The sequence below is a fragment of the Lytechinus pictus genome, chromosome 15, assembly GCF_037042905.1.
Source record: "Lytechinus pictus isolate F3 Inbred chromosome 15, Lp3.0, whole genome shotgun sequence".
Classification (NCBI taxonomy): Eukaryota; Metazoa; Echinodermata; class Echinoidea; order Temnopleuroida; family Toxopneustidae; genus Lytechinus; species Lytechinus pictus.
The window spans coordinates 8,839,770-8,905,000 of record NC_087259.1 but is presented as its reverse complement, the minus strand read 5'-3'; the positions used below and the strand labels follow the sequence as shown (position 1 = coordinate 8,905,000).

The following is a 65,231-nucleotide window of genomic DNA, read 5'->3' as shown; positions in this document are numbered from 1 at the left end:
TTGGGTATCACCAAAAATATGAATTCAATAGTTGTAATCGTCTTCTATTTCGTTCTCTATAATATTACCTAACATTTTGTACGAGAGATTGATAAAACTTTGCTTGTCATTTTTTCCAAATGGCTGTTTAATAAAAATTGATTGTCCGGACAGGTTGACACACAATAACTTGTGTACCCCTTTTTTCTCCTCCCAGGATCCAAATATGTATTTATTCATGAATTATTTTCATAATTCTTTGTTATCATTTACTCCAGTATTCCAAATTTGATTTCTTGGAAATAATTTTCTTTTATTTCTTTCTCATTTTTTTCAGGCTACCATACTGCAGATAGTGATACCGATTCAAGTTACAGTCGACATGATGGCATGAATGGCGATGCTCACAGCAGGTGCGTGATATCAGGGCTTAAAAAAAAACATTTTGATATCTTTATCCCATTGCACAGAATGAAAATTCAAAAATAGTTATTCGAATTGGGAATGACTACCCTTCATGTACCATGTAACCATTTGCATAATTTTATCTTTGTTTAGTTGCTGTGAGGGGCTAATATATTAATAATAAATTATTATTTGTCTTTTTATGATCCCTCCACTTTTAATATTTATATGTATTTAAACACAGCATTGTATTGTTTTGCATTTGTTTTTTAAGTGGAAAAAATATCAATATGAATAATTCACAAGAAATAAGATATTCTATTTTCTCAAACAATACCACAAGGGTAACACCCGCAACTGCTCTGTGAAGCAGAGCTCAACTGCTGTGAAAAAAAATCACAGGCAACACAGGCAGGGATTCGAACCCACGACCTATGGATTACCAGACCGGTGTCATAACCACATTGACTATGACACTGGTCTGGTAATCAAGAGGTCTTGGGTGTTACACTCACGTTATTGTTGGAGAAAAATGAATATATCTTATTTCTCGTCTTAATCACCCAATGAATCAATTATTCCATTGATACAAATAATTCAATTTATGTTTTGTTCAATTAGCCATTAGCGTGCCACAGACATATTTTCATGCAATTGTATACATGTATATTATCTATATGCAATTGTAATAATTCAGTTTTTCTTTGACAATGACAGTACAGGCTTTGCAAGGCAACAATGCTTCTTGTGTTGTGTATGTGGCTTAATTTCCAGTCAATTCCTGGATAAGAGTTTGCAAATATATCATGAATATTCCTGACATTTTTTTTTCATAAACTGCTCCCCATTTTACAGGTACAATTCCAAGAGACCAATCCCATCTTCTTTCCGGCTCCTCTCAAAGGGGAACAGAGATGGCCCCATGAGGACCACGCCCAAGGGGCCCAGTGGACCCCTAAAGGCTGATCATAGCATACAACCATTTTCCAAGGATAAAAGGTTTGTACCTCAATTTTTATTGGAAGTTAATGATTGAAGATGATTGTAGGGATGATGATTATATATTGGGGATGCCACTTTTCAGACTTATTCATATTCAGACATTTTCAACATATTTACAGCCATTGAAAATAACCTTTTTTGTGTAGGGAAAGGGTCATTCTCGATGATTTTCAGACTTTTGATCATTTCTAAATGGCATCACTGATATTAAGAGGTCATGTCTACCCAAATAGCAGATAATATTCTTGTACATTTCATAATAAAAAATTATATGGCATCGTAATGTGTTACATTCAAGGCTAGTTTGCAACTTCTACCATGACTTATACTTCAATGACACTAGTGAAACTTACCCCAAACCGACAGATGCCATTCAAAATAGAGTAATAACTTTGATCGGTCTGGAGTCAGCTTTGTTGATGTGGCTGTAGTTTTACATACATTATGATTTCTTTAATACTTTCACCATGCTGTTTTTCTTATATTTCTCCTCTTTCACATACCATTTTATGACCAAGTTTAGTGTGACACCATCGGCTCAAAATCATGTATATCATTGATTTGTGAAATTAAGAAACATCTGAAAATGCAAAGCCGTCAACATTTTTAACTCATCTCTAACTAACTTTCAATATCCAATAAAAGGTCGCCAGATGAGGGCTCTCCGCGTGATGTTTGGGCGGAGCAGGGTGCAAGACCCAAACACCACTCATCCACCGATTCCCTTGAAACGGAACAGGTCACACACATAGTATTCCAGGACACACCCATTAGAAACGATTCTGACGACAAGAACGGCTCATCGCGGCCGACCACCCCATCAGCGTTGCGCAAATCATCGCGACCGCCATCTCCGTCCAGGTCGGTGAGGTTCGACGACGATACCGACGGCTCCTACGACAGCGACAGGCGGGATCGGAAAACGCAGTCGAGGAGAAGCGAGTCTCCGGCGGGCAGGCAGCGCTCTAACCGCTCAGAATCCAGTCAACAGAATAAAACTTCCAATGGCGGTGAAATGCCTATGTATGCCTCTGTAGATAAATCCAGGAAGTCAAGGCCGACTTCTCGGCTGAGCGATGAACGGACATCGAGGCACGATCGTTGGACGAACGGAGTCGAAAAGGAGGATCCGTATAGCCGTATTAACGACGATAGTTATGTGAATCAAACTGGACAATTAAGAACAGAACCGGATTATGAGGAAGTGACGTTCAGGCCAAGATCTGAAAATATTGTGTCCAAGTCACATGATTCCAAAAGGCAGTCAGGTGACCCAAGAAGGCGGAGCTCGAGTAAAGGTTTGTTTTTAGTGAATGCATTCAGATAAGACCATGTTATAAAGAGATGATATAAAGATATTAAACCGGTGACCCAACATTTGCTCCTGCAACAATTGCTCCATACTTAATGTCATCTAAGATATAGGGTTAGGGTTGCAATAGGGTTTTATGTTTGATAGGTTTAGGGTAGAGTATAGTGTTAAATCCAGGGTTGAAGTTGGTCATTCGATTATTGTGTGGAATTTAGAGAGGAGTAATTGTCGCCAGATCAAATGTCATAGAACCATTAAAACACCTCTTCAGACAAATCATATCCAATGTTAAGAGAGTCAGGTTTGTGAAATGCATTTTCTTTTTTTTAGCAGCAACAACTTCCTTCAAAAGAGAAATTAGAAGGAAATTATCCAAGTTTGATTCATCCCATGTAAAAAAAAATTATGAATATTATTATATTAATCTGCATCTTATCAATGCCTTAAAGGTCCATTGCTTTATTCAATTTTTTTTTACTCTAAAATTGGCTTAGTTCATGCTCCAATTTGTTTAGAAACCTTTGGCCATAGATTTGGATGGTAATATGATATTTACTGGAGTGTTTCAGAAGTAAAATCAATGATTCATGAATTCTTATCAGTTGCAATAAAAAAATACAGTTGCAAAATCAATTATGTGTTATTGGCTGCGAGATCAGTTATTCACATTAAAGAAAAGAGATAAATTCCAAATTTATGGTCAAGATATGATGCAGAACCTAGAGATTTTTTTATCATTATTTGTAGCAGTTGTTAAAAAGAAAATGTGCAGGTCGGCCTATTTTTGCTTCAGTTTTTGTTAGTTTTAATGACATTGTTAAGGAAATTTGCCAATGGTGAAATGTACATTGTCTAAATATTAGGATTTTTATGTAAAAATGTAGGCCTACATCTTTAACAGACTAAAAAAATATACGGAATGTTTGGTAATTCAAATTAACATTATTCATAGTGGATCAACCTCAATCTCAATTTCAAGGCTTGATATATCATTTTAAGCTATAGTAATAGTATTTGTTGATCCATCTGAATTTTGAATGTGTGATTCTAATATATTTATATTTTGTATTGCATATTTCTTTCTAATACTTCAATACTGTTTATTTTAAGAGTATTTCAATTGATTCTGTACTGTTGGTTTTTTTTTAGGGGGGGAATGAGGAAAAATATATACAGACACTGAAACTGAACGTCAACATAAATGAAAGCAGTGGTCGTTAACAGTGATTTCATGTGAAAAGTCTATTAAAAAAACAAAACAAACAAGGATAGGCCTACAGTCACATTAACTGAACTTTGTGAAATCCTGGAATCTGAGCTGAAAACTGATCACACTGAAGATTACAAACACAGATTAACACACGTGGGAGAGTGTATTGTTTAATATTGCTTGGAAAACAACCTGACAATTTCATGATTGTTTGCTTATTTCTCGGCAATTAAAACAATTTCTTCCAGAATCCTTTGGCATGTACGTATTCTTTATTTATACAGTCAGACATTTGTGTGGTCATTCAATTGGATTCTGTACAAACTCATTGTGATATTGTTCGCACAACTGGGATTTATCTTTAACTTCTAAATCCTTTCACCAACCATACAGAATCGAGATCATCAAGACCCTCGACTCCTACCCACGGCGATCCTTCCTATGCAGCTACCGAGAGGCAGCCTTCCAAATCCATGGCCAGTAGGGGGCGCTCTTACTCTAAAGAAAGCCTGTCATCATATGGTAATCCATGTGTCACCGATGCAGACGATACCATCGAGCACCTTGGCTCCAGTCGGCTGGATCATTCCTCATTCCAAAGGTGAGTGGGGCAAAGAGGAAGAAGATCATTATTTTATTGTGTATTTGACAACACCATGGGGTCATTTCATAAAACCTGGTGGGTGTTTCATAAAGCTGTTCGTAAGATAAGAGCAACTTTAAGAACGACTGGTGACCCTTTCTTGTGGTAAATGGTATACACAAAAAGGTTCATTGGCAATGTTTACCACAAGAAATGATCACCAGTCGTTCTTAAAGTCGCTCTTAACTTACGGTCAGCTTTACGAAACGGCCCCCTGTTATGGTAACAAATTTGCAAAAACAGCTACTGAAATCATTCGATTTGATTGATTGGATGATAGAGAATTTGTTATAGAAATTGTGCATTTGTTATTATAACAGATCTTTATGAATCGGGACCCTGGGTAGCATTCCATGAATAAAATGTGTTAGTGATTTTCACGAATTTGCTCTGAACCAATCAGATGCAAGGATTATAGTAGGTTATAACAATAGCCAGTGGCAGCTGCTTTTTGTTCCATCATGATGCACTTTCCTGAGCTTGGTTGGCCAGCAGTGAGCTGGATCATCTCAAACCCTTTGTTTCTCCTCCAAGGGGATGTTTCATGAGGTACTTACGAATATGGTCATTACCATGGTAATGGGGGTCAAAGGCCAATATCAAAATCAAGGTTTCCATGATAATTACCATGGTTCCATGACATTCCCTCCGGCGACAATCGCTTCGCTCTAAATTCCACACACTAATCAAATGACCAACTTCAACCCTGCTTGGTTTTAACATTATTCCCTATCGCAACCCTAACCCTAAACCTACATCTTTGACGAAATTAAGCCCGGAGCAAATGTCGTGTCACCTTTACCATAAGGGCAAATAGAACCCGGAAAGCAAAATCTCTGCAATTTTGTTACTTCTTTTGAGAAGGGGGCTTAGGTTAGAGGTGCTGATCAGAGGGAAAGGGGGGCGACCGAAGGAGACATGGAAGAAGTGATGGAGGAGAGTAGGAGGGTTGCGTTGAGGGAGGGGGATGCACCGAATAATAGCGTAAAGCGGTGGGAGCGGTCGAGGATGATTTCTACGAGTGTGAGGTGAATCTGGCCACCCCCGTAGTCGGGGAATAAACTGAATATGATATGAATATAATATAGACTGAATATAACCCTCCCTCAGAGGTTATATGAATGCATGTAAATGTAGTTGTCAGAAATCACTAACACATGGCAGGCAATGGCTTCAGCCTCTAAGATGGCAGTGCGATGACGTCAATGCATAAGATCTGTTATATAACAGATGTATATTTAGACCTGACCAGGGGCCCGTAACACAAAAGGTTAGCGATTGATTGTGCGCTTGATTTTCACGATTGATTGTACATTGTAGTTAATGGAATCAGTCGTAGAAAAATGTTCTACGATCATTGCTAAGCTTTGTGTTAACGGGCCCCTGATCTGCTTCACCTGGAAGTGAATGGGAAGTGGGATGAATTATTTCTTGCAGCGCCCTCGCTTGGCTTTGGGAAGTAAGGTCAGGTAAGTATACTGATCCAAATCCTCTTCAAGCACCTAGAGACACGTGACTGGACACCAGTCACAACTGTGAAACTGACTCCAAACCGAACAATACTATATCATTGGTAGTAACCTATCAAAGCTTTTGTCGACTGGGATTCGGTGCGCCGATGTGACTGGAGCAGTAATTGATATCATCAAGAAGCACTTTATTAATGAGATTACGGCGATCCGGAACCAGCTGCATGTATACCCATGTGGGTTCGGATGTACCTTTTGTGAACTCCAGTGGTAGGGAGTATAATGAACTTGGGCGTAGAGGAAACGATGCATTATCCCTCGGCATACGTCTTAATTAATATCTTTCCTAAAGGGGGGCATCACGTATTGTACTAATCTCTGCGCTCTGACACGATCACAAAAAGAAATATCTTGAGGCAGACAGGAAGTGAAGAAGATGTGATGATTTTTTTTTCAAGATGCGTTGAAATGAACAGAAGATTTTATTTTAAATAGCAAAGAGGTGGGAGATCTTCATGCTCCTAGTGTACTGTTTGAATGGTTTGATGAGTAACTGTTTCGTTGCTCTCTGAAATTAGCATTTTCCATCTGTATTTAGCGCTTCCAGGATTTCTAATTCTCTCTGTTGTTATGTTCACATGCATCAGGTCATATTCAGTTTTCCCTTTATAGGGGTAAAACTATGAGTGAAGTGCATGTTTTTCAAAAGCTTTTGATTTGCAAATGGTGGCTGTACTGAAAGATGATTTTTGCATATGATTGGATTTTTTGAGAGATGATAGTTCACAATGAAAATGTTCTTCTCACAAAACAATTTCAGATTTTTGTATTAGTGCAAATATTGTATTAACATTTTTTTTTTACTTTCAATAGAGTTTCTTGATATTTCCAAAGGGGAAAGTAATAGATTCTAACCTTGATTTTGATTTGCTAAATGTCTCCCTCTTCTGTTGGTTACCATATATGTAAACTTTTCATATTCTAAAATCAAGAGTTATACATGTTGGCATTGAATCAAGTGGATATGAAAAAAGGGAAATATTAATTTTTTGTTGAGTGGCAATAAAGTTGATTACAAAATATATATTTTCAATAAGCCAGTTCACGGTTAGCTCATGATCAACTTTTCTCAAATGACCTTTGTGATTTTTCATTAGGATAAGCACTATCATTTTCAAATGTAGATGTTGCGTAAGCTTTACCAGTAGAGTATTCAAATTCTAAGAACAAAAGGCATTGTATAGACCAGTTGACTAGAATAGTACATCAGGGATAAAGTTTGGATATCTGTTTTATTGTCTGCCTTTGGCACATTTGACTATTGTTTAGGCTACTGTCAAATACCAGTGATTATGAAGCCTCTATTTATTACTCTTCAGCTTTGATGTGATAAATATTTTGAAAGGAATACATGAATAATCATCAAATCACAAATGCCTATGTCAGTGAATTTGAAAGCCACCTTCATGGTTGTCTCCAATGACCTTTTTCTGCTCGTGCACAGTTTACAACCGTGAACAGGCTTATTATATTAACATGAGAAATTTGTAACCAACATTTCTTGTGTTGATTTGATTGAAAGGGCTGCAGTGAAATCTCATGCAACTCATTGAGGATAATAACTTCATGGACATCTGGATTCATTCATTGCAGTCTTGCCTACTTCAGTTCAAATCTAATTTTACATCGTGGCAAAGAATACCTCTTGACTAGCATGCAAAAACTGTATCAAATTCTTTGGGAGAATATACTGTCATGTGGTTATGACAAAGATAAGACTTTTGTTAAATTTTCTTTTTTTAGGTGTTTAAAGTTGTCTTTGTTTTTGTTTTTTAGGGAGTTGATTTTATGGAATTGCCCTTAATTTCATTTGCTTTGAGCACTGCAGAATTGGCGTTGCTGTACAAAATTTACTTTAATACCTATTCCATTTTGGTTTTATCTGGAATGATTTTGCCTTGAGGAATAAGGGAAAGAGGCTAGGTGCAGCTGGATAGAAATCGATAAAGAAGCAAAAAGGTTATCACCAACTAAAATCCAAAGGGAAAAATTCTAGCTTGTCAAATGTAAAATCAGATATCATTGGGGGTCATCCTTGCATCGAATCATAAAAAATGCAATTCATGGTAGAGTGGTTGGGAGTGATTGACAATAAAATCAAGATCTCTTTCTTATCAAGTCCAAGATTTGACAGCCCTGATTAGAACTTCCTTTTTCCATTACATTCAACAGTATATTGCATCATCGGGTTAGAACAAAAAAGGCATTAACTGTATATAAAAGTGTATTCATTAATGCCCTTTTAGCGCTAAGCAGATGTTTTATGTTCGCTCGAAGGAAAGGAACAAAGGTAGCGGGTATTGGGAAACATGCCAATGTCGATCCTAAAAGTAGGATTTCTTTCAAAGTGGTTTGGCTGCCATTTTAGATGTGATAGAGGACAGATGTTCCATTTGTTGGTTTTACGTCATAGAAAAAATTAGTGGCATAGATTTCATTTGTAAGGGTTTTTATTCAATTACTTGAGTGAGTAATATGAGCACATCATTGTGGATTTATTGAACACACAATTTGCTGTGCATTCAGTCAGATTGAACTTTAAAAAAAAAACAAGTCCACACATAGTTTTAAAGAATGCTCATAGCATTTTCATTTATTTGAATGTAGGATATAAAAGAGCAATGTGGATTAAATGCCTTGCTCACAGGCATTTGTGCCGCAGCTGTGATTGAACCTTGGACTTTCATGCTTCTGGCAGGCGCCTTAGACCACTCGGCCATGGTCAGATTGAACTTACCTGCCTTTTGAAATTTTAAACAATACACCGCTCCAAACCTAAATGTCCTGAACTCAAAATTGTTGGTATAAATAGACTACCGTATCAGATAATTTTCGTCACTTGATAAAGAGTTGCAGCGGCACTCGAAAGCTTGTGAACTTGTAAGCTAGGGAACACTTTTTGCGAGAGTGATCACGAATTTCCTATAAAGCTAGTGAACACTTTTTGCGAGAGTGATCATGAATTTCCTTGTTGACCATAGTAGATTGCGAGACAAATGAATAACCTCTAGCGATTATTTAATTTCTTGTTTAAATTTGATGAATTTATCATAATGCTTAATTTACCTTCCCTTAGTTTTTTGCAGGGGTGCTTTGCATATTGGCAAAATTTTGGGTTATCCATTTCAAGTTCTTTGTTTTGACATAATGTTATACATGTACTTGGGAGCCTCATCAACCCTGATATGAATACTTGCATTGTTCGTGGTCATATGAGACCGCTGAAACACTTCGCAATTAAGAACACTCTTTTGATCTGTCCACATTACTGTTGGACACCGTCAGGCTCTAAAAGCAGCGCAAGCACTATTTTTAACACGATAAAGACTTAAGCTGACTTAAAAATCACACCATCGTGACAATCCCTGTTCAATCTCTGAACAAATGCTAGCTGCCCTTGCGTCCTAGATCACTAATCATGTTCACACGGCAACCTCAGAACTTAAAGTAGTCATTTTCTTGTTGTACCGTAGATCGTGTTGACCTGTCCAATTTGTAAGTTTACTCATTTAATAGTCATTTCCAGTGTGAGATTCATGAAAACTTGAAGTTTAAAGTTATAAAATCATAGGTCCTACATGTATGTTAACTTTGGTATTATAAGCCAGTTCTGGGAGGGGAGGGGGCTATTAAAGGAGCATTTTAGTATTACCGTATTATCCAAAGCTGCACTTGCTGCTCACCAATTTGTCTTCATAAACTTGAAGATTAAAGTGATGTTATCAAAGGTCCCATGTGAACTTGGGTAATGTAAGGACTTTTAGTTCAGGGGGAGTATTTAGATCCAACTTAAATTATAGTAAGTGGAAATTTTAGGATTACAAGATTACCAAAACTGCGATTGCCGCCTCAATGGTGTTATAGTCACCATTTGGTCTCTGATAAGAGTTTCGTCCACATTTTTCCAAGTTCAGCCGTTCCAAGGTGTTAACACAGCTCTATGTGTTCTTGTTCGCTCTTTTTCAAACAAGTCTGAAATTCACATTCTTGCTGTTCAGTTAAAATTATACCTATTATATTTCAAGGGTTCATTTGGAAGTGTGTTACAAAAGAGTCCCACACTTTTCGTTGTGAAGAAAAATCACAGCTGGTTTTTACCTTTCGTTCTTCCACAGGGGGTGTTACAGATTTGCCATATAAAAAAGTTGAACAATAGAAGACCTGTAATTATATATTCGTGTTTTGTTTTCCTTCCCTTGGATTTGAGGCATTCACAGAGTATGCCAAGGTTAAAAAAACAACGGAATTCATTAAATTTTCCTGCTTTTGTTAAGAAGCTTTGGTGATCTTGAAGATTGGGTGAGGATTTCAATGCCATAATTGAGTCATCTTTCATTAGCTATGATTAGACTATCATTCATTTCCTTTGATACAAAAGATTCAACCGCTCAACGACACTGCGGTCTCCCTTCCTTGCATGTCGACGCATCCAAGGAGGTCTTAATGATACGAGACATACCCTGCTAGGGAGTTGACAACCAGGACCAGCGTCGAGATAGGAAAGGAGGTCATTAATAAGAGCACGGGGAACTCTCATTTAGCTAGATATGATTTAATGTTGGCAGCCCCGGAAACTGGAATACGTTTGCTTATAGTGCTTCCAGCACAGGAAGAATCACTGGCGACATCTCCCTTCATCCATTTGCCTCGACCGCATGAGCCGGCTTATTCCGCGATGCCAGCTCCGATCTGATCTCAGACATTTCTTTCCTTTCCTCTGGTTGCATTCAGCGCCGTTTGCTTCTTTCCTGTCACGACAAACGCGATGAGTAACCATATTTTGCAATCCGCTCCTCTCAGCATCCGAAGCTAACCACTTTGGAACAGCTTCCAACCAGAAGCATCGAAGAGCTTTACTGTGGAATACCTCTTTGATTCTGTGGATAAAATACTGTACATTCTGTACCCACCCCGAGTTATCATCTATTTCTTTGTATAGTCTGGAGGATTAGCTAAGTACGTTTCTTCATTTTGTTGTGTTGAAATTGATTGACCAATGGTGCTCTTTCTGAAGTCAAACTCAAAGATGTCGGCCCATCCGCCTCTGGTGAGGCGGATATACTTCCACCGTTCTCTTTCACCCGCACAGTCGTTCTCCCCTTACCCTGTTAGGGGTACCAAATTTGGGGTGGTATATCGCAGCTGTAAACGAAGGAGGTAGGATATTCTATTTTCTTTATTTCTTTATTTACTTATCAATAGATTATTTGTTTTTTTGTCTAACTTCTGCATAAAGTTTAGGTTAACTTTTGATTTTTTTTTGCTGGAATAGCGTCATCATATCTGGGCAGTGTGTTTGCACCTTGAATGTTTGCTGATTTCTTATATAGTTAAAATACATATTTTTACAAAGCTCTAAATATGACATCCATTTCATCTAAAACTTTTGGGCATTGTTGATTATACACTAAGATTAAATATGGTATAACATACATTCTATCAGAAGCAAATTCTACACAATGTTGATTCATATCTTTAATACTTTTGTAAAATTATTGCAAAATATCATAAGCAGACTGTTGATAATTTTGTTTGAAGGTCTTCAATAAAGGGCTTAATTTGACACTCTTGTACAATGGTCAGGTTATGGTAAACCATAAATTTAGAATAATTTTCCTGATGTCACATCGCAATTGCTTCACATTTTTAACTTGTGTAGCATTGTTTTTTTTACATAGGACTTACATGTAAGAACATACATGTAGTTTAGAATTATTCCCTGCCACTAAATGTTGATGGTAGAATCCTTTTTTTTCTGTTAGGGATTTCAGAAAAGTCTATTGATAGATATTGGCTGGATCAGAAGGAATCATGTTTGGCTCCCTCTTGAGTTACATGTATTATAGCTGAATGATAAAATCCCTCCTAAAACTTTCTTCTTTCATTGATTCCGATACACTTCAAATTAGCCCCTCTGATCAGCTTACTTGGATGCCATTCTCAATTAAACACTATCTGCCCTCGCATAAACTTCAAGCTAGCCGCTAATTAGTTGCTAGTTTGTGGCCAGCTGGTGATGAACTAATGTAGTGACTAGCGAGGGGATAGCTCAATAAGCTTGTAATAGACATGCAAAGAAATAATTAAGTGCTCTTTTATCAAGCATCTACTGTTTGCTAGTTACTAGCTTGCAGCATTGTTGAATTTCTGTAGGGGTAAAACCCACTTTGTGTGAGAACTAAAAACTTGGAGCCAATCAGGCCTGTGCCTTTGAGTCTTATATCTTTTTATATCCTATCTTGCTAGATTTATAAACTTTTGCTTCATATTTTTTTTCTAAATCTGTGTAAAAGGTAAATTTACTGCAGACTTGCACTGTATTTGACAATTTTTTTACTTTAGGTCCATTGATTATGTCGGATTTAAGGAAGCTAAGGCTGCGTTCATGCAACCTAAGCCAGAATCATGATTCAAAACACAAACTACAGTGTAATATAAATCAGCGTTTAATCAACCCTCTCTCCAATACTCCCTCAATTCAGGCCTAGCCAGTGCGCATCGTAGTGCGCAGTTTGACCTGGTAATTATAGGCTCCAGTGAGTTATATCGCAATTGATATGCAACATTGAATTTCAGTACGTGCACGGCTACTGTGTGAAGCGAAAGCGAAGAATTCCAATGGCAGCGCGCAGTATGGCATGAACACAGAAGTAGGACGACGCAATGATGTTATACAATCATGATTCAAATCTCTGTCACGTTTATTTGACCTTTTTCAAATGTGATTCTGCAGAAGAGTCTTTCTAAATGCCCCTTTTTCTGTGTTTCATGTTTGTGATTTGAAACATGATTACTTTTACTTTTTACTAAAATGCAACCGTGGTTCTGCAGAATCGCCTTTTGAATTATGATTCAAATCATGATTCTAGGATAAAAAATAACACATAAATGCACCCGAAGTAGCTGATCGTGCCGTTGTTAATCAGTGTTGGGTGTCCTGCGACTTGTTTCGGTCTCAAGGCTTGTCTCCGGGATTCATTGTCTCAAGACAGTAACTCTGTGTCTTTTGTCTTGTCCCAGCCACTTTCTCAAAGGGATATGTCTTTTGTCTCTGAGGCAGAGACATTTGCGAGACAAAATAGAGCTCAAATTGCCAAGTTAATAATCTCACTGCTTTAATTTAGATCGTCCGTGTCGAGGTTCTTGAGATATGTCGAGACTATGGTTGTGTGTTTCATGTCTCATCTTGTCCTCTGCTGATTTTGGACACTAGTATCTCTGTCTTAAGCTCTGACTATCTCATCAGCCTTACATGTACATTTTGCTCTCTTCTGGGAATTGTTGTCCCAGTCCCGGTCTTGTCACCCTCTCGGGGACCATTGTCTCAGCCTTGGTCCCTGTGGCATGTAAGGCTGTTTCAGACCTAAAACTGGCGCCGATGATGATCATGATGATGAGAAAAAGGCAGAAGAGTAATGCTTGTAGGTAGCCATATGCACTTAAACTTTCTTTAGCCAGCTCCTTTATTTTAAGGACATATGTCCATAAAGCCTACCTTCTTGTATAGAACGCTTTTCTTGTCCCCTCTGGGTGATCTTTGTAGGAAGTTCAATAGGTGTATTCAGACAGACTTATCATTAGGATACCTTTTAAATTGTGAGAACTTGTTTAGGCCTTAAAATACCTGGTAATTACTTTCTTTCACACCAACCTGAAGCAAACGATCTCAAAGTTACGAGCACGCGCAGTTTTGTCCGATGAGCAGGTGAGGCCATGGCGTTCACGCCTAACTGCTCACTTTGTTGAGAAAGATCCCATAATTTGCTTTCACATTGCCAAAATAGCCAGAACCTTGGACGAAAAAAGGATCTGTGAATGCTGTTGTAAATTTGGCAAGCAGGCCTACAACATATCCCTACTATCTAGCAGGGGTTTTTTTCAGGGATATTTCAAGTCTTTTTTGCCTTCACATTGGCAGAAATGCCTGGTATTTTCTGGTTGAGAAGGTGTGAGTACGCCTTGTGAGATAGATGAAAAGAAAGGCTGGAAGCAAGAGTCATTACAAATCATATCTCAAGAACATCTCCTGTCCTGTCCTTGGTCAAATTACTTCATCCCAAAACTAAATCCGTGGATTCAATCAAATAACCCTCAATGTCAATCTATTCATAGAGCGTAACCAATCTACGTTAACGGGGACAGTGCATTGCAAAGTTGAACGCACAGCAGGGCTTCGGGATGAGTTTAATTTTCCTCCCCACAACACGCCCTTAAAATGTAAAACTGCGATGAAAGAATTTGCTAATTGTAACAAATAACCTGCGCCTCCAGGAATCGCTATCAAATTCCCTATGTTGCAATGTCCGACATATTATCACTTCACGGTGAGGAGTAAATTGGGGTACTGAAAACATGGGTGTAGTCAATTTAGGAGGGTGACTTGGAACCTATGATCAAGAATATAGGGGTACCTATTGTCTCTTTTACTCAAAGTTTTGCGAACTCCCAAGCAAATTTTTGTCAGAATTCAACATCTTATTACAGATGATTTAGTGTCAGGATTGATCAAGGAGTTTTTTATGAGAAGGGGTTTTTCATCACAAGAGAGTCTCTCAGCACCAAAGCAAGATCTTGTACCTTTCATCGAACAGGACTTGTGTAGTGGTCTGAGAAGAAAAGAAAAAACTCAAAAGGGTTTTTTCCATCACTCAAGATTTCTCTGTATTCTATTCACTATCTCCTTAACCTGGATTTATCCGAGAAGTATACTTATGATCTTGAGCTGCATGGATCATTTGGACTCTACAGCATACAATTCATTCTGTATGGAGCTCATAAGGGTATTTATATCATGTTACACGATCAGGTAAAATTATCGTAAGTTTTCTATTATTTAAAATGTGAAGGAATGATAATGATAACTAAACTTGCTTATATAGCGCCTAATTTCATGTTACACGATCAGGTAAATTATAAGTTTTCTTTTATTTAAGGTGTGAAGTAATGATAACAAAATAATTAAACTTGCTTACATATAGCACCTAACATTTGCCCTATCAGAAATCTCTATAAAGCGCTCTACAGTAAAACAGAACGATTACTCTTTATGTAAACCTTGCTTTATGTTGTGAAAGAAGCAAAGATAGAACCTTTTTTCACTTTGTTGGGAAATTTGTTTCCAATCTTAGGATTCTTTCCATGAATACATGACATGGTGTTTACAATTGTTACTTGTCAGGTGATTGAATTAGCAGTTAATTGTGCACAGCCCAACAACAAGCATTATTTAGTTTGCAACATGGGGTAAACATGGCAATTAGCATCTTAGCAGGAGAATGATTTATTTCTTGTGTTATCATCATCATTGTTCCATAGAGCTCTATGATTGTTCAATGCCTAGTTAGCTTGGCATATGCAAGAAAACAGCATGCTGAATTCCTCCAGTTTCGTACCATCGCATATTTTCTGTCCGAAATGTACCATTGCACGGTTAGGCTACATGTCACAATGCAATTCAATTCATTGCACTTATAAAAGCAGGTGCAAAATGTGTAGGGCGTACTGGTTATGAAGTGTGCACCAGAAATGAAGTGTGCACTCAGTCTGGTGCACACTTGAATCTCTGAGAGATTTTACTGTTTTGCTTTTAATCACCATTGCTGAATAGAGCATTTTTCTTTCACCTCATGCGAAATATTTTACCATCAAACTCATATCTGTTTTCAAAGAACAACAATTTTTGTCTCACCTGCATAGCAGAGTGAGACTATAGGCGCCGCTTTTCCGACGGCGACGGCGACGGCGGCGGCGGCGGCGACGGCGGCGTCAACACCAAATCTTAACCTGAGGTTAAGTTTTTGAAATGACAGCATAACTTAGAAAGTATATGGACCTAGTTCATGAAACTTGGCCATAAGGTTAATCAAGTATTACTGAACATCCTGCCTGAGTTTCATGTCACATGACCAAGGTCAAAGGTCATTTAGGGTCAATGAACTTAGACCATGTTGGGGGAATCAACATCAAAATCTTAACCTAAGGTTAAGTTTTTGAAATGTCATCATAACTTAGAAAATATATGGACCTAGTTCATGAAACTTATACATAAGGTTAATCAAGTATCACTGAACATCCTGCATGAGTTTCACATCACATGACCAAGGTCAAAGGTCATTTAGGGTCAATGAACTTTGGCCGAATTGGGGGTATCTGTTGAATTACCATCATAACTTTGAAAGTTTATGGATCTGATTCATGAAACTTGGACATAATAGTAATCAAGTATTACTGAACATCCTGTGCAAGTTTCAGGTCACATGATCAAGGTCAAAGGTCATTTAGGGTCAATGAACTTTGGCCAAATTGGGGTATTTGTTGAATTACAGCCATAAATTTGAAAGTGTGTTGGTCTAGTTCATAAAACTTGGACATAATAGTAATCAAGTATCACTGAACATCCTGTGCGAGTTTCAGGTCACATGATCAAGGTCAAAGGTCATGTAAGGTCAAAGAACTTTGGCCACGTTGGGGGTATTTGTTGAATTGCCATCATATCTCTATAAGTGTATTGGTCTAGTTCATAAAACGTGGAAAACAGAGTAACCAAGTATCACTGAACATCTTGTGCGAGTTATAGTAGTTTTCAAAATCAGCACTGCTGCTATATTGAATCGCGTGATGCAGGTGAGACGGCCAGAGGCATTCCACTTGTTAGAGTTTTAATTTAGTGTCATATTACATCAATAACTATGCTATTTTTAATGGATTTTCATAGAAATTTGTATTATATGCCTCTCTAATTTGTCTGAGTTTATTAAATCATTTTTGTGTCGGGCGACATCCCCTTGATAAGATTAAGGGCAAGTTATGGAAAAATCTTTTTAACCTTCATGTCCAGCAATCACGATGTTTTATGATTCATTTGGATACAAATATTGTTCCAATTCTAAATACAGACTTACATGTAGATTTATTTTTGTGAATGGGGGAGAGAGAGAGAGAGAAGGGGAGTATAAGTGAGACACGGGTGATAGTGAAGAAAGAAAACAAGAATTATTAAAAAGAGAAGGAAATGGAGAGAGGCCAAACAGATTACCAAGCTATTAAACGAAGGACTATGGCACAAGGATTTTAATTGTGGATATGGTTATAATTAAAACCAATTTATAAAATGACAAAAAAGAGGGGGAGAAAGAAAATGGATAAACATTGAGAAAAGGGGAGAATCTAAAAGCAAAAGGGGCCAAGTTTGAATCTCTTCTTTAACCAGGCTGTGACTCATGGCAGGTGATCATTATACAAGTTGGGATAATTATCCGCTTGGCTTTCAAACTCTCGCCATTACTTGTAGAAGGGGATAATTACTAATTAAAAGAACCTCTTGCGGATGAGGTTTCTTCTGGTTTCTCCCGTCCTGTACTCGGAAAGCTGTGACAGCCATTCTGATTTACAGCCTTTCAAGATAATTTCTTCAGGTGAGAGACTTAATTTGCAATACAGGTTGGATGGGATGGTTGAATCACACCTTTGGACTAATTAATCATGGCGAGAGATGATCAACAGACTCTCAGGACGTCTCCAATTTTGGTCCAGTCGATGATCATTCAGATGGTAAACAGGCTCTCAAGAATTTCCTAGCTAACTGCGTCTATTGAGCAGTAGTACCCTAAAAGGTCTTTGGGAGTCCGAGTAGTAGCAAGTGATGGTCCGTGGCCTTCTGTGGAAACATTTTGTGGTGAGAGGTTTAAGATTGTCAGAGAAAACTGCCCTGGGTGAACAGCCAGCCCAGAAGTGCCTTTGGAAGACTTGAGAAGTCTCAAGATCGATTGTAACCTGTAACACCACAGTTTAATTTGAGGAATGCATAGTCTAGGAGTGTCTTGGCTTATTCTGGATGTGCACAATTCTTGACAGTTCATGATCTAGTGGTCATTGTGGTTTTCCAGGAAAACCCATGTGAAGTGACCGCACATCGTGGACGGTCCTGTCAACAATCTGGAATGTAACTGAAGTATGAGTGTCTGGGATAACAGCTGAACATAGACATAGAGTGACAATCATTGTATTGTGGAAGTAGGATATTCTTGAAAGATTTGGCATTCATGTTTGTTTTACCACCTGCCAGGAGCTAGGCAGGCAAAATGGTTCCAGATTCTTGAGCATTAACAAGATACGTGTCAACTGTTTTTATCATTGTTCAAGTCGGCTCAGCTTGAGTCACTTGTGCCTCTTCAAACATGGGAATGTTCCTAATCGATCAATCCAATGTTTGACTTGTAACGAAAAGAAACATTTGTTTGTAAGAAGCTCTAGTCGTGACTGATGTTCATATCGTATATTTAAGTGCTGATGTTCTGAGCGTTATCCCAAGGAATATTGAATGTTTCACACTACTATATAATTTTGCACAAGCTGCAAGTGACAGTAGTTAAAGCAAAATGGTTTTGGAGCAGATGAACAACAGTGTTCCCGATTACCCTACCACATGGGATAGTCACAGCCTTCCAAGAATGTCATCGAGGAAGAAATCCCCCAAAATCTCTTGTGAAAAGTCAAGCGCAGATGACTGGGAAGTCTGCATGCCTTCGAGACAAGGAGATGGTGCAATATACGACTCCAACTACGCACAGCTTCCATCGAAAAAATTTGAGAAACGCCCAACGTGCTCTTTGTACATGCGGTATGCTGTCATCAATCAAGCGCAGCTTCGGATCCAGGATTCGCCCACACTGCAGCATTTGGCCGAGCCTGTGAAGAGGAATGCATATCGGCCAACCATCCCAAAGCTGTTGCGTCCGATGTCCCTTTCAGCTTTATACACCGATCATATGTATGTAAATATCATATGAATGTTGATTTTGCTTTAAAGCCAGGCATAGAGGATTAAATGGAATTCTAGAATCAATAAAAGGGGTTCTGCATGAAAATGATTTGCTGTTGATATTACATATAAAATCCAAGGCCTATATTTTGATCGGGTCAATTTTAATTCTAGCATATTGATAGATACTTTTTGATGCAGTGTGGATAAATCCCTTGCTGAAGGGAGATTTTAATCATCGTTGGGATTTGAACCCATGTCCCTCTGATAAGAAGGTGAGAGTCAGAACCACAAGACCAAAACTCTAGAAGGGAGGGATAAAGAAAGGATTCTGTAAATAAAAAAAAAACAGAAATATCATAGATTAAGTGAAAGCAAGGGGAGAGGTACTAAGGATGATCATTTCGCCTGTTGCTTGAGAATACCATTAGCAGCTGTTGAACACTCATTTTACAAAAGAAAAGGTAGATTAAACTCATAAACAAAGGAAAACACTGACAAATCCATGGCTATGATCATTTTACTCATTTAAAGAGAATTTCCCTGGACGACTTTTCGCAAATATCAACACCTCTTCAATATCTGTCCATAAAACATCAACTTTTTACCAAATTGGTTTATATCATTTTTAAACTAATCCTACAAAGTTTATATGAAAGCATGAGATTGAAAAAAGTACCATGGGGGTGAAGGGTTCAGATTTTGTTGATGTTCTTGTGTCACAAACGAGGCATTGTCTTGTCATTTTAGATTTTCTCTTCTGCCAATTTGACAGTGATGATTTTTTGTCATTTTGAGTCATCAACGAGAAGGAACATAAACTGTTGACATCATTTTTTTTAATGTCGATTATGAGGTTCTTGGAAACAGTTGGTAATCTTTTCGGAACAGCAGTTTAGAAGTCAATTATGAATCCGTAAATAATAACGGTAATAAATCTAAGGATAGCTGCTTTAAATCTTAATAACCAGTCTTCCAGCAAGTCTTTTAATTAATGTAATATGTTATTGTTACTCTTGTCTAATGTAAATTATGAGGGTCTTCCTAGAGGTAAATTGCGAATTCGTCTACTGCCAACTCGTCCACTCATCACATGGCCTACTTTCATTTAGTCTAAAGCCATTCCGTCCATCAACATTTCGTCTAACAAACATTTTGTCCATTAAACATTTGATCCAATCGTCACTTTGTCTAATCACCATTTCGTTTATGACCATTTCGTCTCATAACCAGTTGGTCTAATATCCATTTCATTTTCATTCATTTTGCACAATTTAATACTTAGTCCAATTAGACCAAATAGTATATGAATATAAATGGTTATATGGACCAACTTGTTATTAGACGAAATGGTGAGTGGACGATTTGGAAATTAGACCATGTGGATAGTGGACGAATTGATGGTAGACCAAATGATAGACGAGTTGGCAATTGAACGAATTGGAAATAAACCCTTGCTAGAGGGCAGAAGGTCCCCTTTTTAAAGTCTTTGGTATACATGTCTCATTAAGAATGGAACCCATGACCTCCTATTCATGAGGCCCCTGCTTTACCACTGAGCCACCATGTCATGATTCAATGAATACATTAAGGAATAAGTGAATAGATGGATGGATGGAATGAATGCCCTTATATTTAAAGTTGAATTAAGAAGACGATTCCAAATATTGAGATATTTACATTAATAGCAACCTTACAACCCCCCAAACACTAATAGGTGATTCGACCCCCCATTTTCTTTTTTCAAAATAGTGAATTTGAACGATTTATCCCTACCCATTTTCCCTGAGTTCGCTCCTGCAATGCCTACCGAGACGGGTGTTCTTTGAGTGTGACGTCACCGGGGGGTATTCGGTCCCGGTGCACGTACTCCTTCATATGGAATAACTGCAGTTGAAGTTGTATCTGCGAGCCATAGAACTTGCAAAGAGGAAATGATTAAAATATTTGTGGCCGTACTATTATTCCAAATATGTGAATTCCCTCAGAATGATACCATAGACCCTAAAGGAATAATTTCAAGGTGAATAATATGAAATTTGATCGAGATCTTCTCACCAGTCGATAACGTAGCAGACGTTATTATGACATATTTATCCGCGTGTGACGCGGCTCGATCTTGCAAAAAAACACAGTTGGTTGCGGAATTGCTTTGTGCCGACCGGCCGCCCGCTCCGGCGCAGCTAGCTGTCGAGCTACCGTACCGTTCTTGTTGTCTTCAACCATAGAGATTTATAGGCCTACTAATTACTATATATCTTTCTGTCTTCAACTCACTTCCGAATTGCGTTTGTATGTGTGACGGTGACCCCTAGCGTAATTAAATATAGAAAACAACTCAGAAGGCCGAGAAAGAATACTATACGTTTGGTTCAAGATTGTTCTGTGGAATGAGCTATGAGTGGAAATGATCCAGAGGATATAAAAGTGGAGTCAAAGACAAAAGAAAAGAAGAAAAAACGCCAGGGGATCGCTGCACGGCCATGAACTAAGTCGACATACCAGACCATAACAGTACACTCAATGCCTGGGTGTTGTGTGTACTAGTATTATGCGTTCAGCGCGCGCTGAGCTAGCCGCCGGAATTACTTTCCAGCTACTCACTTGATTGAACATCGTGATAAAATAAATGAGAAATAGTGAAAATATCATTCAATAACTCACTGTTTGCTATCTTACACCATGATTGAAGAGTTCATGGTGGTTATTCATACTGTTTTTTATACAGGGAAAGTAAAGATTTGTACATATCAGTCCTATTTGTTTGATTTGAGTTGCTTTGAAAAAAAATTGTAAAATATCTTTCTCTCTCTGCATAGCATTTCTGTATGACATTCAGGCACCTCTTATACTAAATTCCCCCCGGTGACGTCACACTCCGAGTGACTTTTCTGTACACTCGTCTCTCGGGCTCTGACAGGTGGCTAATTTCATAGACTTTCAAAGCAAAATATCGAGAAGGCAGAGGATTATTGTGACATGCTATGTGTTTGAACAACTTATATATACTATATATTGTATGTAGAACCTATATTTATGGAAACTCACCCCCTTCTTAATTCAACTTTAAGAATGATACCATCACTGGAGACCTTCAAATCTAAATTGAAGTCTTATCTTTTCTAACAGTATTAGTTATTGGCACTTTGACACTCATCCAAACTTCCTTTCTTTCTTTTCTTGTGCGCCTCGGAGTAGAATATTTCTAGATAGATGGCGCTATATAAATGCCTATTATTATTATTATTATTATGAATGAAAAGTGGATAGATGATGAATAATTGAATAAATAGAGAATTAATCATTTAAAAATACCAAAATAGACAGAATAACATGCAGTTATTCTGTTTAATCTGGCATTGAATCTACCGGTAGATTGTAGACTCATTTGAAAAGAGATTAGATACATGTAGGCTACATGCAGTGTCCAAATGTTTTAACTACATTGATGTACACTTTAGATCTTAATAGATATTGTCTGTTTTTAAGGATATTCTGCACAAAATGTTTGCCCACATCATTTTTTTTCTTCATTTTGTACATGTTATTAATTTTATTGATACTGTATTCATTTGAAGAGAGTTCCATGCATCTCATATCACTAACAGGAAACCCCAGATTACCCATGGTCTTAGCCCATCACTGATTCGGGGTGCCAAGCGCATTATCCTGTCGTATCATGACGCATAATGATAATGTACTAATTTACGCTTCCTTCATTAAGATATCGAGACCAAAAAGACATGTGGATGGTGAATTTTGCCTAGACGTCTGGGTCCATGGTCAAGACCCTTTTCTCATTTGTTGTTTTTGTAATGAGAAAAATAGTTAAAGTTATGAGATGATACTCATTTTATAATTGAGTGACTAATTGCTGAAATGGACTATTTGTCTGTTCAAGATCATGAAATAGAATGAGAGAAAAAGGACTTGAATTAGCAGAGGAGACAGAAATATTAATATTTTTTACAATGAAAAGTACATGATCGAGACTTTTTACTTTTTTGTTAGAAAAATAGTAAAAGTAACCGGACATGATCTTTAGATTTAGTGACATATTTCTGACTTGAGCCAAATTAGTTTATGTATTCATGTGTATTATGTTTCCCCATCCCAATCTATGTACTAATCGTAGAAGGCAAATTTCAACTACATTGACAGGTGAATGTTCTACATGTTCAGAACGTGATATTCAGGATACAAACATTATGTCTGACAATATTATAATTGATGATGCGAATTATGTTCTTCCTAATGAATACAATGATATAACAAAGGAATTACTTTTGAAAAATAAAAGAGTTTTCTCAATGGTACATTTTAACTGTCGTAGCATTAAAAAGAATATTGATAACTTTCACAGTGTTCTCGCCAGCATATCTTGCCCATTTTCATGTATAGCACTATCAGAAACCTGGCTAGCAAATAATGAAGAAATACAAATTCCTGATTATACTTTTCTTGGAAATGGAAGACAAGACAAACGAGGAGGTGGTGTAGGCTGTTTGATAAAAAATGGTTTGAAGTATAAAATCCGTAAGGACTTAGAAGTTTTTAACCAATTTATTGAAACTATTTTTATTGAGATTTATTCTCGAGTAGAAAATATTATTCTTGCCATTGTGTACAGGCCCCCTGGGCAAGATTTATCTGAATTTTTTAGATACGTAGAGGATCCTCTTTGTGCAATAACTATAGAAAATAAGCAATGTTTTTTTATAGGTGATTTTAACATTGATCTTTTAATGTCCAATTCCCATCAAGTACAACATTTTGTTGACCTTTTAGTAACTTATTCTTGTATACCTTTGATTTTAAACCCAACGAGAATAACACAAACTTCAGCGACTCTTATTGATAACATATTCACAAACAATTTGGACAGTGTCTTAAAAACTGGAATCCTTGTTAATGATGTCAGTGATCATCTTAGTGTTTTCACAATTATTAATTGTGACAATGTTTCATATTCTTATCCTAAGTACTACAAACGTGTTCTGAATAATGAAAATGTAACTGATTTTCTTAATGTTTTACAGTGTACTAACTGGAATGATGTATATGATATCATAGATGTTGATTGCAGATTTGATATTTTCTTGAACAAATTAACTACTTTATATGATAAATGTTTTCCCTTCAAAGAGATGTCAGACCGACAATTTAAGAAAAACCCTTGGTTTAACAATGATCTAAAGAAGATGTGTAGGAAGAAAAATATCTTGTATCGAAAATATATAAAGAATCCAACTGAATATAGAAAAATATAGAAATAAAGTAACTAGTGCAATACGGCAGTGCAAACAATTGTATTATAAATCTCGTTTTTATAATGTACAGAATAATATCAGAAGAACATGGAACGTAATCAATGATCTGTTGAATAAAAAAAAGGCAACAGTACAACATATGAGTATCATCTGATTGCAAGGAAATTGCAAATTTATTTAATAAATATTTTACAACTATCGGACTAGACATCACTAATACCTTGCTACAATCTTGCTGTACTTATGATCATTTCTTGCCACCCCAAAATTTGTTGAATTCATTTTTCCTTAGCCGCATACAAGCTAGTGAAATAATTAAAATTGTGTCTGAACTTCAGCCAAACAAAAGCCCTGGTTATGATGGCATTGATTGTAATGTTTTTAAAAAAGCAATTCATCTTTTAGTCACACCTTTGTGTAGTATTTTTAATTTGTCAATAGAAAAGGGAGTGAAAATGTTTAACTTTTTAGGACCCCTAATAAATAAATACTTTATTTCAGACATCCATACCCTTTTTTTTTCTCTTTGCCCATACCATTAATTACTTACCAAATTTATATTGCACATGAGATTCCCAAATCAAATGATATATAACTTAAGGGGATTCTGTAATTTCATAGAGGTAAGTTTGATACGCAAATTTATGATTTCAAATATCAAAAAGCGACATTTTAAAACAGTTTTTACCCTAAATTTCTAATAAATCATAAATGTATTGATTTTTATATGATGTGTATAAATATGTCTGGTCCAGAGGAGGTGTTGTCATGAGATTTGAGTCTGGGGAATGAGATGACCCGTACCCATAGGCTATTGTACATAATTTCAAATTGCATCTAAACTTTAAACTTTTTTATCAAAATGTCCTCTATTTTCCCTAAATTTGCCAAATTTGATTGGCAGCTGCCTGTAGGAAGATCACATGACACATGCCCGTGACTCAGCCAAAAGTTAGGAAACATTTGGTCCTCATATCATGTTTGGGGGGAAAATATATGAGAAATTGTAATTTTTTCGGAAGACAACAGGTAGTCCGGCTCAGACGTGAGAATTATTAGCGACTTTCTCATCAGTGTATAGTCTACTTTACAATATATTAAGTAATTAGAGTGGAGATTCATTGTAAATACTTTTTTCTTAACTCTTCATTTCCAACAAAATGCTGATGAAGAAAAGTATGACATTGCATTAAGCATGAATATTGTTAGAAATACACTGTACATCTCATGAACGATAGTAATTCAAGCAATTAAAGTGGAAATTGTAAATAGTTTCCTAAACGCCTCATTTCCAACAAAATACAAACCAGCCATGACTGTAATAAGCATGAACATTTTGGTAAATTGTGTGATGTTAGAACTTCACTGAATCTGATATGTTGTCTTGGTCAGTTGTATTCATTTAAAAAAAATTGAACAATTAAAAAATCTCTGTCTGGTTTAACTCAAAATTCAAAGTAGCACAATTTATGTCATTGACTTTAACTAGGGGGAAACACTGGTTTAAAATGTTTTCCGTTGGACAAAGTTGTATGCAAGGATAGGGCCCTGAAGTGGAAATATAATATTTATTGAGTTTTGATTGACCGGGACCACATTTGAGACTTGCATTTAACTTATTTAAACTTCATTCAAACATGTTTCTTTCTACAAACTCCAGTATCAAGCACTTTGAGATGAATACCTAAATCTGAGTCAGTTTCCATTAAATACTTGTCTAAAGGATACTAAATTTCTTCTTAATTTTGTTTAATAGTGCATTTCAAAAGATTGTAATCTGCATATAGATATAAATGAGATCATGTTTGATAAAATGTCTTTGTTTGGGGCAATCTGGACCTATAGGCTTACCATTCTGAGATCTTTACGGTTTGCCCTTGCCATGTCCAAAAATATATTACTTTTTTTTCTATTTCACCATTTCTCCAACATATTTCGCCGATATTGGGTTTGAGCCAAGCAACCTTGTCATGTTATAGTTATGACACAAACTTGGAAAGAGATTGGAGGAAGAAGAAAAACGCAGGGAAGCGGGTGAAAGACAGTGAGAGGGGAAAAGGTGTGTAGTGATAATGGGGGAGAGGGGAGAAGAGGAGAGAAAGAAGGAGAAAAAAAAGTGAGGGAGAGAGGAGGGGAAAGAATGGAACTTGGAAGGAGGGCAAAGGAAGAGAAGGAGATACGAAAGGTGAATATAAGTAGAGAGGGAGGGAGAGTGAGAGAGGGTGAGACGGGAAGAAGGAAGAGAGAGCGGAAGAGTGATTGTGAAAGAGAAAAGAGATAGAAAGAAAGATAAAAGTAATGAGGGGGTATCTTCAAGGGAGCTGAGCAAGTAAGAGCTAGGGAGAGAGAGGGGATGGGGATCAACGGGGGTGGAGATTTTATAGAAAGGGGGAGAGAACTAGGAACTAGGGGGTATACAAAGAGAGGGATGGATAGAAAGTGAGATCAAGATTGATGGTAGATAAAGAAGGTAAGATAGAAGGGAAAGATGGAACGCATTCACTCTAAAGAGACTTTGGACAAACATCATATCTGACTAACCTCCAAACGTTGGCTTCGTCAAGATTACTTGTCATGATATGAGCTAAAAGTGGATAATTTTGGACGATACATCACATCTTTTTTCTTTTTTCTATAAAGCCATCATAGTTTCCAACTTTCTGTGCTCCCAACGAGCAGCTACACCCCTTTTCTGGGCAGCAGCGATATTGCCAGATTATCATCTTCTTACTTTTTGATCGTTTCGCTTTTATACATGTACCTGTACTCGCTTTTAGCAAGGAAAGTGGCCGAGATGAGCACTTTGAATCAATTTCAAGTCTAGAATTTTGAGGAGAGAAATATTATATACTTTGGGTGAAGACTCTAACCATAAGTTACAAAGTGATAAATGTCTCACGTTTAGCAAGGAAAGCGGCAGAAAGAGCTTTTTTTCACTCAATTTTAGATCTAGAATTTTCAGGAGAGATTTTTTATGGACTTTGGGTGAAGATCTTCTCTACCCATAACTTTGTGAAACTTTATGTCTCCCAAGTGATAAGTGTCTGTGGATTTACCAACTCGAAAGGAATATGTCGGAGATGAGCTTTTTAATCGATTTTTTCATCTAGAATTTTGAGGAAAGAATTATTTACTTTTGAATTGGATGAAGATTTCTACCCATAAGTTTGGCACTTCCCAGTGAGAAGTGTCAGCAGAGAGGGTGCTGTGCTTTGTAACGCCCGAAATACAGCATCGATTTGCATGGTTTTCCTTTAGATAAGCATAAGCATGTTAGATGGATTTGTGGAGTAGCTCCAATGCCCTATTGACATTATTCATTTTTTTTTTTATTTGGAGTATGTTGAGGCTGTTCGATGTAGGCCTACGCTGGTCTTGTTGACTCAGTGAAGTTTCCATAGGCTCTTAAACAACAGACATTGCCTGGTTCCAGTATGGAATGAGTTAAATGGAATGAAACTGAAGAACTGATCTGCTCTTTTCTGTATTGAAAATTTCTAGCTATTGACTTGAATTTTCAGATCAACTTCACTTTTATTATGCCTTTATACTTAGTTGTTGCAGCTTCTGAGCCCATCTAATATCACTTGAATAGTTGCGAGTATGGATTCTGGAAAATTGCAGTGCTTTTTTAGTTTTATCTGAGAAACAAACGAGGATACTAGATTATTTGGGGAACATTGTGGCTACATAAATTTGAAAGCCTTATATTTCGAAACGCTTACAGCACTTCTTGGAGACTACACAGGACTATGGATATTTTACGAAGGATTTTCACAAAGTTCGGTTTGAGCCTGCAGTTTGAGAAGACTTCCTCATGTTGGCAGTGCTGGTTGCCCGAATGGTATGAATGCATGACCACTGGAAAGAGGGTTGGGGCCGGGGGGGGGGGGGTACTTTATTGTAAATGTATGATATGTATGTGCCGCGGTCGAGACTCCCATTTTCAGCCTAAATTTCCATTCCAGAGCATCGCCAATTTAGAAAGCCATAGAAATTCCTATTTTTTCCCCGTTCTGGAGACCCTCAAATTTGTTGTTTCTCGTTCCAGTGCCCGCTCATACTCAGCGCAACACAGTGGCAAAATGCGTACAATGACAGCAAAAGCTCTGCAGAGCGATTCGGAGGCAGCTGATTGGTTCATCGCGCAGAAATGTCATGATCAATCTCATGCAATGCTCCGAAACATAGAATTTATGCCGTTCCAGAGCATTGTATTTTTAGCATTCGTTGAGACTAGAGCAGTTCCGGAGACCCCCATTTTAAGACCAAAGTTTAGTTCTAGAGCCCCCCAATTTTGTTTTTGGTGTGGAAAATAGGTATCAATTTATAATTCAAGTACAACCTCCCCCCCCCCCCCCCCCCCCCGGCTTCCCCCGTGCATTGGGGGGCAACTTAATTTCTTTACACATGCACCACCCAAAAAAAATTAAAACCCCAAATTCAAATGGCAGTTTTTGCGGTTTAGAATGCAATATGTGCAGGTCTTGAGAGTAAAAAACTACAAAAAGGGGAAAAGATTGGGGGGAAAAAAGGAGGCACATATACATTATATCAAGAGGAATAGGGTATGTTTCGTTGTGTATATTCATTCACACATACGGTATCTTGTCTTAATTACCGTCCTAAAACTAGTTTACTGAAGTTTAATGTGTAATGAGAATGGTCGAAGCAGTCTTGGAAGCAATCTTCCAAACCAGGTTGGAAAACCATCTCATAACATAACTTTCAAGATAAACTGGTTTTAGCACATGTGTGTAGAATGCCCACGCTGCGGGTTTCAAATTTCACTTCACGCAAAACAGAGCGTAGCCATAGCAACAAGATCGCTTTCCATGAAGTGGTTTTGAAAATCACTTTGAGGTGATCAAATGGGAACGCTAGCAAAGCGATCTTCAAAACTGGTTTCCTGAACCGGCCGGTTTCCAGTAAACTAGTTTTTAGGATTGCAATGAGAACAGTGTCTATTTCTTATTACCACCTCATTGCATCTTGGTAGGCATAAGAGTTAATGTACTTTCCTTTCCTTCAACCCCCTGTTAAAGATGATACAGTATCTTTGTTGTTGATTGTTGATTGACAGACTTCATGTCTCCATCGACCATATCTTCTGCTTCCTGTCCAAGTCGGCTTTTGGGGATGATATGTCTTGAAGACCTTAGTCAAGGTCTTCGCATAAAATCAGGCTTCCAATATATACATTCACACAAGAGAAAAATATATTTGCTTCCGAGGAAACTACTGGAAAGAATGTTGTCCAGTGTGTTCACAGTGTGGAATGCAATGTGAAATCACCTCCCCACTGTTAAATTTGAGCATTTCAACAGTGTGAATCATATATTCACATAGTCGACCATGTGAACACACTGTAAATAGTCACACTGTCGAGATGTCCAGTGTGGAAATATCTTCACACTGTTGAATTTGATCATTTCCAAACAAGTCACACACTGATCTCCTAATGTCATTGGACAAAATTGATTAGTCCAGGAAAGTTAACTAATATTATAAGAGAATAGATCTAATAATTTAAAAAATGTCAAAGATAACATAAAGATAAACTTCATATTTCATTTTTTATATATTAGACAAAATGAAACAGTGAATTGTGTATAATTTTAACAGTGGAAGTGTACATTTTATGTATGCTATACACACAATTTTGCTAAATTGTGAATGGGGTAGATCATATTTTTCTTGTCTCTGGTCTAAAATATAGTGAGTCATACTTCAATGAAAATGGTCTACATTTTAGACTGCGGGGACTGTTTCATAAAGTTGTTTGTAACTTTACAAGTGATTGACTGTAATCTTTGGTGCCAAACTAGATCATATTCTCAGTCATATTAATTTCCATTGGCGAAAGTTGAAATGATTTTGTAGGTGTCTTGTGGTTATTAAAAGAACAAGGACATATATGCAGTAAATCATATTCGAATGAGAGAGAGAGAGCAGAGATAGTGTGGAAGAGAGGGGCAGAGAAAGAGAGAGAGAGAGTTTACTTGTTGACAGAGATAAAGAAATAAAGGACGGGTATCGAAAATAAGGAGTAAAATTTGTTAAACTTGAGAACAATAAAATGCCTTATTGAATTATGAGCAGTAAAATCCTGATGAATCAAGAAAAGTAGTATCCCCATGTTATATATTCAGTGGCTTCATTTACCTGTTATATTTATTTAATCTAACATTATTTTTACAATACATTGAACAATTTGATGTTTTAATATGGAGTCCTTTGGATCAACCAAGTCATTTTGAGAGGTAGTATTAATTTCCTCCGAACAAAACACTTAATCGATAAAATTTTCTATTGACGTCAACGCAACCTGCTATATGGATGCTGTGTCGATGTCGCTCTATTTTTTCATTAACGTAAGCATAATTATAAATCAAATCATAAATTTTTTCGTTTTCTCATTTTCTTCTGTATCTTTAGCGATTATGACAGCTACAAGAAACTTTCTGGGTCTCAACTCTCCATCTTGTCGCGGACATCGATATCGGAAAAGGTGGAGAAAACGAAAAAGAAGCTTCGACGGGCTCTCAGTTTAGACAAATTATCGTCTTCTAATAAGGAAAGCTACTCATTTGAAAAACCAAAGGTATGAAACAAGTGATTCATAAAGTAATAAGATCATTGTATTTCTCCTTGAACTCAGCAAAGACCGATCTATTATCCAAAATATAACTATTCATTGTTTTTCAAAGTCAGCACTGCTGCTATATTGAATGGCGTAATGCAGGCGAGACTGCAAGAGGCATTCCACATGTTCCAGGATTTACTCTGTTTTAAAGATTTTTTATCAACCAAAAAGAGGAGCACTCTGTTTTTCCATTTATTTAAGATAAAAAATAAAACAGCCATATATGTATTTGTGTGGTGGGTATTTGTGTGTGTGTATGGTTATAAGAGTAATATAGTTTTTCAATACTTGTAATTTCTCAATGTTTGAAATATAAGAATGCTAAACATGTGTTAATTAAAAAAAAGTGAGGGAGACACACCTGATAATAAGCAGAAAGATTTGTGCTGCGCGATTGTTGGCAGGCCTGGTATATGCTGGCTAGAGTCTAGAAAATGTGTGTCACAGCTTAATCAGCCAGTTTGCAAATGGGTTAAACAAAATTGCATGTTTTGATTTGGTTTGTTTCTCCTATTATATCTGACATGAATAAGAATGAAAAACATTCACAATCTTTTGAAAAGTGTGAACAGAAAAATGTTGAATACGACAATGAAATATACGCCACTTAAATGCCATGCGTGTCTGGCCAATGCAATTTCTGTGAAAAACAAATTAAGTTTTCACCTTTTAACTCACTTGGAAAATGGACCCAAACTATTAAAGATAATTTCAAAAAATAATTTGCATATAATTATGGACAATTTACAGGGATTGTAATCTTTTGTTTTCATTAATGCTCTCACTCACATGAAGATTAAATTTAACCTATTTTTCGTAGTTTTTAATACAGTTTGAGTGGAAATGTTCAAATAACATAACTTGGTATATTACGTGTATAACTGCAAAGAAAACTTATCGTGTCGCCAAAATATCCCCTTCTTGAAACACGCAAGTCAGTATTAGATTTTGCCTTTGATGCTGATATGTGATGACAACATCAAAGTCACTCTGCCTAACTCAGTATTGCCCCTGATGTTTGTGAGCTCATCATTGCTAAATTTAGTCATTAAACATGATGTAATTTGATTCAAGCATGTCACTCATCTTTGTAAATTTCAAAGACCTCTTGCCAATCCTTAGTAAATCCAGTAGGAGTTACGAATTTACCTCATTTTAGCAAAACTGAACCAAATCTCTGAATGATCATTAAATATGCATATAAACTGGAGTTTGTGTGTTAAGGGTTAATGCTTTTAACACCCCCCCCCCTCTCTCTCTCTCTCTCATCCCCACCCCCGGATTCTTTCACTACTATAGTTTAACAGTGTAGGGATTTAAAGGAGAAATAAAAATAATGAACGAGGATCTTTTTAATAGAGGCTGACACGTTACCCCAACCAGGGCTGGATCTGATTTTATTTTATACAAATGTATTCAGAATTGCATTTCATAATTCCCATTGAATTGTTACTCTTCAAGTTTCATTTTTTTTTAAAGTAAAATAATTGAATAAATTATTGAATAGAATACAAGAATTAGTAGGTGCAGAGCATAGAGATGTATACTAATAACGCTAGAGTGCGGAGTCGCCATAGGCGCGCGTACTTAACGTCTGTGATTGCGCGGAGCGTGGTCGGCCATTGCTCGATAGATCTAGATTCGCAAAAGTACCCGGATGTACCCATAGCTCGTACGATGTAACGCTGTGAAAAATGGATGCTGTCTCCGGCTTTTATTTTGAATAAAAGAATCCAACCTAATTCCAATTGACAATATGAATGACAATCTTTGCATCTCAATAAACTATTAGTGTGATTACATAGGGATTATGCTATTAATTTGTCTTTTTATATGAATTCTCGGAATGAAATTCTCCTAAATAATTTGCATAAAATTATGATTACCTGTCCGTTTACAGACCTATTAGAGATAATAATAGCCTAGATAGCAATATTGATAATATCACATAAATGAATAGAAAAAATTAAACGTACAACATTAAAAGTATTTTCTTACAATCAATTAAAAAGACAGTGAATTGGTCCATCTTCTGGCTGCATGGCTTTAAGTACATCGTCCTTTGGCACAATAATTCATTATCCATATGATTCCATGTTCTCATGACCAATTTATTTATGACGGATATAATTTTGTAATTTTAATTCAATTCAATTAATTTTTTTTTCATTATAATTCAAACATAATACCAAGTAATATAAATCGGATAGCTAGGCCCTACAATTTTACAGATGAACAGTCTTATCTCGTAAAAAAAACAGTAGGCCTATAAAATTGAGCATAAATGGCCAACTATAAAAAATATGTAACTTGCCTTAATTTGTATGAAATGTATACTACTTTTTTTTAATGTACAATAATTTGTATAAGTTAGTGTTTGATCTTTACTCTTTTATTATAGCATGCGAGTATAGAATATTTAACGGGCATTTCATTTTTTCTTTGTGAGCCTCCCGTTACACATTAGATGTATCTCTTTCAGGATAGTGTTATCAGTTGGTTTCATACACTCAGTTGAAGTAATATTCTTTGTATAGTATAATACAAATTATATTATATCCCACTCCCGCTCTGTTTCTTCTCCTCTCCTTGTCCTTCTTCCTCTCCTTAATTGTTATTCGATCCTTGATTTGTTCACATATTATTGGTCCAATCAAAGGATCATAAACACCAGCTATATGTCAGCAGAATATTTCAGCCGGTTTGCCGATCAGCATATTATTTCAGCTGGGGGGGGGGCGAAGAATCAAGTCTAGATTTTCCTGAAAATCAAAGAGAAAATCTTTTATGTTGCGTTAAACACGCATTGTAATTTGTTTATCATGATTGCAAGGCAATACTGTAAACATAATTTCCCCCTTTAGGCCTCGATCCTGTACAACTGCATGCGCGCATTCGATATGCAAATTTTGCTGTCAACAAACTTTTCTACATTGATTTGCACATAAGAACGTAATCAAAGTGATCGGATGGTTGCCAACATTGGAAATATCTAAATCATAAACTTATAGATTCATCAATTAACTGGACCAATACGTAAATCATTTTCAAATATTATCAATAAAAAGTCATTTTATGACTCACGAGTTATTATGGTGACAGTTACATCGACGTTTAAAACCATGGGAAAAAGGAGTTATTCCCTATTCTGAGTTCTATGTGTAGATCTAGTACTAGTATATGGAAAATAAATTATAACAATTTTTTTAATGAAGAAATAAAGTATCAGCATCATGGTTATGCCTTGGCCTACATGTTATTTCTAATATTCATCCCTTTCAAATCATTAGAAAATAAAAGTCATATTAATGTATCGAAATGGTTAATATGACCAAAGCAAAAACAATTGGGGATGTATCATTGGCCTGTATATTATGTGCTTTTGATATTCCTATATAGGCACTTTTGTCCTCAGTTTTGTTAGATTTTGTGTTAATCTAAACTTTAATTCAGTATATTCAATACTATTTAACTTTTCTATTTGCTTTCGCGCTCATATGTCATTATTTTGTTCCGTTTCTGTGCTATCACTGTACGTGCCCCATGGGTACCGTACGTGCATGGCAGGTTGCGAAGACCTATCGAGTAATGGCGGCCGGTCTCCGCGTAATCACAGCGATTTGACGAAGTACGCCCTCTAGCGTTATTAGTATACATCTCTATGGTGCAGAGATATAAGTAGGTGTATGTATATGATACATAAAAATTATCAATTAATAGATGTAAACATACAAATAGAAGAGTAAATATACAGATTACTATAGATCTTTTAGATTAATGAATTAATAGATATTGAGTAAATAATAAAACACATAACACAAAATTTGGTAAATCGGGAGCTCAGTGGTATTAATATATGAAAGAATATGATATCATCTCAGTCACCTATTTTAAACTTTCAGTGGAAGAATAAATCTGGGGTGCATAATTTGTGGCAAGGGCGGGGCATCGGGGAAAGGATATGTGTAATGACCGACCTCTGTTGCAGTGTAATTGAAATTCTGTTGTGTCTCCTATTAGGCGAGCGGCGAGAGGCCAAAATTTGGGACTTTAATCCCCCCGACTGGATCAAAGCAAAAACATGCATCATTTTGAAGAAAATTTTCTGAATTTTTTAGAACTGAGAATTAAAAGTGTCACACAGTGTAGCTTCACCATGGAAACCAGCCTTGAATAGGCCACGCCCATTTTTGTGATAAATGCATAGCAGTAACTTATTATTTATATTTGTTAATCAATTACACAAATTTATATATAAATATAGACTTTGCAAGGATAAAATCACTGCAGGTTGAATGATATGATAACGCCTAGCAAACAAATATATATTTCATACATATTTGATTTTAAAAATGTTGCCTAGCAACATTATTTTCCCTAGCAACCATATTCACTTTTCAACATTCTCTTATTTTTTGACCAGATTAATTCATTTTAACATTTTTTAAAGTTTTTAATTTGTAAAAACTAATGAAGAAGGTGAATTATGATGAAAAAGTGATAAAAGAGGAAGACTAGGATGTATAATGCATTTATGATCATGAAAAATTACATTATTGCCATGTTTCATTAACCCCTGCATGTGACAGATATAATATGTTTGTGTGTATTTGCGACTATGCGCATCAGTGTGGTCTATTATCATTAAATGGATTATATAATAGTTCATTCTTAGATACCCTGTTGCGTCATGTTATCTGTTTTAACTTAAATACTTGAGTATTCATAGATTTTTCCGTTCCCTATGGAAACCATTATGTTGCCTAGCAACGGCATTTCCCCTAGCAACCATCAATTTTTTGCGATATTTCAAGCCTGTAACCTCCCCAAAATTCCCTTTTTGGTCCTCAAATGCATCTTATATTATTCTAAGCATTTATCGTGGTGATGACAATTAATTTCAGCCATCTGGCCAGGCAGTCGGCATATTGAGAGAGGGCATGGCTGTATGCAGAAAACTTTTCCTTGGGGTGGCAAGACGACTAAAAAGTCTCCAAGAAACAAAGCGAGGGAGCAAAGCGACTGAGTTTGGCAAGGGGCGCGTTTTCATAGTAAATTGAAGGATATCATGCACACTTTTGGTGAATTTTGTGAAAATGTTCAGTTTGAAAATGTAACTATTCGCTGCGTACGGCAATAGGAGAGGAAATGGGTAATATAAACAATATCATTTAGTTTGTTATTTGGAACATGTTATTTTATAACATTTTAGGAAGGGTAATACATATCTTAGACCAACCAATAAGTCTTAAAGTGTATCCAAGACCAACCAATAAGTCAAAAAGTGTCTGAAATGGGAAAACGAAATTATTTATCTTATGGCAAATGTAGTGATTTTGAACTCAAAAGCTAATTATTTTATGGGGTACATACTAAAATATGTAAATCACAATGATCTATCAAAGTTTCTATCTGCAATTCTGGCAATTTTCCTGTGTTGCAAGTTGTTTTTATTATTATACCAATGCATGGGCAATAGGGCAGTTAACAGAATGGTATACTTGCAGACCTTCAAGCAAGATTGCTGCTTTATCTGCACAACTTGGTAAAAATTTTTTTTTCAATGATCACCTGCCGTGATTTAAACACAAATCAAGAGATTTTCAGTATGTCGTATATATCACTGAGCCTGTTGCTCACTAACCCGATTAATCCCTGTACTTTCTATATGGGCATTACTGATTCCAGCAGTTAATAAAGCAGGTCAAATATCTGTTTAAGTAGAATTAATTAGGAGTAGGCCCTATTATTGTCTCATCAAACCCTAGGGCAAAGTCCTTACCATTGAACTTATGAGTATTTCTTTAAGTTCTTTCTGTAAATCTTTCTTCCTTCCTCGAGAAAACACCTCTGATCGAGGAAATGTAATTATTGGGGATTTCAACAGTCACAGCATTATCTGGGGGTATGGAGAAACCAACGAGATTGAAAACTTGTGGAGAACTGGTCAGATGCAAATCAGATTGCATCACCTAGCAAAGTGTCAGCAGATTGTGCTTCACCCTCTCCTGCACACTCAACATCCACAGGATCTTCCAGCACTCATTACGACACATTTGGAAAGCGGTTGAAGAAATCATCACTGAAGAATATTCCACGAGGATGCCATACAAACTATTCTCCGGGCTTGACGGATGACGAAGCTGCTGTACAATGAATATTTCAGGAGCTTTGAGAATTACCCCTTTGGTGCCGATACACTTGAATGTGGGGGAAATTGACAACTGCCACTATGGATAGTAAAAAATAAAGTGACAGTAATTTAATAAATCAATGGACATGACTCACAGCAGAAAAGCCGGGGAAAACAACTCGGATCCTTGAAAACGACTATGCGAGTCTCAAACTATACCCCTAGTGACCACCTACCAAGTGGCCCACTATCTTCTTGTGTACAGTCAAGGTAACCCTATTTATTGCCCGCGAAGGGCCACCCTCCCTAAAAGTGCAGTGAAACAGCCTCCCTTTTTTTTTTTACACAAGACCATTCAACATGAACGTCTTGTCTGCTTGTGCTATGCTATCAAAGCAAATATTGAAGGGCAACAAGGCACCTGGATTTGATGATGTCCTTTGTGAGCAGATCACCCTTCTTGGACTCAAAAAACAATGTCAAGAGGAAATTGAGGGTAGTAGCCTAACTCAAGCCAAGCAAAGACCCAATCAGCCCAACGAGTTACAGAACAATCTCTCTACTCTGCCACACATACAAGCCCTTTAATAAGTTCCTGCTTATAACCGCATTGATCCCTTTGTGACTGAGTTCCTCATTCAAGTAGGCAAGATTCAAGAATCTGACTCAGTACATCAGATGGTATGCGGAAGGTCTGAAAACTGTAGCAGCCTTTGTTGACTTAACTGCAGCTTATGAAACAGTCAATCATAGGGTAGGCCTACTTACGAGGAAAGTCATTGTGATGACAAAGGACGTCAAGTTGACAAGGCTAATTCAGAACATGCTCTCAAATCGGTTGTTTGTGAATCTCAGTGGTTCCAGCAGCAAATGGTGGAGGCAGAAAAATGGTTTCCCACAAAGAAGTGTCCTTGCCCAACTCATCTTTAACATCTGCACAAACGACCAACTAATCCACCCAAACACCTAGAGCTACCTATGCTGATGAAATGTGTATTGCCTCACAGAAGCAGTCATTTGAAAACATTCAGTGATGCTCTGGCATATCTGGCTCTTTACTATCCAGAGAAAACCCAACTTAGCGTCTTCCACCTTAACAATAGAGATGCAGACCAGAAACTAATGGTCAGATGGTGTTGAAAGTGAATGAAACACACCAGAAAACCTGCCTACCTTGACTTCAGTCTTGCATACAAAGAACATTTTGCCAAGACAAAGGCAAAGGCTGAAGAAAGGAACAACATCAAAAAGAGGCTTCCTAACACGAGATGGGGAGCAGATGCCAAACCATCCGTTCAACAGCTTTGCTGTAAACTACAAGTTTAACCCAGTCCTCAATGCTGCTTGCAGAGCAATTTCCGACTGTCTGCTACCAAAAAGAGTAGTTCATCTTTACCTATTGTGTGGCACAGTCTCCCTCACATCAAAGGTATCAACACGGGTTGAAAAACAAGCAACAAAGATGTCCTTCTTCTTCCACTCTGAACCTGCCAAAAAGAGACTTGAATCAAGACAGTTTCCTTCATTTGACTGAATCCCTTGATGGCTATGAACACAGTCTAAGGATCCCCCTATGGTAATATCACCTACAGTCTGTGACGCAAAAGCTTCCCATGTGACCTAGCGAATCACACCCCCCCCCCCGGTTCAAGTGACGAGTGGCCATCCTGGCTATGTCTTAATCGCCTAAGGTCTGGAACAGGAAGGTGCAAAGTCCATAATATGCAGTTCGGTGGAACAGCAGGGATGCAGACACTATCTACGACTGAGGGGGGGATCAGACAGTGCATCACCATTTGGTCTGTCCCCCCCCCTACTACCAGAGCCGTGCGCTGCCAAAGGTCTGGATTCGTTCAACCCAAAAGCCAGATCTTGCTTGAACCCTCTACTACACAAGACTTGTGAAGTGACCCGAGAAGATGGGCACAGAGCAAATATTGCCCTTTAAAATCATGCAGTATACTATGACCAAATTGGAGCCTAGGTGTACAGGAGTTTGTCTCTCCAAAAGGTGGCTTTTTAAGGGGGTATGTAGATATGGGGTAAGATCGTTGGCATCGAATATCTTTACTCTTTCACTGGCAAATTGTAATTTTCACCTTACAAGACTAACAATTAGAATATAGGCACCGTTTTCAGCAAAGTTTTAGCTTACCCATGGACCTAGGTCCATGGCCTACCGACAACCCATTCAGGAACCAATTAAGTCCCTACCTGTCCCTACCTCCTCCCCCATCCAACAACCCATGAGCAAATAATCATTTTTCCCCAAATGTCAGATTACCATAGATAGGTGTCTTCTCCCAGTCAGATGATTAGTGACACACTTCTATTTAGCTCATTAAAGATGTCATGTCCTGTTAATGGTACAAGATCTGCATACATGTAGCTTTCCTGCGAAAAGACTCTAGTGCAGTGGCAAATACAGTGGCAGTTCAAAGCTCTGGTAGGAGGGGGGTACACAAAATTGTTGTATCCTATGATCATCCTTACAGTTGCAGGTAGTTTCTCCATCCCTATTGTAGCCCCATAGGCGATTCAAACAAGATCAGGTAGGCCATTCTTCACTTGGACCTGGAGAGTGATGTACTAAGTCCATAGGTGAGATTGTGCATCACAGACTGGAGATTGTTAGACCAGAGGGTGACGCTTTCATAGTCATCAAGGGATTCTGTTGAGCAGAGAAATCTGTGTCTAGATTTGAGTCTCTTGGCAGGTTCATGGTTGACGAGTGGAATACTATCTTCTTTATTGTTTTTCTTTCATCTGTGCTGATGACTTCTCTTCTGACGTACGGTGGGGCAATAATACAGAGTAGGTAAAGATTACTCACTTCTTTTAGTCGCAAACAGCCAGTGATGGCTCTGCAAGCTCCATTCAAGACTTTGGGTCAATATTTAGCACCAAGGGCTGCGTACTCAGCAGTGGAGAAGCATAGAGCAAGAGCTGCAGAACAGACAGATTTGCAATCTGTCAATTCCCCATCTGTTTCCCAGCTTCTGCAGAATGATATTCCTTGCTCCAAATTTTGCATTTGTTTTGGCAGCATGTTCTTTGTATGCAAAAGAACGGTCTAGAATGACGCCAAGGTAGGTTGGCTGTTACCATCTGACCCTCAGTTTTCGATCTGCTCTCTGTTTTTAAGGTGGAATACACTAAATTGGGGTCTTTCTGGATTTGCTCACAGATGATTTATAGCACAGTAAGGAGTTAGACTTGCCAGATCATCACTGAGTCCATTTGGGTACACTGATGAGTGATTATTACTTTAGATATTATTGCACAATTCAATGTTTTCCCACTCCATTCAAGTAGTGATACAAAATTATGGCTGTAATTTAGATGTTCCAGCCTTATTATAAATGAACAAATCATCATTACAAATACAGATGTATCTGTATTATTATTAGTAGTATTAGAAGTTTTACTAATACTTAAGGGTTATTATCACAATTACATCAGTTTTAGATATTTTTCAGACATATTTCTTATACCATGGATGTCTTTAAAGATTTACATTGATCTAAATCTCCGTGGAACGAACAGTAGCGTTAGTGTAAGCCCTACAATAGTGGCATGTGTACATGTTTTCCGAAGCTTTACCTTTGTCAATGTCCTTTACATAATTATGTATGCATGTTGAGAGGAATTCTTGTCTTTTCTTTCAGACATCCTTTCGTAAACTGAGTATTTAAGGCATTGGTTTTTAACAGCCAGAGTCACTGACACTATCGCTGTAGCAGAAAAGACCTGAAGGACAACATCAAAGACTACTTAAGCTGATATGCCTCCTCTCCATATTCAGGGACTTTTATTGTATGCCCATCCCTGGTTATCTCTATTCAGCAGATGTGTGCAAACCCCATGACATGACACTTAGACATAGAAAACATCTCCCAATTTAGTAAGCCTTTCTATCCTTAATGTTTTTTTTTGTCCTTTTCTTGGTCTAATCAGGAATGATAGCTCAATCGGAAGAGCAGGGGTTTCGGATTCCGGTGACCTGGATTCGATTCCCACTTGGTGCACTAGTGCTCTTTTTTTAAGGCGCATCCTCATTACCAGGTCTTGAAGAGGACATTAAGCTGTCGATCCTCTGGTTGTTTGCTTTATACAAGCATTCATGCTTTTTTAGCAATCAGGTAAACAACCGCCATATTGAGGCTTAAGATCCCACGTTTCCATACTTTCATCCTTCTGATTTCTTGACAGTTATTAGATTGAAAGTGACATCAAACGTTCCCTGTGATTAAAGTTCTGACACTTTTTAATATAATTAAAGTTTCAGCAGAAACTTGACAAACTCACAGCTTTGGCATCTTTGGGCTACATCCTCAAAACAGACACAACCTTGGAATTTGGACATGCATAGGTGATAAGGTATTAATTTATTTGACAAGACAGATCCATTTGTTAACCATTCCATATTCACTCGAGGAAAGTGATCTGAATATGCAGCCAAAAGCCTCTGCCAATGACTTAATTGAGTATAGGAGGTCCCTGAAATTGAAAAAAAAATATCTGTACAATCATTAGGTGAAGACCCACTTTATGATAACAGTTTTAATCAGGGACTGTGCCTGAAGAGTAGTGTTGTCCATTCTTTTATATTATCAATGATATACCTACTGTAGCAAACTAAAAGAAAAAAAAAAGTTATATACCCAGCTATGAATCCTCCACACCATATTATTCTATTTTTATCTGCAAAAACATTAAAATTTCTCTTTGAAGCTGCTCTCTTTTATATGATAAAGATTAAATACCATGCTCATGTTTAGAATTGGTTGACAAGCAATATACAAACAAGGATAAATGATATTTTTTAAAGAAATAAGAGAAATGAAGCGGTGTCCTTTAATTTACCATTGCCAGTATGCATGTAGGTATATTATTGAACAAATGGTACTGTACACTTAAAAGTTGATTATTTTCCTCAAGATTTGTTAAGGGGAAAATATATCGTTGCTAAGGTAAAAAGTGTTGCTAGGCAATGGAATTGTGTCACTAGATAATGGTAAACTCCGAAATGTTGTTTGCCAATCGATAACACACTATCATATGTTAATTTTATCAATATTTTTACTCTAAGGCACAACTTCGTCAGCACGTTTGGTTGAGATGAAGAGTGGTAACATAGCCGTTGCTAGGGAATAATGTTTCTGGGCAACTTATTTGACTCCATGGAAGCTATAAAATAGTCAGTTTGTTGACTGATTATTGAAAACGAGGTTGTAGGCATCTATATAATAATTGTGTCAGTATTATTGCTCATAATGGACTATTTTTTCCACAGATTTGTCCAGGGAAAAGAGTGTTAACACAGTCGTTGCTATGGAAAATATTCGTTGCTAGGCAACAAATTGGTATCCATGGGTAATATGAAATGGTCATTTTGTTGTTGTTCTATTGAAAACAAGATACTGCATGTTAATTGATCAGGTATTATTAACTTAATCAACTTTTTCACCAAAAATAGTATAAAGTATGTGACTTGTACGTATACGTGTATCAATGTAGTCAAAATGAGCAATAATATGGCGATTTGTACGATGTGAAGGGGTATGTTAGGTAGAGCTTAGCAAATTCATTTGAGGTTCGCAATAGGTAAAATGGGGGTTTTCAGTTCTTTTTATTATTTGTCAATAATACTCTATATAATTTCATTGGTGTAACTTATTTGGTTTAATTTAACCTAGTTAAATAGTTAAAAGTTAGGTTCGAAATGGAAAAATAAGTAATTCACTTAATGAGCTAAATGGTTGCTAAGGAAAGTTATGCTGCTAGGCAACAATTTCTGAGAAAATATTCATAAAATTCATGTTAAGTTATTGTTCAGTAATTATTTTTACATATATAGTTGATCTATCCTTTGAAAATAAGAAAAAGTACCTGATAATTTAAATTAATGAGTAAAAAATCAATATTCATGATAAATATTCAATAAGTATTTAAAATGGGCGTGGCTTATTCAAGGCTGGTTTCCATGGTGATGCTACACATTACGGCATTTTCAATGCCCAATTTCGAAAAATTCTGAAAATTTCCTTTAATTTGATGTATGATTTTGCTTTGATCCAGCCGGGGGGATTAAAGTCAAGAAATAAGGCACTTTTTGGCTTCTGGCCGCTCACCTATATGGCACCTGTGTCTACAGAAGAACACTTGTGTTGCGTTGGTTACCTATACCGATAATATTGTATTCATCGGCACAAAAGGTTTGACTGGGAGATGTTGCGTGTCGTTTGCCTCCTGTCACCTGTGATGATAAGTTTTGAGTCATGTTCTTAACATGAAAGTTCAGTGTTTGTGAACTTATCGAAGGATACAACACAGTTCTCTGGATGATTTATTTATGACAAGTCATAAAAGAGACAAAAAAGAGGAACGTGCTCATATTCATCTAATTTGTAAAATGAAATAATGGGGGAAAAAGCAGTTTATCACAAAACGATTTTAGAACAAGTAGAGTAGATTGATTGATGGATATATACATGTATATATATATATGTGTGTGTGTGTAGAGAGAGGGAGAGATTAAAAGATAAGTATAGATGGATGGATGGATGGATGAAAGCACGGACGGACGGACAGATGGATGGATGGTTGGGCAGATGGGCGGGTGAATGGATGAGGGAGGGAGAGAGAGAGAGAAATTTATTGTTTGAAAGATAGATTCACAATGAACTTGCTGGCTATTCCTCCATCTTTGAAATGACTTTAGATTACCAGGGAAACTTGTTTATAAAAGAGAGGTCTGTCATCAAAAGATCAACATCAGAGAAAAGTACATCAATCACTTCAAATCTTACATTCAATGAATTCATTAAGAGAGAAAAATGTAATATAACTATCAAACATGAAATCTTTAATCTTCATATTTCAATTGTAGCACCGACATTTTTCGGGTAGGGGGAGGATCTTTAAATACAACTAACATGCAGCGGAAGACTTTAAATTATATATTAAATACAAATGATATAGAGGGAATGTATATCTATATCAGTATTTATTCCCTACCTGTCGGTCTACTAGGTGTGGAACTTAATATTATATCGATAAACTACTAAAAATAGTTAAACCTTAGCACATGCATACACAATCATATTATAGCATACACACAGTCATAAGCATTCAACAGTTAATATGTTACTTACTTAATAACTACATAAAAAGACATTCAAATAAAGTTTCTTTACTAACTTGATTAAAGGAAAAAGATGATTATTCCTTTATTATTAATAAAACGTATTTACATTATATACAATATATATATATGAGACGACTTGTCACATAATGATTAATACCGTTATCATGAGCTCCATATAAATGGAGTTGTTAACTTCATATCAACTAGAATAATGACTTTGTTTCTAGTTAAATAAACTAACCATAATGAAATATAGTAATAACTATATAGTAAACTAAACAAAATGAAATTATATATATAAGGGTCTCAATGAGATGGAGAGATGGCTTATGAGCCAATTCATGTCAATGGAAATCTGTACAGCAGGAATTAAAAATACAAGAATTATGAGAGGTAATTCTTGGAGGTCTGTTCTGTCTCCATCTCCAAAAGCAAAATTCATCTTTTCTCATGCCTTACTCTTCCGGGAGGAACAACCAAATTTTGACTTCTCATCATGAATTATTTCAACTTCCCATTTTTTGTTTTTACCCCTCGTGCTCATGCTGATCCCTGCCAAACTAACATTGAGTCACTAATCCAACACAAACTAATGCAGGGAATTAATGCCAAATCTGAATTATCTTGTCAAATATCTTGGCAAGGCTGGTTTTGATATAGGTGCGAAATGGGAGATATTTTTAGAATGTGATTATAAAGTATTAAAAGGTTTAAATTAGATTGAAGACAGAGATATTATGGAGTGTCTGAAAACAGTCTACTAATTCCTGTAGAGCACTCTTTCTAGGCACAAGAAAGTTGCTACTTATGTCAAAATTCGAAGATCAAGCTTTTTCTAAGCTTCCCCTAAAAAAAATAAGTAAATGAATAAATAAATACATAAATAAATACATATATAAGTAAATAAATAAATGAATAAATAACTAATTAAACTATTTCAGTCATATTTGTCATTTAAAGGGTGATTGTTTGTATTAACTGGTGTCATATTTTTTGATATAATAAATTAATAATGTCAAAGATTGTTAGAGTGTGTATCAAGATCAAGGAAAGAAAAAAATTGTAAATCAATGCTACAATTCTTGGGTTTCCTCTCAGAACGAAAGTTTATTTTAAAAATAAAAAAATAGAGAAATATATTGACAGTTTGATTAAAATCCACCAAGGAATAGTTATAAATGTTTAAATTTTTCATTTTGTGATGTTATGTGAGAAGCACCCCATTTGTCAGGTACATGTAGTTATTACCAGAGAGTTTAAAATAAGTGTACAAGTACATCTGCACAATTATGCATCAAACACATTTCATGTGTTAAAAAAAAGAAAATCATCTGTGAACATGGTAGTGTTTTTTATGGAAGGAGGGAGGTTGTCGAAGATATAATGCATCTTTGAGACAATGGAACCCCTTTCAGTTCACTGTTTGCAGAGTAAACAACCTTTGGTTCCTTAAAATATGTATTTAAATCAATATAAAACCAGTTATATTGTAATTTCATCAAACGTTTCAGCCAGAAAAAAAAAAAAAAATGGGGGTGAAAAGTCCATGTTAATGGTGGATAATCATGCATTAATTCCCAATTTATAAACTATTGTTAAGTGTTGACTATCGGTCTGCGAAAGCTTGCTATTTATGGGTGAAATTTTGAATGTGCAAGAACTGTGAAAGGACAAATAGTGATATATGGGCTCGAGGTACATGGGTTATTTGTATCCACATTTGCGGGAGGCTCTGCGAGCACGTGCCATTCGCTCTTTAAAGTATTTGGGCACTCTTGGAAGACGGCATTTTTTTTCCGGACAGGCTTTTGTCTTCGCTTTTTGATAATCAAAGACAGATTACAAAGAGAACTTGTTTATTTCCTTGTGTTATGTGCCAACAGGGACAGAGATGTAGAAATGGTCACATTGAATTGAGGGGATTAACATACCACTGCCTCTTTTTTTTATTGGAATTCGTTGCAGACATGGCTGTTTAAGAAAAGATAAATTTGTATGTGTGATACATATCTTAAAAGAAATGTGGCCATTTGGGGCACCATGTCGTACAGGAAAAGGAAAAGGGCCCAAAGTCTGGCCACGCCTCGACAGGCCCGCCCGCATTTTGATGAACATGAGGTCTGTTTTTGTTTAGTATTCTTATATCATTTTGACTGTCTTCTGTGTTTATTTTAACTGGGTGAAAGTCAATCCAGTTTTGTGTGCATTGATTTGAATGTGGAATCACTGAAATTTGTTGGTGTGATATGATAAATTATGTAATATTTGTGATTTTTATTCTTACTGAAGTATCTCAAGAGTTTTCTTCATTAACATTAAATCATCTTGCTTGTTACGAATCCTACTTATTGCTGGGAAAAAACATTGTCTATGTACAGTAGATTGATATACATGTACATGTTGGCCTAAATGTGGACACTAGAAATATAGATGTTTGTCATTTCTTGAAACTCTATATTATTCTGTTTTATTGTGTATGATACATGGACTTGATGCAGATCTTTATCAATGTACATGTATAAGCAGTCACGCACGTCTCCTCTGTTTTTTCTATACCATACACATCCAGTATACCATACACATCCAGAAATTTAAATTTGAATTAAAAGTATGAAATGACAAATAGAGTGATATATTACATGTACATACTCTATTCGTCATTTCACACTTGAAGTCACGCTTAAATCGTCCACACACATTCAGGAATTAAAGTTTGGCTTACATGTAGGTGTAACCTTAGGTATTATATACCACACACACACAACCAGGAATTTTAAGTGTGAATTTAAGCATGATATTACTTATACATTGCTGTTTTATATACAACACATAAGCAGGACTTTAAGTATGACTGTGTGTGATTTTAGGTTTGATATGACAAATATATACATGTACTGTACCACACACAGTCAGGAATTTAAGTGTGACTTAAGTGTTACTTTAGGTAAAATATAATTATACTGTGATGGATTATGTACTTCACACAACCAGGAATTTAACTTGAGTTTTGGTTTTGTGTGAGGATCTATTAGGATTACGGTTAGAGTCAGGTTTAAGGGGTTTATATTTGGCTCAATGTGTTTATTTTCCATAGGAGCAATTTTTGGTGAAGGAAATGTGATGCAACCTAAAAAATTGCCTGCTTTTGTTATATATTGAGGGTAGACTTGTAAAAGATTGATTGTATTTATGGTACTTTATATATAACAGTTTTGTTTTGTTTTTGTTTTTATTTTGTTTCCCATTTCAGCTCAAGAAATCACCGTCATTGAGGTCTCTTACTGGTTTACTAAAGAAGAAAGATAAAGACAATGAAACTGAAGGAGTATTTACAAAAAGGTAAGATTCTTTAAGAAAATAATAATAAGTATTGGCTTTACAGTTATCATTATTTTGAATGATTAGCTGTTACGATCCTTGCTTTTGGACAAGCCTTTTAGTCCATCGCCATTGGCAGAGGTTTTTTTTTTCCAATGGTGGGGGGGGGTGAGACACCTAAAAAATCTTTGAAGAATCTCAAAAGCGAGTGAGCGAAGTGATGGGGGCACTTTTGCAAGTTAAGTGAAATTGAAGAATTTTTAGCACACTTTTGGTGAATTTTGAAGAAAAAAAATCAGTATAAAAATTAAAATGTAAGTTTTCAACTTATGGGGGCAATTTTTTTATAAAGAGAAAATATTGAAAAAATAATTTGTAAAAAGGGTACTTTCTGCAGTCCTTCAGAAAATTCATTGGAATTCTCTAAATGTAAAATTTCACAAATTAACTTCAGTTTCTAATGCAGTCATTGATGACTATCAATACCCAATAGATTGAATGAAAACTTCCTTTTAATCCAGTGAGATAAAATTTTGTGAGGGTCCTCAATTTCCTTTCTGGATATAAAAAAAAAGAAGTTGTACTTTTGCCCGTGCGTGATAACCATCAAAGGCTCTCCCTCGCTGGCCCCCGATGAGTCTTCGATGAGTCTTGGCCCGTACCTTGGCAAGTTTGTAGAAATCTACCAAGTCCAAGGTTGATTTCATGTTGACAGAGGGGCGGGGAGGACTTCATTAGTACTTTTATGTCATCATGCATCATTGAATCATCTCAGGGTGTGTGAATGGACCCCTGGTTTAAGTAGAGGGTGGGAATAACCAGGGGCTCGTTGTTAGTCTTCTTAACGTCAGGTCAAGGGTTCATTCGGACTGAAGGCAGTATACCGTTTGGGGTTAATTATTTGATGGGGGAATAGAGTTCTGAGATTATTTGGTTATGACATCCTGAACATAGATTATGAAATTCAAATCTGTATATATCTATTTCATTGTACTAAATAATAACCATAGTTCACATCATTGAAGAACGAAATACCTTTCTGCACATTTGAATTCCTATTTGTTTTTATGTAATCAAGGAATGTAGATTACATGTATATGGGGTCAAGTATTGATAAAAGTTGTGGGCAACTCTTTTTAGTTCTCATTGAAGACAATAATTAATAATTTTATCCATTCATGACAATTGAAAAGTTGGTTGACATCATTTTTGTTTTTACAGTACATCATTTTTGTCACTCAAATCACACTTTCAAAAATGGGATGCAAGTCATATGCTATGAAATATTAAGCATGTGAATGTGTTATCACAGGGGTTGTGTTTTTATTATTTAAATGAAACATTATACTGAAATATAATTTATACAAGTTGTCATCAATCATCACACCCCCCCCCCCCCCCCCCGGAAAAAAAACCCAATAAAATATTTTAATGTTAGGAGTCGATGTTGAAGAATTTAATCTGATTTTGTCTTCTTTTAAAAGTTCAAAAAGACAATCTTTGAAGAAAAGGTAATATTTACCCGTGGGTGTGGTTCGTCTCTCAAAATGTGAGTTTGATTGTTTAGGGGTTTGACATTGAAGTTTGTTGTTGCACATTGGGTTATGTCAAACATATTTCCTTTAATAAAAAAAAATCATTTTTCTGTGGCATGTTTGATATTGAATTCAAATTATGAATATTATAAATGAATTTAATGCAGTTTTTTTATGGGAATAATATGAAGGGTGTTTTAAAAAAGACATTGGGTTATGTGAAATATATTCCATTTTCACAAATCATTTTTCTTTTTCTTGATATTGAATTCAATTATGAATGTTATTGATGAATTTAATGCAGATCTTTTTTATGGGTATCATACGAAGGGTGTTTAAAAAATATTAATCCATGCTGTTTTTGTTTTTGTTTTATGAAGTCATGGCAGGTTGTGTACTGTGTGTGTGTGTGTAATTGAGTTTTACGGATGTGTGTCAGTCAGATTTGATACTTTACGCCTGGTACCAACCATCAATGTCACTTTGGGTTTGCTGGTGTGATCGGGGGGGGGGGGGGGGGGGCATTGTAGTCAGATGAAGAACCACATACTGATGTTTGTGTTGGTTTTATTTCTAAAAGGACATAGAACACTTTAGACCAAGCAACGTTCATTTGTAGGATAAAAATACATTGATTGTTGTGCCTTGTATCCTCTGGAAAGGACTTTATATGAATATAGCAATTATTAAAATTATTGTTTTAAGTTTCAGAGAGTAAGTGCATGACAATCATATCACCTGATAATTCAGGCTATATCAGCAGATCTTTGAGTTAAAGATAAATGACAGTTGTGACGATTTTAAAATGAGTTCGTACAGAATCCAATGAAATGACCACCAAAGTGTCTGTTTGTATAAATAAAAAACATGTGCCAAAGGATTCTGGAAGAAATTGTGCAATTGCTGAGAAATTAGCAAATAAGCACGGGATTCGGGTCAAGCATCGGGCCGACATTCAAAGCAATAATAATACACTGTCCCACGTGCGCTTATCTGTGTTGGTGATCTTCAGTGTGAACCTTTTTCAGCCAAGATTTCACAAAGTTCAGTTTATGTAACTGTACCAGATCTAGATCCTCGATGATATAGTGACAATTAAGCCTGGTTTTACTGACTTTCTCCTGAAATCAGTGTTTACTGCAACTACTTTCATTTATCTTTAATTTCAAATTAAGTTCTCTCTTTCATGAGTTTGTGCATTAAAAGAGAATGAAACCCTGTGAACAAGTTAGCTTGTGAGAAAACATAAAATCAAAGAAAAATATATCAATTAAAGTTTGAGAAAAATTGAACAAATAAAAAAAAAGAATTGAGATCAAGAGTAATGTGGACATCCTCCCATTGGCAATGCTACCAACGTGTATGATATCACACTTATACAACTCCCTTATTACTTTTCTACATATTTTACTTTAATTGTCACTTTTAAGTTTTATCAAGTCTATCCATAGATCAGGTATATTTTTCTATTGGAGGATATGTAATAGAGGGTTTATAAAGTATATAATGGACAAAGAGTTAGTACTATCATAAGAATGAGAAAAAATAGATGTTTTGGGGGTAGATTTTCAGTGAACGATAAGGAGAGTTATGTTGTGACATCACAAATCTTGGTTGTATTGCCAGTGAGAGGATCTCCGTAGCATCAGTAGGTGGTTTCAGACCGCCTCGAAGTTCGTCAGTTCCAGGTATTCTCTGATCGGGAAATTTACCGCGATCAGAAAATACCAGGTATTTTGGTAATGTGAAAGCAAACTATGCGTAATTTCCCCGAAAGAAAATACCCGCTAAATAGTAGGTACTTGGCGAAATTACGAGAACTTTCGTGGGGATTTTTCCAAGGTCGCAGGTATTTTGGCGATGTGAAAGCAAATTACGGGAACTTTTAGCCCAGCGTGTCGTTGGGTGCGGCGCCGTGGGTGGCTGCTGGGCTAGTGATTTTGAATCTCGCGCCTTGCTTGCTTATCAGACCATACTGCGCATGCTCGTAACTTCAGGAACTTATCCCGAAGGGTATGTTTCAGGGCGGTGTGAATGCAGGAATAATTAATGGGTATTTTTCAGCCTAAAAAAGTTCTCGTAATTTAACGGGGATTCTTGTGATCGAGGCGGTTTGAAACCACCTAGGGATTTCAACATCCAAATGTTCACAACTTTCTTATTGTTTGTCCAATTACTCTCAAACCTTTGCTGATCTCATACTTTGATTTTTTTTATTCATTCTAACTTGTTTCAAAGGTTTCTTTAACAATGATGAAACAAACATATAAAATGATTTATTGAATTACAAATGTAACATTTAGATAATGTTAGAATGAAAAATGATTAAACATAACTTATGAGAATAATGCTTGACTGAATAGCTGCCAGGGGATAAGGGCTACTGGATAACCTAATAAATACACAGGTTTGTATAATAAAAGTGATGCCACTTATTGAAGAACCATGAATTACTTTAAAATATTGATCAAGTATCGATTAGATATTGATATTGATCGAAGTATTATTAATTATGTATTTATTATATTGATATTATTGATAAAGTATCTATTGATGACGTATTGATTGTGATTCACTATCCTAGGCGATCTGCCAGTGTGCTCGGCCTCGCGACCACGCCCGACAGCGACAGACACCCAAGGCCGCAAAGGACAACGGAAGACACGGATGTGACCTCACCGACCCACGGCCGGAAGATAGGTCGGCTGCTCGACATCAAGCCCGATCGTACACAGGTCATTGAACTTGTCAAGCCACCCAATGGGCCGTTTGGGTTCTACATCGCCAAGGGAACTTCAGCAAATGGAAACGGTGAGTTCATTCACAGACCTGGCTGCTAAAGTTGGTATCCACTAGCAGATGGTCTAATTCTGAGATCATCTTACTCCATCATGGCTCAACCCATTTGGTGTTCTATCAGTTGGATCTAATTGCCGTTTGGTCCAATTATCACCTAGTCTTACAATTATTTAGCCTGATGACCAGTTGCCTCTCAGTTTACTTACCATTTTTACCTCATCAAAGTTATGACTTCTGTTTGATTTACAAATTTACGTTTCCAAATTCTATACAAATTCAAAGTAAGGCAGGAACAGGTGTGAACAATTATCAAAGTTGTGTTTTGATGATATCCTATGAGCTGTTCTTTACAGCGAAAACAGAACACAGGCATTCTGCGAATTTGAGGTTAGGTCGTTACAGTGACCCTTCTGACAGGTTATTGTCTTCTGAAGTGACAAAAGAATGCAAATCTTTAAGATGACCAAACCAGGTGTTGGCTATTAACGTTCACCCTGGAAAATATCTTATACACTGACCTTTTGGGGCAGAAGCGAAGGGGCCAAGAAATTTGACCTCAACATCTGCGTAAAACCTCAGCATTGCGGTCCCGCTCACTTTTAATTGTTCTTCTAAAGGGTCATTAACTTCTGTAAAGATTTGTCATATAGTGATATGGCCTCTTAATCGACGGCTTGAATCTAATTGCAAACTCATTGAAGAAAGCTTTTAAGAGGGATGGCGTCTTTAGTGAACTAATTCTTTCGTCAAGTCTAAGCCACCTTCATTGCTAAGTTTAATGGCTTGCTGGCAGTGAAATCATGCGGCATATGGAAATCCTTTTGGCAGCAAATTTTTTTCTTCATAGAATTGTCTATATAATGCTTATTTGGTGTGTCTTGATAAAAAAATACTAAAGGCCTACTTCCGATTTTCATTTAATAGTTAATTTAAATATTTTAATGTACTACATTTTTATTCTTAAAAAGACATAGGGATATTCTATCAATTCAAATACATATATGTCATTTATCCAAATTTTAAGCTTTTGATGGAAGGTGAGGAAAAATCTTCTTGCATTACTTTAGTAGTATGTTTACAGTACATTTATGTAACAAAGAAGTATTTTAAGCATTATTGTGTTACGACGATAGAAGATTTTCATACAGATAATTTCTGAAATTCTCAGTCACACATATATTAGATCATTTTTTAAAGCCAAGGTTCAAACAAAACATTTTCAAAGCCAAAGAAGTAAATTACTTCATGTTTCAAATAGATCTTTTGCAAAAAAGGGGTTTCTAAAGTGTAACCAAAAAATATTTGATGATATTCATTTCAGACAATATATGCTTCCTTTCTAAACTACACAAGTGTGCTTACATTAAGATGAACGTATGCATTTCTCAACATCTTAATACAGCATAGTATATGAATCATCTTTGTTCTCTCGTATTGACTCTAAAAAATGAATAAACAAAGTTCATTGATTAGAATAAAAGAGGTGCAAAGATCAGAGATTCGTCAATATTCTCAATTCTTCCCTTTTTTGTTGACCTGTCGTCACTCTTTTCATATATCATTGACAAGTATTATAAAGAGATCCTCAAAAATATCTTATATGTTGGTTTAAAGCAAACACAAATTAGTGTCTAGAATTTTCATATATATTAAGACTCAAGCTATTGTGGTGATTGTAAACTCCCCTTCAAAATGGCTTCTTTTGTTCTCAGATTTTACCTTTAAAGGACAAGTCCACCCCCAACAAAAAGTTTATTTGAATAAAAGGAGAAAAATCCAACAAGCATAACACTGTGAATTACAATATATCAAAATATGGAAGTTTAACTTTCACTTAATTGCATGATACATTTAGGGCCTATATGCATATCCTGGTCGGCATGCAAATGGAGGACTGATGACGTCACCCACTCACTATTACTTTTGTATTTTATTATATAAAATATGAAATATTTTAATTTTGTCCATTATCATGTGAAATACAGATTTATTCCTCCCTGGTCATGTATAGCATAGTTTTAACATTTTGTGGATCAGTCAGGTTAATTATCATTTTTAAATCTATAAAAATTGAAATATTTCAAACAATAAAAAACAAAAGAAATAGTGAGTGAGGGACATAATTGACTCTTTAATTTGCATATAACTGTTTTGTGAAGAAATAAGCGAAACTTTCAAATGTCGTGACTTTCTTATTACATTCAATTTTGATGAAATATTCAGTGTTATGCTCGTTGGATTTTTTTTTCGTCTTTTTTCTTTAAATCAACTTTTTACTGGGGTGCACTTGCCATTCAAATAGATAAAATTTGGGGGGATCTGGCATAGTCAGTTACTTCAAGCTCTGCTTGTAACAAGACACATGTTATACAGGTGATACCAGTTATTTTATACCTTTAGAAAAGGGAACTTCTTGAATGCATTTACTTCTTGGAATAGTATGTTCTGTAAAAGGCAGCAATCATTGATATATCTGCAGAAGGGTTTTAAGTAGTGTAACTTTTCTTGTAACAAGTGCCTTCTTGCTCTGAAGATATACAGATATTCTGCCGGAGCCCCTAGATTTAGGTCCCAAGTGGCGAGCAGGAAGTTAGATCAGGGAAAGTTGCGATGACATGCATGTGAACATGAGGAAATTATTCATGTTTCCTTCTTCGCTGTGGAGCGTTGCAGAATGAGTTTAGAAATGTCCTGCATCGATCCGGCGCCCGTTGCAGAAAGAGTTGCAATCAATCGCAACTCTAAAAAATCATGCGCAACTTGATTTTCAACCAATCAACAGCGCGCATTTGGGACTTGCGATTGATTTTTTGGCTTGCGTTTAAATGCAACTCTTTCTGCGACGGGCCCCAGGTGGTTCTTTGATCATTAGGATCTCTCCCCCTCTGTCCCTCTCATACTCTTTCTCTTATTCTCTCTCTCTCTGCCTCTATTTCTCTCCCTCTCTCTTTTTCATTCTCCCTATCTCCTCTCCCTCTCGCACCATCCTTTCTTCCCCTTCTCTCCTTTATAACATTTTCTCTCAACATTAATTTATCCCTTTTTTCTTTTCTCTGCTTTCCAATCAATACATTTTCACCTTTCTCTCTTATTTTGCCCCACCTCTTATTTTTGCCTCTTTTTTCTATTTTAGTGTCCCCTTTTCTCTCTCTTTTTTGTTCCTATCTCTCTCTATGATTCTGTATATTTTCCTCTCTGCTTCAAATATCTAACTCTGCTCCTGCCCCTCCCCCTCGCTACCTGTATTTCTCTCCATATTTCTCTTTTTGTGATTTCTCTTCTTTTGTGCCAGTTCATTGTTTACTGTTGATCTTGAAAGTCCAGGTGTTAGGAAACATCTTCTGTTCATATCCTGATCTCAAAATAAACTTCATTGGAAAAAAAAAGCAAACTCAGTTTTGGCAACAATTCCGAGATTCAGATCTTGGCTTGGAAACGACAAAAAAAATACTATTTACAGAATAAAATTGCACTTTATTCTTGACCTCTATTCCTGACATGTATGCTGGCATAAAAATAAGATTAGGAAGGATTGAATTAGTATTTGCTGATGCTATCTGGATCTGTCCGTTTTATCCTTTGTTTTATCACATTAGATAAACCAACATTTGGTATATATCCTATTTGTGTGAAATGCTTATGATCAACATTATTTCTTGTTATTTTATTTTATCTCTAAATGATGACCTATGCATTTTTATCAGTGAGTTAAATATCAGGGCCTCTTCTATGGTTTTAATCATGACATGAAATGAGTTCCCAAAAGAGAGCTTTATCCACCCATGTTTTTGTCTTATTTTTGATATTTTTTTTGGGGGGGATTATTGATTTACTCTTCTTTTTGTGAACCTGGGGCCCATTTCATAAAGGACTTGCAACTGTTGTAACTTTGCCATAATGGCAGTTACCATGGTAACAGGGCTCAGCAGCCAATCATAATCAAGGTTACCATGGTAGTTGCCGTAATGGCAAAGTTACAACAGTTGCAAGTCCTTTATGAAACAGGCCCCTGGTCTAGTTCATCAACATGAACTTCTTATACAAAAGTAACAGAATTCTTCTCCATCTTTCTTTGTTCATTCCCAGACCGTTGACTTTAACTGAAGGTACAATGTGTCTGTTTCAGTGCAAACGAAAATTGAAAACATTAGCAAAAGCTCACGAAGCAATAAAAGTACCGTCAAATCATTTCAGCTTGCTTGGGGGCGACCCAAGAAGAAAATGGTAGAAGCAAGTGGCGGAGGAGAGTAGGAGGGTTGCCTGGAGTGAGGAGGATGCACCGAATAGAGTAAAGTTGAGGGAGGAGATGAGAGTTGTTTCTGTGAGTGCAAAGTGAATCCAGCCACCCCTATAGTCAGGGACTAAACAGGATTTAAAACCTGAATTTCTATGACTGAGACTCGATCATTAATTCTTTGTATCTTTTTGTCTTTGCTGCAGGTATCTTTGTAACGAGGCTCGGTGATGGCCATCCAGCCAAGATCCTGGCGGGCCTCCTTCAGGTCGGTGACGAGATCCTTGAAATCAACGGTCAGGACATCAGGAGAAAGAAACTTGATGATGTCTATGACCTCATGATGGACAATGATTCTTTGGTGCTTCACGTACGACCTTTGAAGTCAAGGTCGGATTATGGGTCATGAGGCCGGTGACCCTAGAAACGAACTCCAGGTCAGATTATTGGTCACGAGATCAATGGCCCCAGAAACTGTGCACTTGCAGGGTTGGATGAAGCCAAGAGCAAAAGGACCAGGAACTAGCTCTGACCGAGAAGTAGACTTGCCAGTCGCAACGTCAAGGTTGCCAGTAACCAGGACTCTTGGAGCCATCCTGAATCTATAGGATATGACTGTAAATTGTTCTGATACGTTCCACTTGCAACGTTCAGAGCTTACCACTGCTGCATCGAGAGGCTGTCTAAGTGTACATGCTGCCATCTTGATTAGCATTAGAGAATGATGATGTCTTTCAAGTCCTTCTTGATGTGGACATTGATAGAATGAGAGCAATAAGGTTTTAAAATAACCAGGACTCTTGGGCCCATCCTGAAGTGTTGGAGATAATAGTCGAATAGTTCATTCTAGCACCAACAAGTCGGCAAAAGGGGCCAAGATATCGAACGGTGGATAGGTCGTCTTTCCACTGAATGTATTTCATCTGCCACGTGCCAAAGAGATGTCTCTTGTTTAACCCATTGCCTATTGGAACTGAGTGGTCCCTGTACAGAGTCTATGGGAATCACAGAATTCAGTAGTCATCGGGGTCAGAGAAGGGATTGAATGCCCTTATGGCTTTTCCCGATAATTTGTTCTGTTGAATATAAAACAATTTTGTCGAGTCTCACTTTTTGGAACCTGACAAGAACACTTGAAGTTGTTTATGAATAATCTGTAGAGATTGGTATTAAGCCTGTCAGACTTCATGGAAAAACCACATGGCTCAAGTAGGGAATATGCTAACTTTTATAAAATTAACAATAAAGCTAGACTCAGAATCTCTTCCGTAAAGACCCTGTTAACCTTCTAGCAGCACCAGATTGATATCTATGGCACGGTTCAAATTTTGCATGTGAATTGGGCCTTTTGTCACCGCATCTGTTAGTATATAAATAAATAGTACACATCAGGGAGGGCAATGGTAAGAAATACCCATACAAGATATTTATGCAACGGTTCTGAATATACACCGCAGGCGATATCTAAGGGTAATTGGACTGTTTTGAGGGTACAGTGTGTGGGTAATTAGACTAATACCCCAACAAAACAATGTTCATTATTTGCTTTATAAAATACAAATGTGTATCCTTGTTAGCCGATAGACCGCCTATCGCCTCCAGCCCTCCACACAGTGACCAGTCATTATATTTTACCTATGACCGCTCGTAACCGGTCATTAAAAGATCTTGCAAAAATGAATGCCTGATCATGTGTGCATTCACAACTAATCATTTCTTAGGATACCAAGTATTCCTTAGAATCTTCTTTTTCATCTTTATTATGATCATTGAATATGAAATATTGCCTTTTCAGTCTATAATAATGATATGTCTTTCATCTTAGTAATGTCAACATGATATATATATATGCAAAAGAGCTAACATATTTCTATAAAATAATCTTGCAACGCAATATGATCGGACACCTTGAAAACTTTCAATGCTTCCAAATGAAAGAGTTGAAATTTGTCATTTCGGAGTCTTGGGGTGTAGACTTTAAATGTGTTAAACTAAACATGTTGACACTAAGATGAGTTGATGCATTGCAAGATGATTTGTGTAAAGTCTCCATTCCTCCACAATACATTAGGAAGAAACAAATCACAGAAATGGGACATTTAACACTGAAAATTTAGAAATCAATAAATTCTGAAGAAAAAAAACCCTTAAAATTGTGATTAAATTACAAAAATCAATCTAAAATCAATCTTTAAGTATATAATACAAAGTAGCAAAAGGATACTAATCACCCTGGCCAAACCCTCTATGGGGTGCCTCTGCCGACCATCTTTTTCATTACCATGGCAACCGCTGTTCCATTTTATCTAAATTTTAATGCGACTTTACACAGATGGCCATAATGTACGCTATCTATATAGATGATTTTGTGTAGCAAAGAAAATCATTGAAAACACAAATTTCAGAAGTGTAATTTACATTTTGTCAAACCGAGAAATGGGGACTTTACATCCGTGCTTTAACCACTGGAAAATCATACCCTGTATGGACCCTATCCTGGGCAACATACTGAAATTAATATCCACTAGTCGATGTGGAAACGAAAAGTTGTGGTCTTGTCGTTTAGTTATGTGTCAATGTATGTCGGTGATATGAGTGATACAGCTTATTTTCTCAAAGCAAGCGATGATTTCAAATTCGGTGGTGTTGTTAGTGTTGAGAATGTGAATCAGGCTGCCTAACATAGCACCAACCCTGCATGTTGGCTTGCAATGTAGGTTTTCAGGCAAAATGGCCATAATTTTCTTAGATGGTTTTGAATCTGTGTCTATAACTATGATTTGTGGAGGTTTCATGCATTCATTACGCTTGATTTAGGTCATATTTTGAGAAAAAGTCCAGTGGAAAAAAATGCAAAACAATGTCAGAGGGAGTCAATTTCATGCTTGTTACTAAGGTAACAGCATTAATAAAGAGCCCGCTAGTTTGAATTAAATTAGTTCACCCACTCTTTATGTAAATCAAGGTACATATAACGGTTGACTCAGGAACGAGATCAACATAGTAAGGAGCATGAATTCAGCACCATGTGACAAAAACCTGTCTTCATTATTTATTCATTCTTTCTTAATATTTGCACTGAGTGAAGTGCAATTAATGCATAAAGTTTGCAGAAACCATTGTTTCTGACCACTGATTCAAGACCACCTATGTGAAATTAGGTCTTCATGCCGACTTAAAGAAATATCATAATTGCACCAACCACTTAAAAATGTAATTCAGTAGTTAATAGTAGTTTCTTTTCTACCGGATATGTGTTGTAACACATATGAAACGCTCTTATATTTCTTTGCATATGACGTTACATTATTAGTCTTCCAAATCCCTTTCGAACTTGGCTGATCATTTCTTGTATACACACCATGTAATTCATTAGTTAATGGGTCATGTTTCACGAGAACATGCAATCAATTACACGTCACACGCTGCTGTTATTAGCCTTTGAATCCCTATCTTATGATTGGCTGTAAGCACACTTTGACATCGAGTTGTAGCAGTTGCTATTGATAATAGGTTTCTGTGAAACAAGCCCCTACTTGGGAAATGTCTTTCAATTCAACTAAAAAATATGCCTTATTTTAAATTTCTTACTTGTTTTCAAGCATTTCACTAGATGCAAATATGCATCTTTTTTCTATGACACACAAATTAACTATTTCTTGTGTTATTTGGTAAAGTGGTATTAATTGCATTTAGTGTTTCTTTTCTCGTCAAACTAAAAAATAACGCACTTGTAGCTTTCATCTTCCATTTTCCTCTTTGCTTATTTCAATATTTGTGAACCACAGAATGTGAAAGACATTTGCACAAAACATACACAACATTCCAGATAGTAGATAGTAGTAGAAAAGTACCTGATTAGATCACATCTTCAGCCCACGAAGGATTAAAAGTTAATTTTTTTTTTCAAACATTTTCTTACTCCTTTTTTTTTGGCAAAAAGAAGCTGCTGAAAACTGCTTATCTAATAAAAGAGAGCCAATGGAGTAAATTATAAAGTCAAAAAGGGGCCTAAGCTTTCGATCCTAGCAGAATCTTCGTCGGAGGCAAAATGACCTTTTGTCCTTTTTTTTTGTTTAGTATATTTGCAAGTTAAAGGTCCACAGAGACTCCCATATTCACATGCATAGAGAAAAAAAAAGTATTTCATTAATTATAGATTTTTGCAGATCTGTTGACACTTGATAATTATTAGAATGATCAATATTTAAATCGTTAAATTGGCAACATATTGAAATCTCCTTAATTGCATGAACACAAAATTCTCAATGGCCATTCCATTTATCTCAAAGTGTTATTCATACATACCTTTCTCATATTTTTAACAAGACATTTATGTCTAAATAATAGCATTTGAATTACAAATATTGCCAATTTGATGTGAAAAGATTATAAGGATTGTTGATGGGCGAAGAGAAAAAAATGAAGGAAGTTGGATGTCAGTTTGATTTTGTCAATTGTATTTTTTCGGACATGCTGTGTTTCTTGTAGCTCATTTCATGTTGCAGGTGGGTTTTCTTATTTTTTATGGGAGAAAAAAATCAAAGATACCGTACGTAAAGTATACTTCAAACTAACATATGATTTTTTTTCATGTTGAAAAAAGTACATTCTATTTGGTGATGTGTCTTTTATTCAAGTTAAATGTTCCCTTACAACTTAGCATAGTCTTTTTCCTGTTGTAATTGGATTGCTTTTCCTCAAAGTTGCTGGCAGTTTTGAGGGAAATATTTCAACATTTACCTTTGCAGTTGTTAATACATATTTCATGTAAAAATAATTCAGTAATATTCTTATAAATATATCAGGATTTTTTAATATTCTGATTATTTGTATTTATTTCATATTCTAAAGGAAATAACTTATGTGCTTTTGCAATAAACAATGCGTGTTCTAAGTGGAACTTTGCATTTATATTACTAGTAATTGAAATTGTTTGCAATACCTATATTCTTTTGTGTAAATTTCATGGTTACTATTTATATGAGTTCCTAAGTAATGGCTCTTGCCTCTGATTTAGAGGATGTTTCATAAAATTGTTTGTAAAGTTATGGACAAATTTTATGGCTTATTCAAATGTGGCTAGCCACTTGTTTGTCTTAATGACATTTGCCGATGTTGAAATATGTAGATGTTCAGTAACACATGCACTGTCCTTTAAACATATTTCCAAACATATTTTGCCCTATATGTGTAAATTAGTTAGAAACTAAGTCATACTTCGTTAATATGGAATGTAAACTTTTGTGCTTTCATTTTAGTAGTGCATATTCAAATTACTCATAGAAGCATTCATAACTTTACAATCAATTTTAGGAAACCCCCTCCCCCGACATGTATCCATCTTGCTGTCTCCTTGGGTAAAAACTTCCAGAATGAAATCATGTAATTCGTGTGGAATTAAAATGATTAATTCACTTTTAAAAACATATCTCAAAACTTCGTTTTCACCGTGGGAATAAGATATGTGTGATTTTGAATGAATTTTCTATATCTTTTTGTGCATGTATAGGCCTATTAATGTGTGACTATTGTTCATCATCATGTAGAAAAATTGTATACTTATAGGCCGAGATTTTCAAAAGACATTTAAAACAAGAAGGGGTGGACTATACAGAGATCATTCATAATTGTTCTTAAGTCGGCACGTACACTAAAGAAATCTTTAATAAAAAGGCATGTTTGGCTCAGGGCACTAAATTCACATTTGTTGGTATGGTTTTGTACCATGAGGTATGTAGATTAGCGCATTGTATTTAAATCAATTCACATGTACCATAGTACAAATGTCATATTAAGTTTGAAATTAAGTGCCCTGGCCATATTTATTGGACCTTTCATGATATATGCACTGAATTAAGCACAATTTTACACAAAATCTATACAGTCCAATTAACCCATTTAGTTTTTAAACATCTGTTGTGAATTCAGGCCGTAGAGATTATGTGAAAAATGAAATTAATATCTATCTATTTACAATTTGTACCTTTGTAAAATTGTGTGTATTCTAAGATTTATATGTTGTATTTTGTACATAGTCAAAAGAAAAAGTATTGTAATTATGTAGATTCTTGCATGATAATGAATCCAAGGCAAAAATAAAATTGTATGTTTTGGGAATTCATTTTAATTTGCTTGGTGTCTTGTCTTGTTTCTGTAGTGTGATTATTTTATTTTTTATTTTATTATATCATTTTTATTGTGTTGGCTCAACTTTTCATGAGTTTTTCTGTCAAAACTTTTATTTTGATATTTGAGCCAAAGACAAAGGTATTTGGTCATTTTTTTAATTTTATCAAAATTAAGATCATGGTCGAGTGGTTATGACTCTCACCTTTCAAACAGAGGGTCGTGGGTTCGATTCCTAGCCATGACGTAGTTTCGTTCAGCAAGAAATTTATCACACTGTGCCGCACTCGACCCAGGTTAGGTGAATGGGGATACCTGACAGGATTAATTCCTTGCATGCCCTGTGCCCCCGCGATGGTAGCTCGAGCTAAAGCCAAGGTAATAATAGCAAGACCTTTGTATCCTCAGGCAAAAAGCGCTTTATAAATCCAGCTATTATTATTATTATATCTATAACATCACATTCTTAGATGTATAAGTTCTTTTAAAATGATAACAGTAAGTGAGATATTTATATCATTTTACATGAAAGATACATTTATTCTTTGAATCAGAACAGTATAATATTGTTATGATGAATAATTTTAGCTAAATTATGTCATTAGGCCTGAATACTGACAGTTTTCTGTTGAAGAGAAGTATTATAAAGCTTTTATTGGGAGACTGTTGAAAATGTTTTTGAATATATTCAAAAGTATTGGTTTAATTATATTACATTCCTTTTTGTAAATTAGGATTCGAGTTTTTTTGAAAAGGGGGTTAATTGAAGGAAAGAAATATATAAAATGCATTGATAATTAAGTAGTAATCAGTAATTAAGCTGTAAAGGGGAGGAGAAAGGAAGAGAAAGAAAAAGACAGGGAAAGAGGGATAGAAAGAAGAGAGGGGTAGGGAGAGAAATGATGAAGGATAGATAGACAGTGAGAGGAGAAATTGAAAGAAAAGGCTTAGAGAGAGAGAGAGAGAAACGAGGAATAGAAGGAAAGAAACATGAGAGAGAATGAGAGCCAAATCGACCAGATCAAAAATACTGAACAGTCACAAAGGTAAAGTATGTAAAGGGGTACTCCAAGCTGACAATATATAATTTGGTATTTTATTATGTAAAATTATGATTATTCATATTGTTTCCTCCAAGGATTTGATGGAGTTACCCTTAAAATGAAAAGGGTATGTAGATAAATTCAATAGTGACCCAATGTCAAATGGTGTAGGATTAGATCTGTCAATCAGTGAGACTGACTGCTTGTAAGACAAGAGATGGCGCTAGATATATTAAAAAAGATGCTGGAGGAGAGTGAGTCCTGACTTGACATTCATTGTTCGTCCTTTTGGGAAGGAATTTCTTGAGAGGAGAAAGGTGTTTTGAGAGGATGGAGGTAAAAAAATATGGAGTGACAACGAAATACAAATTAAGTCATGTATCTTTCCATTTCTAAAGGAGTAGGAAAGAATTAACAGGTGCACTGTAGCCTTTGGTGGCGACTTGTAATGCCGCCAATTTCATGGGAAAAACTGAAAAATTGTTTGTGTTGAAAATCGTGCGAATATTTCCAATTTTATTTGATCACAAAATGTGGATATTAAACACATGACGAAATATATATCAAAGCCTTATTATGTCCTGGGATTGGGCGAAATATATCATGATAACAGTTTCAACATGTGAAAAAAACCCACAAAATTTTTGACAATTTTCATACAACATTTTTCAAATTTCCACACACTTTCACAATACAAAATCCAAGATAGTTTCGGGGAATATATCTAATTGTGATGTTGTGTTACACAGTTGCCGCCACAAGCGGCCAGTCGAGTAAATTTCAAAATACATTTCAATAAATATTGCAACATTAATATTTATTTTTATTTTTCCCCGCAAAATTAGCCATGTGTCTGCTCAGAGTATCCGGCCGACCAGAGGCAGTGAAAGGTAATTGTCATTACAAAAAGAATATTTCCTATTGTGGCCAGTAAGTCTGTAGTTAGTAGGTAGGAATCTTTTGTCTACAATCCGCAAGACTAATCAAATGAAGATCATAATTATGTAAAATATTTTATCCTTGCGGCATCAAGGTAGCTTTACAGGGAATGTGTTGGATTGTTCTCCATCTCTTAAAGGGATGGTCCGGGCTGAAAATATTTATATCTAAATAAAAAGAGTAAAATTCAGAAAGAAATATGCTGAAAATTTGATCAAAATCGGATAGCAAATAACAAAGTTATTGAATTTTAAAGATTTGCATTATTCCGGTGAAACAGTTCTAGGCATGTCTTTATGAATATTCATTAGGTGGGCTGATGATGTCACATCTCCACTTTCCTTTTTCTTATGTTATTACATGAAATAATAAATGTTTCATTTTTTAATATAATGTGTAAATGATGTGTCTCTATCATAATGAAATAAGTTGAGGCAATAAATAACTAATGCATTCAATCAGTTGTCAATCCAATTGTTTTAGTTCTTGGAAGAAAAAATTTGAATAAACCTAATTTCATATAATAAAATACAAAAGAAAAAGTGGGGATATGACATCATCAGCCCACCTAATAAATATTCATAAAGACATGCCTAGAACTGTTTCACCGGGAAATGCAAATCTTGAAAATTCAATAACTTTGTTATTTGTTATCCGATTTTGATCAAATTTTCAGCATTTTGCTTTGTGAATTTTACTCTCTTTATTGAGATATAAATATTTCCAGCCTGGACCATCCCTTTAAAACTCCTTCTGTCCTTGATTTGAGGGAATTTCACTGATGGCTACGATGGCAGAATTTTTCCTTTCTTTCGCATGATCTTGAAAACAAATTTCTGATGTACCCACAACAATTCAAAACTTAAATCTGAAACACAATCCAGAGACATGTCACGAAGAGGAGGAGGAGGACGGCGACGGCGACGGGGAGGGGAGGGGTGAGGGGGAGGATGATGATGCTGTTGCTTGCTGCTGCTGCTGATGATGATGATGATGATGACGATGATGATGAAGATGATGATGATGATGATGATGATGATGATGATGATGATAATGATGATGATTATACAATGTAATGTATATTTACCCAGAGAAACCACTTCAATTCTAATGAACTGTTCTCCAAGCGGGTGAGACATTATTGCGTTTTAAATTTTGTACTTTGGAATAATTGAAAACGAAATTTGGGTTTTCC

At 36.2% G+C, this 65,231-nt stretch overlaps 2 protein-coding genes across 2 annotated transcripts in view; both read left to right on the top strand.

The window, feature by feature from the left end:
* The window catches only part of LOC135156883 (uncharacterized), a 12,961-nt gene extending 472 nt beyond the window's left edge, over positions 1 to 12,489 (top strand). The window contains exons 1-5 of the mRNA XM_064110658.1: positions 1 to 392; positions 1,240 to 1,383; positions 2,032 to 2,684; positions 4,302 to 4,509; positions 12,423 to 12,489. The exon at positions 1 to 392 is cut by the window's left edge and continues 472 nt beyond it. Of these exons, the coding sequence (XP_063966728.1) occupies positions 370 to 392; positions 1,240 to 1,383; positions 2,032 to 2,684; positions 4,302 to 4,509; positions 12,423 to 12,489 (1,095 nt within the window). The 5' untranslated portion in view covers positions 1 to 369. The remainder of the gene's footprint in view (positions 393 to 1,239; positions 1,384 to 2,031; positions 2,685 to 4,301; positions 4,510 to 12,422) is intronic.
* A 33,321-nt stretch (positions 12,490 to 45,810) lies between these two features.
* Positions 45,811 to 62,055, top strand: LOC129277711 (uncharacterized protein KIAA1614-like). Its single transcript, XM_064110126.1, has 4 exons — positions 45,811 to 46,157; positions 47,290 to 47,378; positions 51,477 to 51,703; positions 56,132 to 62,055. The coding sequence occupies exons 1-4, from the start codon at positions 46,035 to 46,037 to the stop codon at positions 56,332 to 56,334; spliced, it is 642 nt and encodes a 213-aa protein (XP_063966196.1). The 5' UTR covers positions 45,811 to 46,034; the 3' UTR covers positions 56,335 to 62,055.
* The last annotated feature ends 3,176 nt before the right edge of the window (positions 62,056 to 65,231 follow it).

Coding starts and splice junctions, on each gene's coding strand:
- LOC129277711 (XM_064110126.1), top strand. CDS start 46,035: ATGTGTGATACATATCTTAAAAGAAATGTGGCCATTTGGGGCACCATG. Junction 46,158..47,289: donor CGCATTTTGATGAACATGAG/GTCTGTTTTTGT, acceptor TTCCCATTTCAG/CTCAAGAAATCACCGTCATT. Junction 47,379..51,476: donor GAAGGAGTATTTACAAAAAG/GTAAGATTCTTT, acceptor TCACTATCCTAG/GCGATCTGCCAGTGTGCTCG.